General features: G+C 42.3%; 1 protein-coding gene across 2 annotated transcripts; it reads right to left on the reverse strand.

Annotated features, from left to right (window-relative positions):
• Positions 1-15,556: 15,556 nt before the first annotated feature.
• Positions 15,557-30,971, reverse strand: TNFAIP3 (TNF alpha induced protein 3). 2 transcript variants are annotated; one of them, XM_028121422.2, is made up of 9 exons: positions 30,698-30,971; positions 27,034-27,343; positions 23,620-23,810; positions 22,807-22,954; positions 22,466-22,636; positions 21,457-21,637; positions 19,366-20,285; positions 18,519-18,715; positions 15,557-17,766 (listed from the first exon to the last, which is right to left on the reverse strand). In XM_028121422.2, exons 2-9 carry the CDS (start codon positions 27,326-27,328, stop codon positions 17,482-17,484), a joined length of 2,388 nt encoding a protein of 795 aa, XP_027977223.1. In that variant the 5' UTR covers positions 27,329-27,343; positions 30,698-30,971; the 3' UTR covers positions 15,557-17,481. The 2 variants fall into 2 exon arrangements, with proteins under 2 accessions (XP_027977223.1, XP_027977222.1); XM_028121421.2 differs by lacking the exon at positions 30,698-30,971 and having other exon boundaries at positions 18,534-18,715; positions 27,034-27,361.
• Positions 30,972-72,089: the final 41,118 nt, after the last annotated feature.

A 72,089-nucleotide genomic window follows, 5' to 3' on the forward strand; every position in this document is an offset into this window, starting at 1 on the left:
CTTTTCTATTTCTTCACAATTCAGTCTTGGAAGATTGTGTATTTCTAGGAATTTATCCATTTCTTCTGGGTTGTCCAATTTGTTGGCATATAATTATTCATAGTAGTGTCTTATGAAACTTTGTATTTCTTAGGTATCAACTGTACCTTTCCCTCTTTTATTTCTAATTTATTTGGGTGCTCTCTCTTCTCTTAGTCTAGCTTAAGGCTTGTTAATTTTATCTTTTTAAAGAGCTAGTTCTTAGTTTCATTGATCTTTCCTATTGTCTTTTAAGTCTCTATTTTATCTATTTCTACTCTTATTTTTATTATTTCCTTCCTTCCACTGACTTTGGGTTTCATTGGTTCCTCTTTTTCTAGTTCCTTTAGGTGTAGAATTAGATTGTTTACTTGAGATTTTTCTTGTTTTTGAGGTAGGACTGTATTGCTGTGAACTTTCCTCTTAGTACCGCTTTTGCTGCATCCCATAGATTTTGGTATGTCATATTTTCATTTTCATTTGTCTCAGCGTATTTTTTTTTAATTTCTCCTTTGATTTCTTCATATACCCATTGGTTTTTCAGCAGCATGTTATTTAATCTCCAAACATTTGTGCTTTTCTATTTTTATTTTTGTGATTGATTTTTAGTTTTATACCAGTGTGGTCTGAAAAGATGCTTGATATGATTTCAATCTTCTCAAATTTATTGAGACTTGTTTTGTGGCTGAAAATATGACTGATCCTGCAGAACGTTTCATGTGCGCTTGAGAAGAATATGTATTCCACTGCTTTTTGTTCTGTATATATCTATTAAGTCCATCTGATCTAATGTGTTGTTTAAGGCCAATGTTTCCTTATTGATTTCTATCTGGATGATCCATACACTGATGTAAGTGGGATATTAAAATCCCCTATTTATTGTGTTGCTGTCAATTTCTTTCTTTAGGTCTCTTAATATTTGCTTTATATATTTAGCTACTTATATTTTGGGTGCATAAATATTTATAAATGTTATATATTCTTATTGGATAGGACCCCTTATCATTATGTATTGTAATCTTTGTCTCTTATTACAGTCTTTGTTTTAAAATCTATTTTTTTCCGATACAAGTGTAGCTACTCCAGCTTTCTTTTGGTTTCCATTTGCATGAAATATCTTTTCCCATCCCTTCACTTTTAGTGTGTGTCCTTACATCTGAGATGAGTCTTTTAGCAGCATGTAGATGATTGTTTTTATTTGTTTGTTCATTTTTCTACTCTGTCTTTTGATTGGAGAGTTTAGTCCATTTACATTTAAAGTAATTATAGATGGGTATACATCTAAGTGCTCTCATCAGTCAAAATTAGGTCAAGAAATAAAAGATACCACTCTAGAAATTCTAAGCAGGAAGGGATTTAATATAAGAAACACAATGCTAATAAAACAGAATTGTTGGGGGAGAGAAGCTCAGGAAAAAAAATGCTGTTGGTTTTCAAAAAGTAGGGCAATGCAAGAACTACATTTCCATTCTGCCTATATCTACTACCTACCTTGCTCACCACAGGATAATGATTTCTTTTTCTTTTCAGTCTCTGGTGAGTTCCTCTCAGAGGGCCACTCTAAACAAGAGTCTTGCCAGCAAGATAGCCTGGGAAATGTCATTTCCAGCCCTTCAGCCCTGACCTAGAAAGGGGGGTCTGGAAGGGCTGGGAAAGATAGTAGCAACTCACACCACCCATACACTACGTGTAAGAGGATAGCTTCTCTATTCTGGAGGTAGCCAAGTCAGCTTGGATCTGCAGGAATCCTGTACAGAACTTTCCCCCTGATAGGAGTATGCCAATAAAAACCCTACTCTCACATCGGAGCTAGCCTATATTCAAGAGACCAGGAGAAATTTAAAGGATGTTTCTCAAAGGTCCTTAACATCCACTGTTTTTTTTTTTTTTAATTTCTTTCATCTTTTTTTTTTTAATTTAAAATTCAATTAGTTAACATGTAATATAATAATTGTTTCAGGGGTACAGGTCTGTGATTCATCAGTCTTATATAATACCCAGTGCTTATTACCACACATACCCCCCCATATCCATCACCCAGTTACCGCATCCCCTCATCCCCTCTCCTCCAGCAACCTTCAGTTTGTTTCCTAAAATTAAGAGTCTCTTACGGTTTGTCTCCCTCTCTGGTTTCATCTTGTTTCATTTTATTTTTCTCTCTTCCCCTATGATCCTCTGCCTTGTTTCTCAAATTCCACATATCAGTGAGATCATATGACAGTTGTCTTTCTCTGATTGACCTATTCCGCTTAGCATGATACCCTCTAGTTCCATCCATGTTGTTGCAAATGGCAAGATTTCATTTTTTGATGGCTGTGTAATATTCCATTGTATATATACACTACATCTTCTTTATCCATTCAACTGTCGATGGACATCTGGGCTCTTTCCACAGTTTGGCTATTCTGGAAATTGCTGCTATAAACATTGGGCTGCAGGTGACCCTTCAGATCACTACATTTTTATCTTTGGGGTAAATACCCAGTATTACAATTGCTGGGTCGTAAGGTAGCTCTATTTTCAACTTTTTGAGGAACCTTCATACTGTTTTCCAGAGTGGCTGCACCAGCTTGCATTCCCACCAACAGTGTAGGAGGGTTCTCCTTTCTCCGCATCCTGCCAACATCCCATTTAGCCATCCTGAGTGGTGTGAGGTGGTATCTCATTGTGGTTTTAATTTGTATTTCCCTGATGGTGAGGGATGTTGAGCACTTTTTCATGTGTCTGTTGGCCATTTGGATGTCTTCTTTGCAGAAATATCTGTTCATGTCTTCTGCCCATTTCTTGATTGGACTATTTGTTCTTTGGGTGTTGAGTTTGATAAGTTCTTTATAGATTTTGGATACTAGCCCTTTATCTGATATGTCATTTACATCCACTGGTTTATATCCTACTAACTATACAGTATCTGATATTGATACCTTTTGAGTAACTATTTGGGGGTTAAACTATTTGGGAGGCCTGATATATTAATCTTTCACACTGGAAAGTTGGTTGCTTCCTGAGATGAACTGTAAGGTCAATTCAAAGTGGAGATTAGTCATCTCTGGCCCCCATGAGATGGGAAAACCACTGAAATAAGAGACAAAATGTCTGTGTTCAAGACCTATGGAGGCCAATTATTAACTATGTAAATATCAATGTCATTTGACTTCTTAAAGTTAATTTCCTCTTCAGTGAAACAGAAATGTAGCAAACCTTCCCCCCTGCCTCTAATAGGTATTTTGAGACTTAAAACTAGGATGAGAAAGGGTATATGAAGATATTTTTGTAAGTTATAAATGTTGTGAGGATCAGAACCCAAGAAAGCTTACATGAAAAGTCTGCCAGGACCTTGGAAAAGGGGAGATGAGGATAGGAGGGGAAGCCAGAATTTATGGGGGACTAACCTAGCTACAGAACAGGGTCCTAAAATGGGCAACCAGATTTTCAAGTTATAGTCCAAAGAGTATAGTAAATTCCCTATGGTATCAATTTCTAAGAGATCCAATTTGGGGCAAAATAGGACTGTCCAGGCAATGGTGATTTTCAGAATCAGGCACTTAACAGGTTGACTGAGGTCTGTCTGTTTTGAAATGATGTCTTATCATTCATTTAGCAGCAGATCAAAGCCCAGGCAGTAGTATTCCCCAACCTAGTACCTTGGCATGGAGAAGGCAATCAATGTATTTTTATTGACTTGACTAACTGACTAACAAAATAAATTAATAAATACCTGGTGATGAGAAAGCATGCTGTCAAGGCCCCAGAAAAGCTGAGTACAATTTTATAATCTGGCTCCAGGGACATAGGGGGAATTTTAGTGTTAATCAGGATTAGCTGCCCAGTGACATGGGTTGAGCAAGTTCAGTGCAGGCCAAAAAGGAAAGGATGCAGCTCAGTGGGCTAAAGATGTAAGACCCCACCCCATGAACAATGGCATGGCTCCAACATAAATTAAGAATTGCATCTATGGTTAGGGTTGGCGCACTTTATATACCTCCAGGCTTGATAAGGCCAACTAGGCCAAGACTAGGTTGGAGCTAAGTATGAACACAACAGGTGTCTAAAGCTTAACAGGATGTGAAGATATACATTAATGAATTATTGTATTGAGTTGTTAAACAATTACTCACCTTAAAAAATGAAAATTTTTGCTTTAAGATCCAGGAGTATAATCTGGATTCACTTTAGTAATTAGCTTAATATACAGCTACTACAATTCCTGTTTTTAAAGGAAAATATGGGGAAATGCTAGTGAAGTAGAAAAAGAAGTAGATAAAATACTATATATGGTTATGATCATAATTCTGTGTGTTGTGTGTATGCATGTGTGTGTGTATCTAAGAATATGCAGAGGTATATATGAAGAGTAAATTGGATCTTTTCTGAACATATTGACAAAAAGTTCCAGAAGAATATATACCAAAGTATATTTAGTAGTAAACTAGCAGTACTTCCTAAATACGAACAGTATTTACTAAACTAACATAGTAAATAAAAATGTTAAAAATTGTTTTTATTTTTAAATTATAATTTTGGGTATTTTTACAATTTCTGGTGATGGACATGTATTCCTTTTGTAGTCTTTTTTTTTTTTTTAAGTTTTCTTGGGAGCAGTTCAAGATGGTAGTTCAGGAAGACCCTGAATTCACCTTCTCCCATGGGCACACCAAATCTACAGCTACATATAGAACAATTCACTCTGAAAAAGACCTGAAAACTAGCTGAACAACTCATCCACAACAAAGGATAAAAAGTCCACAACACAACAGGTAGGAGAGCGAGAGGCAGTCTCTTCGCCCCCTACACAATGGCCCACAAACAGGAGGAATCTAAAAAATATGGAGGGTATCCCTGAAGAGTAAGAGATTTGAAGCCCATATCAGGTACACCAACCCTTGGAACCTGCACTGGAGAATCAAGTCCCCAGAATGTCTGGCTTTGGGATTATGAACAGGAGAACCAAAAGACTCTAGGAAACTGAGACTCCACTCTTAAAGGGTTCACATATGGACTCACTCATCCCTGGAGCCAGCACAAAAGCAGCAGGTTGGAAAGTGCCTAGACCTTACATGAAGGAGATTCATTAGCTATTCTTAAATCATCTGCCAGAGGGAGAGAGATCTGTTGGAACTCTCTCCAGGGACAAATACTGGTGGGCTCCATTTTTGCACTCTCTCTACCTTGCTAGCCGTGCTTGCCCCACCCCTGAACTCTCCTGCAGACCCATCCTGCTAAACTCAGCAGCCAGACTTCCCCTGGTCTGGCACTTCCCAGCAGCCCCACCAAAGCTAGCGGGTGCACATAGTCCATCCAGGGGACACCCCTTGAATGCCTGGCTCAGGTGACCAGGGGGACTTGCATTTCTGAGTACCATGGGACTAAAAAAATTGGAGAGACAATTCCTGGCAGGCTCCCCATCCCCAGACAATTCTTGGCAGGCTCCCATCCCCCAGTGCACAGAAAACAGACATTAAAAAACCCCCAGTCTTCTTATAACTATTTCTTCAAGTCTGGGAAAGATAGCTGTTTTTGCCTAATACATAGAAACAGAGAGAGTTGAGTATAATGAGGAAACAGGAATATATTCCAAATGAAAGAACAAGATAAAACCCTAGAAGAAAACCTTAATTAAATGGAGATAAGTAATTTACCTAATAAAAAGTTCAAATTAATGGCCATAAAGATGCTCACCAATCTCAAAATAAGAAGGATAAACACAGAAAGAACTTTGAAAAGAGAAAATATAAGTACCAAACAGAAATCACCAAGCTAAGGAATACGGTAACTGAACTGAAAAATACAATAGAGGGGTTTAACAGCAGACTAGATGACAGAAGAAAGATTCAGTAACCTGAAAGACAGAGCAGTGGAACTCACCCAAACAGAACAGCAAAAAAGAAAAACTTTTTTTTGTAAGTGAAGATAGTTTAAGGGACCTACAAAACAACATCAAGTGGAGCAATATTCACATAATGGAAGTCCCAGAAAGAAAAGAGAGATAAATGAACAGGAAACGTATTTGAAGCAATAGTGGTTAAAAACTTCCCTAACCTGCAGAAGGAAACAGACATCCAGATCCAGGAAGCTCAGAAAGTTCCAAAGAAAATGAATCTAAAAAGATCCACACCAAGACACATTATAATTAAAATGTCAAAAGATAAAGATAAAAAGAGAATCTTAAAAGCAGCAAGAGAAAAACAGCTTGTTATGTACAAGAGAAGTCCCATGTCTATCAGCAGATTTTTCAGCAGAAATTTTGAGGACCATGAGAGAGTGGCATGATATATTCCAAGTGTTGAAAGCAAAAAGCTTCCAACCAAAAATATTCTACCCACCAAAGTTATTGTTCAAATTGAAAAAGAGATGAAGAGTTTTCTGTACAGGATTCCTGCAGATCCAAGCTGACTTGGCTATCTCCAGAATAGAGAAGCTATCCTCTTATATGTAGTGTATGGGTGGTGTGAGTTGCTACCATCTTTCCCAGCCCTTCCAGACCCCCCTTTCTAGGTCAGGGCTGAAGGGCTGGAAATGACATTTCCCAGGCTATCTTGCTAGCAAGACTCTGTTTAGAGTGGCCCTCTGAGAGGAACTCACCAGAGATTGAAAAGAAAAAGAAATCATTATCCTGTGGTGACCAAGGTAGGTAGTAGATATAGGCAGAATGGAAATGTAGTTCTTGCATTGCCCTACTTTTTGAAAACCAACAGCATTTTTTTTTTCCTGAGCTTCTCTCCCCCAACAATTCTGTTTTATTAGCATTGTGTTTCTTGTATTAAATTCCTTCCTGCTTAGAATTTCTAGAGTGGTATCTTTTATTTCTTGACCTAATTTTGACTGATGAGAGCACTTTCCCTATGGTATTGCAATCTTGGTAATCATATTTGTTTCTTTCTCTGGATGTTTCTTTCTCTGGTCTCTCAAAGATATGGATATGTCTTATTCATCTTTGTATCCCAATGCTTGCAACATAAAAGGCACTCAATAAATGTTGAAAGAGCACACAAAGAATAAATTTGAGTAAGGAAAGGGTGAGGTGTTTTGGAGCAAGCCAAAAAATGTATAACCTGAGTAGGGAAACCAGAATCTTCAAAGTGTTAATCTTTAAATCCAGACTTGTTTTAGTTGGTCAACTAGTTGATATAATCAGCACTATCTTGCTGAAAGAAATTCTATGCAAATAAAACCTCTTTATAACCAAGTTGAACCCCTTGAGAAATCACAAAAATAACGTATTTTGTACATCATGCAAATTAGCATTGATGTTCTTGTTAGGGTTAAATTCAATGGTGACATGCCTTCTCACTGAAGTACTATAAAAGAAAGTACATATATATTGTCCAGGTTGGGCCCATCGTTGGGTGTAGAGAGGGTTGACCCTAAGCCAAACATGAAACTCTGCTCCCTAATGAACATATTAGACATCAAATACTGTCTCAACATTTGCTTCAGACAAAGTCTAAACTAAACTGTGTCAGACATTGGGTTAAGCATTTGGGACACAAAACAAGTAAATTTTTCTATTTTAAGAAATTCACATTGATGATAAACAGGTTAACCAATAATTACAAAATGGTGATAGGAAGTGTACAATTTAATGGGAGCATGTAGGAAAAGCAGCCAACTCAGACTGAAGAGTGAGACAGAAGGTGTTTCTTAGATTAGGGGACTCTGCAGTTGAATCCTGAGGGCTCTATAGGAGTTGGCTAATGAATAAAAGTGGTGCAGAATAAAAAAGGGAATAGCAGAGGCAGGCTCCAGGCTGTGGGCTCACAGCATGCCTGGATTCTATGTGGGTGTGCATATATGCAAAGAGCCACAGGCCCACATCACAAAAAGCCTTGTGGGCCATGCTTAGGGGCTTGGATGTAGCTGAAAGTCCATGGAGGGCCATGGATATAGATCCTGTGTTTCAGTGAAATTCTGCTCAGTTCGGGGATCCTCAGCTTCATTCAAGTCCTTGCCCCTGAAATCCTCCAGTTCTAGGGTGTTCCATGGGTCCATAAGCCTGATTAGATGGACATTTAAAAAGATCCCAGTGGCTGCCGTGCAGAAGACAGTTTGCAGGGATCATAATTGAGAGTAAGATGACCAGTTAACAAGCTGGTATAGTGGTCCAGGTGAGAGGCAATCTGGTTGATGATATGGAAACCTAAAAGAGCTGATCAGTAGATTCCAAATGGACAGATTTTGACCCTCACTTCTTTAAAAACAATTTTTTCATTGAAAAATTTTCTGGTTCATTTTATTTCATTTTCATTTGTAATAAATAATATTTTATAGTATGATTCTCTATTTACCTGATGGTTTGGAATATATCCCTACTATGTTATTATGACAACTGTTAGCAAATGCTCTGACAATTAAGTATGATCTTGAATGTGTGCTGGGGATGGAAGAGACATGAGTGGATTTACTTGGACCTGCAATACCAAGTTGTCTTTTCTTCAAAAGTACAAAATCCTACATAGACAACAAAAGAAGCATAAAGTCAGTTTAAGCAATATATTTCTAAACTCTGTGGTTAAAAATAATTGTGGTACATTTTTCACAGGCCCAAAAACTATTCTGTTGCCCCTAGAGTTCCTGTGTAGTTTGTGTTGGACCAACAGGGCTGATCCTTCTGTGGATCCAGAAGCTTCTGTGGAAACAATTTCCATTCCACTCTGCAAAATAATTCCTGAATTTTCTTCCCCTGTAAAAAAGACTATTCTTTTTTAACGTCCATTTATTAAATACATTTTTTTTAACCAGCAGTAATTTTGCATGCTTGGCCTTTAGTCTGTTTCAGCTATTAGAAAGCTGGAGATCTCAGTTTCGGATAAGAAAAGGTCAGTTGCCATTTTAGATATTCAGATGTTGAATATTTGAAATATTCTCCACTTTGAATATGGTGTTTTAAACAAAATGTAATTTCGGACATGAGTTAGAAAATATAATACTTTGAAAGCTGAGAAACAGCTAATAACATGACAGTTACTTTCACTTTCAAGTGCCTGCTTTAAAACCCACAACCTGATGTGTTTAAATCCTGAGGAAAATATAAAACAACCACCGGGCTTCTATCTAGTCATTTTAAATTTTCTAAAACTTGAGTTTAAGTCATTTTCTGTTTAAATTTTCTAAAGATGAACATGAAAAGTGTGAAGTGCTAGCTAGCTACTTCCTATTTTCTGACTCATTATTCTACTGGAAAATCTAACTATAAAACTGGAATCCACAGAGAAGCATTATAGATTTGTGAAACATGTTCAACAGTCAACCAACAACATATTAGGTGATTTCACCTTCACAAAACTTGTCGAGGGAGGACACAGGACACCCTGGGCCTTGATGATCTGGGGAGCAAGGACTTGAATGAAGTCTGGGTCCCTAACCCCCGAGCAGAATTGCACTGAATCATAGGACCAAAAGATAAATAGATCAGTATTGTTTTATTTTTTTAATTTTATTTATTTATTTATTTGGGAGAGAGAGAGAGCACAAATGGGGAGGGCGGGCAGAGGCAGAGGGAGAAGCAGACTCCCCACTGAGCAGGGAGCCCGACTTGGGACCCGATTCCAGGACTCTGGGATCATGACCTGAGCGGAAGGCAGATGCTTAACCGACTGAGCAACCAGGCGCCATCAGTATTGTTTTAAAGGCAGGAGGTAGGTAGGTGAGGGGTGGCGGTGGTTGAGGACAGCAAGAGAGGGATTTATTCCACTTCTCTCTTTAGTCATTTCAGGACTCCAAGTCTCTTAATATTAGCAAATTCATGGATGTGTTTGCTATGATTCCTCATGCTGTAAATAATGTCTTCTCTTACTTTGATTCCTGTGTAGACCGACAGCTGGATGTCATTTTAAATATGATAAAATATTATTAGAGTAATATTTGAAAATGTCATGTTAAATCTTATTCTAACGATCTCTAAGGATTTCCCAAGTTACCACCTGTAACTCAAGATTCTTAGGTATTTTTTTTTAAGATTTTTATTTATTTAGCAGAGAAAGAGAGAGAGAGAGAAAGAGAGAGCACACAAGCAGGGGAAGCGGCAGGCAGAGGGAGAAGAAGGTTCCCTGCTAAGCAAGGAGCCTGATGAGGCAGAGGGAGAAGAAGTTTCCCTGCTAAGCAAGGAGCCTGATGCGGGACTTGATCCCAGGACCCTGGGGTCATGACCTGAGCTGAAGGCAGGCGCTTAACCAACTGGGCCACCCAGGCGTCCCAAGATTCTTAGGTATTAACTGGATGGGAGTTTAGCTCAGAAATAGGAATTTCCTCTGTGAGTTAAATAACCAACCGGTTCAGAAGTGTACAAAGTCATTGGAAGAGACAGACTGTGGCCTAACTGAAGGTGTTGACATGATTAGAAGAAAGTGGGCTAATCAGAAGTTGGGGTAGTGACAAAGAACTGGGAGGGTCTCAAAAGCAGACATAGTCCATCGAAGTACCATGGGCAGGAGACAGCATCCTGGACTCCTGCTGTGTAAGGAAAGAAGACTTGATCATTGGGACCTAGAGATGGGCATATCACAGTATACAGAAGAGTGCATCTGTCTCGTGAACTCAGACACTAGCTCCCCCTGATCTGATTCCAGGCTCACCAGGCATCCTAATAAGGATTCTCATGGAGTGAGCCTCTGAGGAGGGGGTGCACTAACCAGAGGGTGCAAGTGTTTGTACCTCTTTGGTAGTAAATTGTTCTCATGTAAATTACCAATACACTAGTATATCTCTGATCTTTGTTAATATGACATTGCCTCTGGAAGATGGAGCTTTTATGCTGAAAAATGCAGTGAATATAGTGATAATCAATGTCACAGATGAGATTGCAGATGACAAGTTGATCGCCTGCAGATGGCACCACCTGAAGGAAGACACCTGCCTTCTTCAAATGCCCCAGGTGCACGGTGTAATCGTGTTCTCTTTCCTTTGTTGCATCTGTGAAAATAGTGCTCTTTTGGCTACTACTGATTCTAAATCCTGGCTGCGTATTAGATTCACCTGAACTTAAAAAAAATCCAATACCCAAGAGTGCCATCTCAGACCAATTAAAAGTGGACATCTCTGGACATTGGCTTGGTTTAAAAGCCCTCTGGGTGACTCTAATATGTCCTCAGCGATGAGGACCATTAGCTCAGTTACTGACAGAGAAGAACATTTTCTGGTAGGATGAGCGGGGAGAAGTTCCCTAATACATTTTAGAAAACATTTAAGGAGCATTTTACAGTTGAGGAAGCTGAGACTCAGAGAGACAGGAGGTAACTTGCTCAAATTTAAATAATTAACAGGCAATGGAGCCAGGGTTTGAACCTAAAGTTTCTTTTACAAAATATCAAGTTCTTTCTATGATATCTGGGAGAATGCAGTTCATAAAGAAGGACGTCTGCCAGATTCTGGTGAAGGGAGAAGGGAGACGGGAGGGGAAGGCAGAAAGGGCATCCAGAAAGACATCCCAAGAAAAGGCAAAGAGGTATAGAAATTTGCAGGATGATCTCTACAGCTGTCTTCAAAGTGTATGCATACGACTCACTGGGGCATGGCTGGGATATGGTAGAATTTTTTTTTCAGATTTTATTTATTTATTTGAGAGAGAGACAGAGAGTGAGAGAGAACATGAGCGGGGTGAGGGGCAGAGGGAGAAGCAGGCTCCCCACTGAGCAGGGAGCCTGATGTGGGATGTGGGACTCGATTCCAGGATCCTGGGATCATGACCTGAGCCAAAGGCAGATGCTTAACCGACTGAGCCACCCAGGCGCTCCTTGTTTTGGTTTTCTATCTCTTATTTTTATTTTTATTTTTTTGCATGTTTTACAAGGTTCAGGATCCATTGATACGGTAATATATGTATATAATTTATAAAGAAATAAATACACATATAATGGAGTACGTTCTCAAAAAATGTTTACTGGTAGGGACACACAGTCAAAAAAGCCTGGAGTCCATTGTTTAGAGAAGATCTTCTCCACTAGGGCTGCGTGCAGGCCCCTGCCTGGCCATAGGCACTGAATTACTGGTTACCGGCAGGGCACAGATACAAGACATTCTCAAAACATTCTGCAGGGGTTACTGGTGTGGTGATGGCAGCCTTGGGTTAAAAATCATTATTCTAGAGCAGAGGTTCTTAAAGTATTGTCTGGAGATCGCTAGGGGTCCTTATGTCTTTGTCAGGGACTCCATGAGGTAAAAAATTATGTTCATAAAAATACTCAGGTGTTATTTACCATTCCTGTTCTCAGACTCTCCTAAGTGTGCAGTGGAGTTTTCCAGAGGCTCCATGACATGTAACGATATCATCATTTTGGAAGCTAATGGAATGTTTGCTTGTAAACTCTGTGCTTTGATATTTTTTAGTTTTAATTTCTAACCGCTGAGTATAAATAGATATAACACACATAAACAAAAGCTCTTTGGAGTCTTTAATAATTTTTAAGAGTGTAAAAGGGTCCTGAGACCAAAAGGTGTCTTTTCTAGAGAGTACAGAAGAGAGTATATGTCATGAGATATCTATAATAGTGGCAGAAGACAAAAATGAATACTTAAATTGGTTCAAGTCGTCAACAGCCCTACATAACATGTTGGAAATTCAATTTTAAGGGCTTTTGATCTCATCTCAAATGATGATTTAAATCTTTAAAAACATTTTTTTAGAGTGCATTCACAATATATGTATTATTTTACTATTATATAAAACATTAAAAATCACAAAATGTAGGGATTTCAAAACACTGAGGTAAAGATGAGGCAATATTCTAAAATAATTATTTTTTATTAATGGTAAAAACACCTTTTGCTCTCAATAAGAAATAATGAAATCAATAAATATACTTCTTTTTTTTTAAATCATGATCTGTCATTTTGTGATAAAGCTATTCCAAAGTCTGAGTCTAAGTCCACTTTGTTGTGATCCTTGATGTGAATGACCTCCAGAGCTGGAATGGACACCTACAGAAGATAGAAAAGCAATAGAGAGCAGAAAAGAAAGAAAAAAATTATTGTGCCTCCTTATTCGTGATTAATTACATTTCACTCTAGCTACCAACTATGCAATGGTTTTTGTTGAAACTCAGTAAATTCCAGTCCTTGATGTCAATTATTTGGGAGGATGTAGAGCTCTGATGGTATTTTTAATAAATGGGTTCAAAACCTCCTGAAACTCTTCATTTGGATAATTTTTAAACAGACTAAAAATTGTGGTTTCCAAGCTTAGGTGTGCAGATAGGAAAGTTTATGGGTGGCACGGCTCCATCAGTTTTGGCCATAAAATCACCTAACATGGGATAATTCAAATGTAATTTGTCTCAACAGGCAGGAAGCAAATGCATGCAGGTGTCACTATTACCCCGTCTTAACTGGGCAACTCATAGTTCCTTCAGGACTGCTCAGGTGACAGTGGCCTCTGATGTTGAGAAAGGGAGAGTGCCAGTAGTAATTCATGCATCAAATATTCGCCAAATGACCTCAGAGGTTTCCTACTTTCTTCCTGCACCTCCTGTTGCATGCAGCCAGGTTTGGGAAAGCCATCAGGGAGTTTTAATTAGGGGAGACGCATCACCAGGTCTCTGGTTTACAAGCATATGTGAACAGTAAAGTTATGCGAGAGAGTGGGCTGGAAAGGGGAGAGTGGAGGCAAAAAGACAGAAGGAGACTAGAGCCCACGCCAGAGTGGCAGGATAGACTCGAGCAGTGAATGTGAGAGACACTTTGGAGATACACTATGTGAAGTCTGGATGTGGGAGGAGGGGGAAAAAGTCTAGAGTGGCTGGGAAGATAATGCCATTTTTTGAGCATGGGAAGAAGGGCGCAGGGATAGAATATTAGGAGTTCAATTTTGGGTGATAGGAACTTCACCTTTGTGTGGTATGAGGGTGACATTAGCAGCACTGGAAGCAAAGATCAGTTCCTCCCAAGTCTTATTTCTCAGCCCTCCTTATGCTGAGGTTCTTGGCCTTTTTGGAAAATCATCCATTTCTTTGAGACTCTGAAGAAAGCACTGATTGGCTCCATTTCAGAAAAATAATGTACACACCCTGACATAAAATTATGCATATGCTTTATAAGCCCCTCATCCGCAGAGGCCCATCCCCGACGGGCTCCCTTGCTGTCCTCCAAACCTGCCCTACCTCCCTTTGTGCCATTTTTCTGAGTCAGAGATAATTTGCTAATTATAAGTCACTTCCTATTTTAGAAAGCCTGATGACTTATGGTCAAATGCTTATGTTCATCATGCTGATTGAAGAATTGTCGTTTTTAATGCTGGGTGACAGATGGGAGGAAGAATGGACAAAAGGGGAAGAGGTGAATTTGAGGCTTTATGATGCCTCTGGGTTGGCATTCATGTAGCTCCCACAGGTTGGGACTCGATGGGACACACGGCACCACCTGGGCATGACTCTTGTCTCATTGAACCAGAATTGAATCCAAAGTACATTATAGAAGAACAAGTTAAATGGCACCGTAAGAAAGCAGTCAGCCAAATCCAGAATGTGGGCCCTTCTACAGAACAAATGACCCAACTGCCCCAACAAATTAATAGGATGAAAAATGAAAAGAGAATGTTACAGAATAAAAGAGGCTTAAGCTCTTTTATTGCCAGCAACCCAAAGTAATAGGACTATGTCTGTATAGTGGACAACCCGAGAAGTTCGAGTACATACTTAAGTATTGGATGACACCACGAATCATTTAGCTAGGTGTAAAAAATGGTAGTTGTAAAAAAAAAAGAACAATGATCAGTTAGAGATGCACACTCACGTATTTGTGGGTGTGAGGACACACGTACCTGGGATTTGCTTTGAAATCATCCAGGAAAAGAAAAAAAAAAGAGGGGTTGAAAGATGAAACAAATTTGGCAAAATGCCAATGGTTGTCCAAACCAGATAATGGATACATGGGGGTTCATTATACTCTACTTTCTTGTGTGTTAACATTTCTCACAGTAACTTAATAAAGGATCACGAATGATTTAGTGAACCGCACTAAAGCACGGTTCTAAAATCTCGCCGATAATCAGAATCTCCTGGGGAGCTTTAAAAACAGTAGATTCCGGGAGGTGCAGTCCTCCTGAATCAATCTTCTGTGGGTGTGTTTGCATTGGGTAGAAGAATATGTCATTTTACAATTCCCCGGGGCTTTGGTGCTGCCAGTCGTCGCAGCCACCACGGCCATCCGTCACCTCTTCTAAGGTCCGACCCAGGAAATCTTACACCAGGCTTCCCTCCTCCCTCCTATCTCTGTCTTTCCAGGCCTCTCTCTGCTCCTCTCTCCTGCTTTCCTTTCCTGCACTGCATGATGGCCAAGGGCAGGAACCTTTGGAGGGGCACAGGGACCTAATGTCGCCTGGGAATGGGACAGGTGGACCCTTCCCACTCCTGTGTGGGCCTCTGTGTCCCCATGGTTGAACGATGCCCTACCCTCATGTTGTTATAACGTTCGCAAAGTTCTCTTACTACACGGGGGTGGGGCACGTGTCCACTGTCCAGGTGTATCTTGAAATGAAGCCGTTTGGGAGACATGGCCTTAGTATTTGGGTCTCTTTCTCTCATCATTTGTAAACAGAAGACGTCAAAATCTGTTCTTAAATAATTTATTTTTTAATATTGACTTTTGTGAAAAGTTACACATACTTAGGAAAACTTGAGAGAATCCAACAGAGTAAACAGCTCTCTATTAGGGACAACTAAATGTGCAAATTTCAAATGCTTTCTATAATAAGTATAAATAATTCCATTTTTTCACATTAAGAATGAAAATATTGGTACACACAAAATATTAAAATGTTGACTTTAGAATTACTGGATGAACACTGAAATTTACTTGAGATCTTTAGAAAAAAATTAAGATTTATGTCCAGAAAATAGACTCAGGGCACTCGAGGTGACAAACATGTCAGGTAACACAGGTAAAGGCTGTGTAGAGTTATAGATTGCTAATATTTTCAGGTCATAAGTTCCAGACCCCCCCCCCAAAAATGGCAGCCTTTACCTCTGGGGACAATGTGTTTCCCCCTTTTTTTCTAAAACAGGTATGACAGCAACACAAAGCAAACAAAGAAACTGCAGGCCGAGGACAGAGAGAAATTTCCTTATGCTCATGGTCACAGGGTTTTGCTGTCCCAGCGCTAAGCTGCCACTGGTTGTGAGGTCACTGCCAGGACACAGCGTTAACACAGCAAATAAAACTGTCATTAAAGGTCACATCGTCCCGGTGACCTTCTCCAATCTCATCCCCATTCCTTCCCAATCTTATCTCTAAGGAGGTAGGATATTCGAGGCGTCTGTCTACTGTGGAGGGTTTTTTTTTTTTTTTCCCCATCTGGCTAGCAAGAGGCTCTGACCCAAGTTTCATTAAGCCTGAGGTTTTAACGAATATACCTTTGATGCAATTCCTTCTTTCTTAGGGAAGACAACCACAGTACATCAAAGAGACCAAATCCCCAAGGTACTCAGGAACTCGCCTGAAAGAGGACTCAATATGAATATATTATTTCAAGAAGACACTACAGCAAGCGCTTTACCCAGAGCAGAAGTCTTCATTTAAATACCCTTGAAGTTTGAAATAAAATAAATAAAGTGAATTACATAGACACAATAGGGAGCTCACTTTAACAAGGCAGCTGGTTGAACTCATGCAAGCTGTATACAGATGGCGCCCCAACAACAACCAGAAAATAGGTTATTATTCAGTCTTCCTACTTAAATCTCTAGGGCAGCATTTCAACATAAAAAAAAAAAAAAATCCCTCATACATAATATAAGGGTACATTATATATGTACACACTTTTATGCACACCTCAGTTCAGGCTAACTTCTTTAGAAGTGAAGACAGTGATACCCAAAAGGGTCACACATATTCCTACTAGAATATTCTGATTTTTTCCAAGGTGCATACTGTAAAGAGCAGCTGGTTTGCTTTTCAGTGTGAACTGATTCGGTCTCAGCAGCCTCAGAACCACAGTCTGTGGATGGCTCCGTGGCTGCCGTGTCCACGGGAAAGGGACGAGGCGGGGAGGGAAAGACCATTCACCCCTGACACTCTGAATACGTCCGTCCGTCCGTTCTCCCTGAGCTTCCTGAACTTGCGGCCCACAGCCTGCGGGAGTGGCGGGTCAGCTCCACGGCTCGGAGCCCGGCGGCGTGGGGCTGGGCGGGGGTACGGCTCCGGGGTTCCCAGCCCGCCTGACCCAGCGGGTCTTCTCCCTTTTCTCCCGAGATGATGAAGCAGTCCCGGCACACATTCCAAGTCCATGGAGTTCCTGGCCTTCCGTGGGAGGCGAGGAGGAGGAGCCCCGGCCGGACCGGACGCCATCCGTGGCCAGTCACTGGCCTCGCTCTCGCTCGAAGGCCACCTGGGCAGGCTGGCGGCGACCACAAGCTCCTCTTCACTTCACGGCTGCAAGCCGCCCACAGCTCCCCGCTGCGGCATCGCAGTATTTCGGGACTAGCACCATGCCGGCTAAGGCTCGAGGGCCCCTAGGGCCGAGGCGGCCCGCCGCATCCGTCAGCCGTACAGCTGCTTGAACTGGAAGCACTCGTTGCAGTAGCCGCTACACTTGGTGTTGCCAAAGTGATCGCAGGCGGGGGCCCGGCAGCGCTGTTTGGGGGGCTCCTCGGGAGCTGGTTCGCCCCGGTGGGCCCCCGCGCCCACTCGCTGCCCGAGGTGCTGGCACTCCATGCAGAGCTCCTCGCTGCGGCAGGCCAGGATGTTCTTGCAGGAGGCCCGGGCACACTTGGGCCTGGAGGCGCTCGCCGTGCTTCGAGGCGCGTCTCTGCGCTGGCTCGACCTCTGAATGGAAAGAGCAGAGACAACTGTTGGCCCCGTTGGTCAGGGAGAGCACCAGGCAATCTTGTCTGATGGCGCGCATGCTACCAAGAACGGTGTGGGGGTGGAGAGCAGCCGCCTGACCCAGGGAACCAGAGCTCCACATGCTGTCTGTGCCCAGGAGCTCCCCAAGCACGCCTGCTCCCAGTCCCATGACAGCAGGCCCGGCCCCACGGAGGCCGAGCGCAACCACCGAGCGGGGCCTGACCCGGAGGCCTGCGACTGCTGGCCCCGCTCGCCTCCGCTTGCATTAGTAAGTAATAAGCTGCCCTTCTTGAGATAGAGTCCCCACCCTTCTGTAAACAACAGGAGAGGCATCCATCAGCCAGTTTGCTTTTCTTCTACGCGGCTGTGTGGATGCACCCGTCCTCCCCCTGTCTGTCTCCTGATAAAGGAGTACTTCCCGCAGTCTGCAGCTTGCCCAACCGCCTGTGCTGCTACCACCAATCACCATGTCTCTGTTCGGCATCTGGCTTTTTGCAGACTTGAAGAGGTTTTACTCTATGGCTGACTGGATTTACTTTTTAAATGAATTCTAAAGCACACCCAGGCCATGAAAATCAAGAGTAGCTACTGCACTTCCAGCCCTGGGGGCCACAGTGACTTCTCCCCCCACCACCCCCCTCAGAGTCCTCCCCTGGACTTGGCAGGGAGGGAAGTCTGTCAGAAACAGCGGCTCCAGGAAGGAGGGCTGGCCCAACGGGGAGGGGAAGTACCTCAAGATGTCTCACCAGTTGCTCTTCGGTCCTTTTTGCTTCGTGAAATCTCTGACTCTGAGCTTCGATGAAACACTTCTGACAGTATCCTTCAAACACGGTGCTCCCCAGGGTGCCACATTCCCTGCCCAGGCAGGGGACAGCATTCTGGAACCTGGGGGCCATGGGACTGGCTTTCGCGGAGGCACTGACAAAATCTAAAAGAGAGGTGGAGCTCATCAGTGCCACGGGTGGTGTCCAAGCAGAGAGCGGAGACACCGCCGTTAGACAGACAGGTTCTGGATACCGGTTAGGGCAGCCTGGGCCGTGCATCCGTGAGCACGGCCTTTTCTAAATTCAGCCAAAGAAAAAAACGATAATAATGCCATTATCGACACATCTTTGACTTGACAAAGGTCTCACTTTTGAACATGCTGCACCGGCCAGATATAGTAACAGAACAAGCAGAGCTACGTCAACGGCCTGTCCGTCCGTCCCTCTTTCAAGCGAGAGGTTTCTAAAACCACCCGTGTTTTCTCACAGTGTCAGCGGAAACTTCCCTCTCTCCAGCTACTGCCCTTCCCCTTTGGACTTTTCTCTATTTACACCTACGTGTCCAAAGAAGTCTTGTTTAAACTCCACCTCACAAATGCCGGACGCTGAATGACCTACAAACTCTATCTACGAGGGGCTGCAGGGCTTTGGAAGGTGGTTTTCCGTGTCTTTGGTCTCCACGTGACCGTCCCTCTGGCTCGGCCGCACTCTCCCCCACGGCCCAGAGGGGCTGCTTTCTTGCAGCGCGGAAGCAAAACTGCCCCTAGCCCAGGGGTTTAGAAACGGGGGTTAGGAAATCCCTCGTTTCACTCACGTTTGTTTTCTCTGTACTCGATGAAACACAGCGTGCAGAAGCCTTTGTTTTCTGGAGTCCCAAAATACATGCAGCCGGCTTTTCTGCACTTGCTCGTCCCTGTCCCATCCCCTGGAGTCCGCGTGGCCTGAGAGAGGCAGCCGGAGGGAGCCTCGGTCCCGGCTCTGTGGCAAGAATGTGGGGAGAGACTCTGGATGAGCTGCGAGGGGTCTGACTTGGACCTCTGGTGACAGGAAGGAGGGATGCTGGAGTTGAGGCCCGAGGGGGGCTCTGCCGTAGTCCTTTTGAAGCAAGTACTGCAGATTCCATTAAACGTCCTGGTGACGTCCTGCAGGCAGGCTCGGCACTTACCGGGGTCCAAGTGCCTCGTGCTGTCCGAGGGGTGGCCCGCGTTCAGCTGCCGGGCGTTGTGGCAGCGCTCACAAAATCCGTTGTGCTGCACATTCAGCGTGAAAGGGCAGCCGGGGCTCCTGCACTTCATAGCAGTGGTCTCGCTGAAGAGGAAGAGACTGGGCGCCGTCGGAGGGGCCGAACGAGGCCCCCCAGCTGGCTCCTCGGGGCTCCAGCCCATGGGCTCATAGGCCTCGCCCCGGGAAGCCCCGAGGGCCATGCCAGGGAGTGCCTCAGGGCCTGGCTTGGAGTGCAGCTTTGAGGATTTGCTTTGGGTCTTTTGCCGCCTCTCTGAGCACTCGTGGCACAGCGGCTGCGTGTTCACCGACATGAAGAAAGGACAGTTGGGGGTTTCACATTTTATGTCCATGAGAGAAAGCTGTGGAATGGAAGGTTCCAAAGGATTCTGAGCATGCATCTCTCTCCGCTCCTGCTCATTGTTCTCCTGCCATTTCTTGTACTCGTGCTGGACAAGTTCAAAGTAATCATCTACCAGATTTATTTCTTTGGGTAAGTTGGCTTCATCTAGCCTAAAGACCAAAAGGAAAAATATGAGACCACACACAAACACGGACACGCACACAAACACGGACACACACAGACACACACACGATTTCACATCATGAGCTCACAGGGCAAACTTTTAGAATGTGGATTCTGGCAATAACTTGATAACCACTCATTGAAATGCAGGCCTATGATAAAGAGTCTGCACCTCCAATATAGCACAGTCCAATACTGCTAAGAAGATTTCACTATTTCAAAAATCACAGTCTTATTTAATCAACCTTGGTCCACCCCAATTACTGGTAATTCCAAAGAGAGGGCTATTCTGGGGATGCCTCTACACTTGGATTACTCTATTCCTCTTTTAAAAAGTCACTTTTACTTTTCAACTTCTCTGAGATCAAACTTCTAGTAAAACATTACATAGGCTGTTCATTTGGGACTCGTCTACGTTGTAGTTCAAACTACTTTGGGACCCTGTTGCCTATATCTTGCTGTTATTAATCTTAAACTTGCGCCTGGTTTCTATCAGCATGGACTGCCCCGCGCAGTGACTTAGCAGCAGACACACCCACAGGCGCTGTCCACTGACTTCTGAGCCTCTGTCATGGGTCCACCTCCGCTTTGAGAAACTGATCCTCCTATGCCTCCGTGGTCCCCTCCGGTGTATTTCAAAGTCCTTATGAACAGGCATCTCTCCAACATAAAGCCAGTGTTTAAGATCTGGATAGCTGCACAACGCGCACTCTGGCTCTCTCCTCCACTTTCCATGTGGCAAAAATCATACGGCTGCCACATAAACACATTCTACAACCCTGATTGTGTCTGATGTGTCTGTCCTTTCCAAGAAGCCAAGAGAAAAAGGTTTTTGTTTCCAAGAATTTTCACTTGCTAGCCTAGTACTAGGGCAATTAAACAAAACACAACAAAACTATTCTTGGTTTAATATACTTAAAAGCCACAATTCTGACTGTCAGCATCCAGATACGCAGGAAAGTCACCATGGAGAAATTACTCGTTCCCACGTGAAACCCAAGTTAGTACGGCCTCCGGTCATCCTTTCTGTCTGACTGACACTGGAGGAAACTAGCTTCAAATGACTTTATGGTTGAGCTCTGGGGTGGCATCAGCTTATGTGGCGGAAGTAAAAGCAGTTGAAGATGATAAAGGACGGCACTAAGGATTAACTCTTACTTTGCGGCATTGATCAAATGGGTGGTGCCATGGTCCCAGCCTTGGACAGGGATTTCAATCACCATCAAGTACTCTTTCAAGAGCTTTTCCTTCATCTCGTTTTCAGGATCTGTCAAAAAGTGAACTTTTAAGTCTTCAAACCTTCCTCGATCTCTGTTAACTAGTGGAACAGCTCGGATTTCTGAGGGAAAGAAAGAACACATAAGCAACACATGATTCTACTAAATGAGATTATGTGTGAGGCCGCATATATAATGATCACATTTCGAAAACACAGAAAGAATACAATGAAAGGGTACAAAAGTATCACCTAGCCGCTGTCAAACTCAGATGGGAAAACAAACTATTCTAAACTCTAACATAAAATGCTTTGTTCTGGAAGCTCAGAGAATATTAGGCAGCCTGGGGGCAGTGGATCTTGCTGGGTAAATCGCCACACTTCAGAACCAGAATGATATGAGTCTGAATTCTGACTTTGTCACTATCAAGCTCTGTGACATCAGGCAAGTTACTGAACCTACTTCTCTGAGCTTCAAGGGTCTCATCTGTAAAACAAGACACCCAGTGCTTACAGTCCATAGGGATGCCGTGAGGATGAAATGAAATGCAATAACGTCCCGAAAGCACTTTGCACCCTGCCTCTTCCACTGGAAGCTATCATAATAATAGCTAACCTGACAGACATTTTTACCTGCTCCATGCCAGGGCTCTGCATGCCTTACTCTGTCATACAGCAAAGGGTGGTAGTCACATGTATGCCTAGATTTCCTACTTGCAACTAAGCTGTGGAAAGTGCTTTCCAAGCCATACCCAAACATAGTGGGTACAGGGATTACTGCCACTGCATTACTGCTGCTAATCAAGCATGTGACAGAACACTGTAGTCACATAAAAATAATTAATAAACATAAACAAGGCTATTGCCAGAAAAGCCCGATGTTCAGTGGGAACAGGGCGTCCCAGTATCTACCAGCAGTTACAAATGCGAATCCATGCACAGTGTTCTCACCAGGTCCGCTGTCCTTCAGGGTCACCAGGGGTACAAAGTGCTGGCTGTCGTAGCCGAGAATGATGGGGTATCGGTAGCACTCCTGAGCTGGCCAGTGGAGAGGCAGGTAAATCCCTCCCACCTTCAAGGGAGCAAAATTGGAACCCGATTCCAAACTTCTCAGCATTTTGTCTGTTCAGGGAAAGAACAAGAGCAATAAGGCCCTAAGGTGATTTTCATCAAATTCCCTTCAGCTACTATTGTCCGTCGTGACTCAGGTAGCCTCGCTTTTTCCCTAAGAGCTAAAAGCATGGAAGCCGACCAGCACTCAAATACAAATAAGCAATCTGCAGGCATCTCACCTGAAATGACAATGATTGGCCTTCTGAGGATGTTGCAAAGGACAAATATGTGTATTTCTTCCAGTGAGTTATACTGAAGTCCACCTCGGGCCACGGGTGTGTCTGTGGATGCCATTTTGACAAGGCTGTCCCATTCATCGGTCCAATTCTAAGGGAAGTGGGTAAAGGGAAAATCATGATTGAATGTACTATGCGTTAAAAACTCAGTCTGACTTCGCTCTACAATTATTCATTTATATAACTCCGCTTATTTTTCCCCTTTCTGGAAATCATCATTCAAATGATCACCCTTTTTTCCCCATTTTGGTTTTCTTCCTTTACTTTTTTCCCAACTATAAGGCCAACTTAAAAGAAGGGAAAGATGGGGACAGCACCTGCTTTCAAAAAAATCCCTCATGAGGCATAACAACAAAGCCCCTTATCCAAATGTGCATAACAATTCCAAGCCTGTGACTGAGAATGGGGAGCCCCATGTCTGAATTTGATTGGCAGGCTCAGTAAAGCATGCAAAGGACAATCACATTGGAAAACAACCAAAACATCACAGGAAAGGCCATGAGCAGAAGCCCTTCTGCTAAAAGGAAGAGATCCACAGCTGGGAATCTGCTGCCTGGAAACCTCGCAGCGGTGACAAAAGCCTCAGGTTCATCCCACAGGGAGGTTTCTGGTGTTTTCCATGGACTGTGCTTTGCTTAGCCAAGTTCATGTGACCTAGTAAATCATGTGCTCCTTGAGAGCAGGGGCTGGCCCGAGAGACCCTTTCCCCACCACGGAGCTCTAGTGACAGGCACTCAAATGGGGAACAAAACATACCCGAGTGTCGTAGCAAAGCCCCGTTTCCACAAATTCCTGAGACTTAAGAGACTCCAGCTGCCAGCGGAATTTAAAGTTGCGTGTATCCGTCTCCTTGAGAGTGCTGAAGAGTGCCTTCCTCAGGACCAGGTCTGTGTCCTGAACACCCCACATATACTGAGAAGCAGCATGCATGAGGCAGTTTCCATCACCTGAGGACAGAAGCCACACACATCAAAGGCCTCGCAAAGGTTTTTTAGAATGCACTAGCCCTGCTGCCTAGTAGGGGGGACCCAAAGGGGCATGTGAGAGATACAAGTGGTTTATTTTCTTAGTCCAACAGCCAACTGAGAACATTTCACAAGGTGATGACAGCTTTAAGGAAAAAAGAAAACACTCTTTTCACTCTTATTTTTAATGACTGACAACAACAGAGCAAAGGGGCCAGGGACTGATTATCAGGGGACCTTGGTTCTAGCCTGGCTTGCCCTAACTGGTTTAGGTGTGACCTTGGGGGAAATTCCTCCACTTCTGAGTGTTTTGTTTTTTTTTTTTTCTCTTTGTGAAATGAGGGTATTGGATCTCTAAAGTCCATTCCGTTCTAGCATTCCTTGATGTCTTGGCCAAGACACTGGCACTATCACTCTGTGGCTCTAGAGGGAACAGACAGGGTAATATGCATAAGCCAGGAAGCTGGCTTGGCTCCGTTTACTAGACAGGGACGGTCTCTGGCTATGACTCAGTGGTAAATGACTTGACCATTCCACTGAGGCCTCTGGGGCCTGGGAGTTTCCTCTCCTGGTTTATGAAGTGGGATCAAGAACACTGCATTACCTCCTCAGCCTGCCTTTGAGCATTGGGAGAAACAGGTCTAATTTTACTCCATTAATTTGTTACTTTCACAGGTTAAAACCCACAATTCAAGAGACTGCCTTTTTTCCAACCCCCAAACAATAAACATTTGGGGGGAATGTTTAATACCAAAAAAGTCAACTCCTTAATATCTTGTGGCCAAGTGCACCACTGTTTTTATAAAGAAGAGTTCAACTGTTTTCTTACATTACTCTACAAGTAGGGTTTATCAACATTTTTTGAAATTTCTTATCAACTCTTTAGAGTCAAACTGTAAACAAAAACAAAAACAAAAACAAAACAACAAAGAAAACCCCTCAAGCATTTATATCCACAGCTCATATCCCTGCAATTCATACGTACGGAAAGATGAGCTAAGTAAGTATTCACAAGAATGAACAAAAAAAAGATCGCTCAGCCTTTTGTCTTGGCAGAAGTGTGGCAACGATTGCATTCTGTTGAAATTTCCCCTTTGCAAAATCTAGAGCAAAGATAAGGCTTTTTTTTCTTCTTCTGGTGCTTACTTTCAGTTCTTTATTGAGATGCACCAGTACAAAATTCCCTAAGCAACATCTGGAATTCCCCAGCGCTAAGTTATTTGACTAGCAATTGAGCAACAGCTATTGTACTTTTTGTTCTGGTGTGTAGACATTTAAACTGCTAAGGGCGCCCTGGACTTTCCAAGTGGGTGTGGTCAGGGTGAGCTGGAATAGGGCTACTCATTATACAAGTGAAATCGCGGCAGCCAATAGACGCTGGAATTTTTCACATCAAGTTTCAATTTTATGCCACCTACTCCCTTCCTCATTCACCGCAGTCTCATATCCTCAAATGCAAACTTGTGAATCACCCCCTCCCCAAACAGACCACTGACTTTGTAGAACCCTCCTAGAGGAGAAGGGTTTAAAAAAAAAAAAAAAAAAGTGCTTAATAAAAGCCAGAGAGTAAAAGTCCCTTTTCTATTCCCCCTCCCCTAAATATCTTTTTTTTCCTTTTCCAGGATTTTAAGGAATTTTCTTGAAAAGGGGGACATAAAGAGGATCTGAGCCTCCACATTTCTATATCCCAGAAAATGTTATCAAGACACACTTGCTTTTGTAGCTTTATTTGTAGCATGAATCCTTGCTGACTTTAATGACATATCTTTGCAAAACAAGTGTTTACGATTTATAGCCACTGTTTTCTTAAAGGAGTAGTTCAACCTAAAATGTCACTTAATTCTGCTAATGATAAGAAGGTTTTCCTCTTCCTACCACATCTCTAGTTTGGCAGAACCTCTCTGTTTCCAACTCTCCCGGAGTTCACTCGGTTTCTTTTTTGTAACAAAATGGGAGACAGTTAAAACCACAACTGTCAGGAATATAAACCTCTTGATGATGACTTAACATAATTACCCACTTCTATGCATCACTTGATTTAAGGCCAAGAAAAATGTAAACACTAGCTCTCCCCAGTTTTCATTCTACCTTTGTTTCTAAGAATCTGTGCTTCAAAAGTAGAGGCAAGATGTTGAAGTAATGCACAAGACACCCCCCACCCCCCGGAACACCGCAAAATACGTATCTCAAATCACTCCACACTACCCAACTCAAAAATGGCCAAAGTTAATGTACCAAATAAGTTAATTAATACTCTTATCCTCTCATTGTCAACAAGGATTTCTGTGCTTGGATGTATTATTTTGATTGAGGTGGTCTTAAAGAAGAACTGTTACTTATGTAAGAACCTGATTCATGCCCTCATCTCGACTGTAAGCATTTAATTGATCATGGACAGTCTACTTGCTTCTTGTAATAATTAGCAACATTAGAATGTAGGATTTTGTATCTGCATGAAACAGTGTGCTTGGATGTGGCCATGATACACACACTCTTGCTGAAAGGAAATAATCAAAAACACAAAACAGTAAAGTTTAGAACAGGAAATAGCTACTAGTGGTAAAGGGCCATTGGGCAGATACACAGAGATAGCAAGAAATTCAGAACCAGGGATTCCTAAAAATAATGAAGTAAAGGTCTAAAGTCTGTGCTAAAAATCTCAAGTATCTTTCTACTTCATGTCACGGGACCCAAACCAACAGAACCTAGGTAAGGGGAAGGCAGACAACAGCCATTCACTGGCTAAGCCCTAAAATGCCATCAATTCAAGATGTGTAAGGTCATCATTAGGAGCATTTTCTAATGATAGTGGGAAACAATAGTAATAACTAGTTTTCACACCACGCTTTCCTTTTGAACTTAAAGCCTTTTAATGTTTCCATTACTGGCCAGGAAAGGGTATCTTACAAATGATTACACAAACAGCCACAAAAATTAGATACATAAGTCCTCCAGTGGGAGGCACAGTGTTTAGAAATGCATTCCTCAAGCCTCAGTGGCTCTGCTCTCTAATACGCACAATTGCAAAATATCCTTCATAAAAATACTGGCAAAACAAGCTTGCTTTTATCACATACCTTCTATAGAGTATTCTATACTAAGGGGTCTATGCTCTCAAGAGACTGAGTCTGGGCCAGCGCTATTACTATTTAATAAATGGGGACCCAGCACCGTGGGGGCCAAGCCTTAGACAAAAGCTTCTTACCATTCGTTTTCAGTGCCACCAGCTTCCTGACTTCTCGACACCAGTTGAGCTTCTTCTGGCTTTCGAGGGAGGCCTGGATGTTTCTGTCAATGAGAGCTTTGTGGATGATCTCCCGAAATTGTGGGCAAAACTGGCAAGTTCTGAACATTTCTAGTGTGTATCGGTGCATGGATTTAAAATGGTGAATGATCCCATTGGTAGGCTTAAATATGTCTTCTGGAGTTCTCTCTCGTATCTTCACAGCTTTCCGCATGTTGCTCAAATACAAAGCCTGGGGAAGGAGTTGTTCAGCCATTGTGCTCTGCAACACCTGAAGAGGAGGGGAGAAAAACCCATTCCGTTAGCCCAGCTTTGATACCACTCCTATATACCTGCCTGCAGGAAACCCCAGTGTTTGATCTTGTCATTACCCTAATCTGTAGGCAAAAGATCTTAGTCACCTCCACTCCCAGGATACGAGCTGGCCCCCAAGATTAACTCACACTGGACTGTTGTAAGTTACATCACTTTTAAAGATTAGTCTAAACAAGAGAAGGAAGGCGGGGGGGTGGGTACTGAGGAGGAGGGGAATAACCCGTGTTTTCAGTAACGTTTGTCAGGGAGCCAAGCCTATCTGTCAGCACCAGGTACTGCACCTCATAACCAACAAGCTTCCATCTCGTTCTCATGCCCCCCTGACACAGCCACTGGGTGTTAGGAGCTCTGAATGCCAGTGACGGCCACAAGGCAGCCCTGACAAGTCTGTAGGCTCCTCCCCTAAGACCACTGCTCAGCAACCCTTGCTCTCAGGCAAAGCTTTGATTTATCTCTTCTAAGCCCTCCCTCACTTCCTATACTGCAAAGTAAATGTTTTATGAAAAATCTGGCGATTTTATGTTGTCACCTAGGCTGCTGCTTAGAGTCTCCTCTTTAGCCCCAAAGAGAAATATTTATACAGAGCTCCTTTATAAAATGTATTATAATACTTATAAAGGTTAAAACTGAATATGTTATAACCAATGAAAAAGCCTATTTCCAGTAAGATGCTTTGCAATTTTAAGAGCAAACAATAAGTCTTTCGGAACCTCTCCGTTGAACTTCACAACATCAGAATGAGAAACAGAATTATAACAATAACAGAAGAATAAATTTTACGCTTCCAAGAGCAGGCATCAGAGTTCCATTATTCCAACTCAACTGCCAACCACATTTATTATCATCCTCCAGGTACTGACACTCAGATGCATTTCCCACCCTGTCTTCACCCTGAGATCTTCAAGCATAATCCACTGGTGGAAGGAAATAAAAGTCTGGAAGCAGGCAAGGAAAGATGGCCAGGGGGACACTCAGGACAAATGAAGGAAGCAGGGGGCAAAACACAGCATCTACAACCCATGCCAACAGCCTGGGATGTTGTGAATTGACGCAACCGGGATCCTTGCAGTGTGGAGATGTGTGGAAAGCCAGCTGTCGTTCACAAGCCTTAGCAGGGTGCCACACCATACATCTTGGTTTCCGAGATGAAGACAAAGATGGCTTCAGAGCACAAAGATATTCCCTAGGAAGTTTCATGGCGATTGTTAATCTCACTCCTGTATCACACTATTCGCCAGGGCAAGCTTTTAGTTGAGGAAGACCTTAAACCTATGCAAGAGTGAGAAGAAACCTAGATTTTTAGGGAAGCCACTGCTAGATGGGTCTAGGCTCTCTTAAAGCCATTGATGAAGTGGTTTAAATTCTTGCAATGCACTCAAAGTAGAGAAGTTGGACTAGATGACCCCAAGGTTGCTTTCTCGTGATAGTTTTGGATCAGGACTCCTAATGTGCTTGCCAGTGAGGCTTGGGGGAAGTAATTCTCTGGGCCAGTTGGTAATTTTTCCTCTGCCATCAGACATTCCCTGAAGGTGGAAGTGGGCAAAATTACAGCAGGATCGCAAGCACAATGAGGGGATAAAAACAATACACCCATTTCCACTTTGTGGCATGGCCAGCATCTTGCAATATCACCCATTCATATGTCCATCACTCAAAAAGCACGACCTGACCACCTACTGAAGGTTGAGGGCCATGCTTGACACTGGGTATAAAAATCCAAGATGACCTTATTCCCCATCTGCAACCAAGGCAAAAGAAGTACAGGTCCTGCTCAGGTTCCACGCCATCCAGGGCAGAGGGCTTTGCCCAGACGCCAGATCTCCCAGCACCTGCCCCTCGCTATTCCCACAACACCACCCCTGCGGCTGCTGGGCTTGCTGCTCTCAGACGGGAAGAGGCAGGAAGTGAAAAGATTTGAAACAAGCGAGGTGTTGCCTTTTTGTTTTTCTGAGTCTTGTATTATTCTCTTCTCACTTAAAGATCTTTCAGCCAAGACCTCAAATGGTGAGAGTTGTAATCCCTAGGCAAGACATGCAAATGTCAGTACCAGATAGCCCAGGGTCATCTCCTTCATAGGTTTAGCCTCGCACAGATTGCAGAACCACCTCCTTACAAGAATCCAAACCCACCCTCCAAATTCCCAGTTCTCGTTAAGATTAAAGAATAAATGTTCCTGACCTGTGACTGTAACGTCCTTACAGGTACAGACATATGCTATCACTCTTAACATTTCCTTTACATTTTTTACCTCACTGACTTTTTATCAACAAAAGCCTCATCACATTTTTGGAAGGTATCCCTCCGAAACTTCGCAAATTGTACAAAGAATCGCAAAAATCAAAGAAGCACCTTAGACAATGAGAATGGAGCAGTGACCGGCTGCTCAATAATTGGGGACACTCAGGCTACGGTCCAGAGGACTGGTGAATGAACAATAGTGCTCCCCACATGCTGCCCTGAGACCCTTGACCAGAGACCAGCTTTCCAAGGAAAGAAGATCAGACGCAGGGAGAACTGAAAACAAAGAGGTCTCAAAAGAGCTGAGCTCCTTCCTTACTTAATACCACTGCTTTCCTGAGAGGCCAGGTGGCAGGATGTGGGACGCCCCGGGGGCTGACAAAGACTGTCTGACTGTGGGGTAGGGGCTGGGGCAGGGGCCTGCAGATCACTGTAAACTGGAGCACCCGAAAAGCAGGCCGACGACCCACTTTAACATGCACACTTCTCTTCCACTGCAGCGACTGAAGATCAGCACTGTCCCTCGACCCCACCCACCTCCCTGCACTTCACTCCAAGCGTCTGCAAGCTGTCCCTGGACAGGCTGGCTGGCGGAGTCCCCCACCCGCGCCGGGTTTTGTGCTCTCCGCGACATGCCACCGGCGATGGGCTGCTGCTGCACAATCTTGTAAGAAGCCACAGTGGTTCTGCAAGGTCTACGTGTCCAACAGCATCCAGAGCTCGATTTAAAAATACAAAAGGCACGAAAAGGAGCGAAACCCCAAGGACCACCCGACCTAGGAGTCCGGAGGCTCCTCGCCAGCAGTCTGCTGCAGCTTAAGTTCTTGGCAGGATTTAAAAGGAACAGCTGGCTGGAGGATTCCAGAGCTGTCACCCCAACATCTGGCGCGGCGACCTCGACTCCTAGCATTTCAAACCTACAGTGGGCACCGACGGCCAACAAACTCCCCTCCAGGACCGCTGCAAAACCCAGGCCAGGTAGACGGGGCCAGCCCGCGAGTCGCCGCCAATTACGCATCCGCAGCTCCACCGCGGGAGCCGGTGGCAGACGGCAAGGGGACGCGGCGGTTACCTGTCCCGGCCGCGCGATCCTCTTCCGAAGTCCTAAGTCCAGGTCAGGGCAGGCGCGCGCCGCAGGTGGGGATCGGGGCCGCACGGAGGAGGCGCCCCATGGACGCCGGGGCTCGGCGTTCGCTCGCTGGCTGGGTCGGCCGGGGGTGTGGATCGCGCCCGCTGCCGCCCGCCGCCGCCGCCGCCGCCGCCGCACTTGTCCCGGCGGCTGCTGTCACAGCTCCGCCCCCACGGGCTCCGAGTTCGCTGCACTTGGCCCGCTGCGAAGACTGCAGACTGCCAGTTCTCTTTTTCCCTTTCTGTTTTACCGCCGGCGGAGAGCGGGGATTTCCACCCAGGGACTTTCCAGTCACGTGACGCCAGGCCCGGCGCCGAGAGCCGGGGGCCCGCCGGCCGCCAGGGGGCGCAGGAGGGCGCGGGAGGCGCGGGAGGCGCGGGAGGCGCAGGAGGCGAGCGGCGCCCCGCCCCGCTTCGCTCCGCCCCGCCCCCCGCGCGAGAAACTCCTGAGCCCCGCCCCCGGGTGTCCCCGCGTGAGTCACCTGGGCATTTCGGAAGCTAGCCAAACGTCACGTCCATGTGGAAATCGCGGTGATGGGAACTGGAAATGAAATAGGTTCTTTTTTCTCAGCCGTTTTTCTGCAGAAAATCACCAACTGTGGAGAACAAGAAGGGAAATAATAAAGAAAGAAAACCCTAAAAACCACCCGGGCGTCCAGGACCACAGGCTTGGGGTCGGATTTGAGAGGCTGGGGCTGTGCACGTGATGAACTCTTAGGGGAGCGCACTACTCTGGGCCCTGGTGGGGATTTCGAGAAAAAAAAGCGGTCACGGCCCTCGGTCCCCACCCCTGCGTTCCTGCCACCCAGACCCCAGGCTGGTGGGGGTGACATCCTGAGGCCCCGCAGCCTTGAAGTTTGCAGGGGCAAACCAATCTTAGGTTTTGAAGTCTGACTGTGGGGTAGGGGCTGGGGCAGGGGCCCAGTTAAGAATCAGAGCAACTATCAACCCTGTCCTGCACTTAATTGATTTCCCCTTTCCATTTCTGCATACCAGGTGCCCAGGTGACACCATGTTCCGGTAGCATTTCAGTTTAGAAATCTAGTCCATTACTATCCTTGCCATGTCTCCCTAAGACCCTATTAGGAGTTCTTTTATTTATTTTTTAGTATTTTAAGAAAGATCTTATTTATTTATTGACAGAAAGAGAGAGAGGCAGGCAGAGGGAGAGGGAGAAGCAGACTCCTCGCTGAGCAGAGAGCCAGATGTGGAGCTCCATCCCAGGACCCTGAGATCCTGACCTGGGCCAAAGGCAGACGCTTAACCGACTGAGCCACCCAGGTGCCCCTAGGAGTTCTTTTAGATGACCTGACAATTAGTTCACTCCAAGGTGCCAAAGGCTGATCATACTCTTTACCCACCCGCCACCCCCACCCGTTATTAAATAGTGCAGTAACCCACTATCTTTACCCAAAGGATGTCCTATGGAAATAGGTGTCAGCCTCCTGGGCAGTAGAGGTGCATGAATTGCAGAGGGAGAGGCAAGCCCTTTTACTGTCTAGCAGGCCCCCTAGGCCCATTTCTCAGAATAGCTAAACTAGAACCAGATTGAAATACTCTGTGCATCGTTCCCTTCTAGACTTAACTGTACTTGTCAGGCCATGTCCCTCAGTTTTGGAATTAGAAAAATATGCTTCCCTCTCCAGTAGGGACCTGCAGAGACTGGGATGGGGGCTGGGTGGAGGGTGGCACTTTTTTGGCAAAGGGAGACTTAGAGCAGAGTCGGAAGTGGCCAAGTTTCCAAGGCCGGTGCTGGCCATTTGAAACCGATAGCTGGGACTTTTGACAACTCCAAACCTCCTGGTATTTCTTCTTATCCCTGCTGGTATAAGCTTCTCATTCACAAATGTATATAGCTGCCAACTCTCAAACAATGGATAGTGAATGTGATAATAATAATGTTTATTAAGTCCTTACTATATGCCACTCTCCAGGCTAAGTGTTTGAAATGCAGTCTGCCATTTAAACCTCAAAACAGCTCCACTTTGAAGCTGAAGAAATTGAAGTGTAAGAAGCTTAAGCCATTTGCCCAGAGTCTACACAGTCAGTGACAGAGCTGTGATGGGAACTGGGCCTGTTTACTCCAAGCAAGGCAAACGCTGTTAAGTCTTAACTATTACTCTCAGAAAAGACCCTCCAAGATTTAGAATCTCAAGGCTCCTGTTTCTACCCTGGTCCCCAGCCTTATAAACACACGACACTCACTTAGTCAAACATGGATGGTGGGCAGTGGCAGAATGTGGCTTTGAGAGTCAGACAGGCCTTGGTTCCAACCTCGGGAAACTTTCAGGTCTAGTTGAGATGATAAAAGATGGTGTATGTGAACAAACAGCCTCAGACCACTCTCCCCTTGTGCTCCTTTGGAAACAGAATTTGTCTTCTCTGTCTCCTGTCTGTCTGGCTCTGGCCCCACAGCCCCTCCTGTAGCTTCCACTGCCCCTCTGGGTTTACATCTGCTGCTTGGTTTGATGAGCTGGGAATGCAACAGCAGGAGTAACAAGCCTGAAAGCCCATGACCACCTCTGCCACTTCCGAGTGTCCCAAGGTAGCTGTTATACCGTCTTGCCTGCCAGATTTGTGACGAGTTAATAGCGGTCAGATGCAGGAGTGCTCTGTAACCCTCAGTTTTGCTCTCTCTGCATTTTCCCACAGTTCTTCTGCTGGAGCAACTGTTTTGTTGAGGAGACATCCTCAATCCTGTCCTCGCCTAGTGTTTACTGTCCTTTTCTGTCTTCTAAGACGAAGCTCTGGCCATACACGTTTCCCTTTCTAAAACTTAACATGGGGGCAAAACCAATAAGGATTTTCTCGGTGGTAAATTAGAGAGAAGAGTGGACAAGGAACAGAGAGACTCCGTATGGGTGTATGGGAAAAGAAATATAAAATTTGGAGAGACTGGTGGAATGCATTGAAACCAAAGAGAGACAGAGTACCCCAAAGCCTTGCAAGGCACTTTAATTTCCGTGATAATCTTTAGCATGATGAACAGAACTCTGAAAAGAGGAAGCTGTGTTTATTAACATCTAGTGGACACATAGGAGGAAAAAAACCTGTTTCCTTATAAGAGGAAAACTGAATTCTGATTATATGGAGTGTTTTGGAGAATTCCTGAATTATGTGCCATTTTCACTGTGGTGCCAACGTTCACATGTCACAAGCCACATAAAGTGAGTACACGTGACCTCTTGGAGTGCGTCTGTAGGACCGTGTCGGCAGCTTGTATGGGTTTACCACATAATGAGAAAGATGTGCATCCCGAGTGAGTGGGTTGGGGGTGGCAGCAGGGGGCAGGAGAAGCCAGATTACAGAGAGGCAGATATGACAATTGGGAAAGGGACCTGAATCCGACTCAGCACTAACTGTAGTTCATGAGTCTTTCTTAATCGAGATACAGCTGTGTGTATTTCTGAGAGTGTATAGGATTCCAGGGCACGGCAACCATGGGTCAAACTCAAATCGGACATCTTGCATCTGTCGTACCATTCTTCCTTTTTTGCCCCCAGCATGCGCTCTGTTGCAAAGGGAGGTCCCTATTAAACTTATTTTGAAACAGCCTTTTGTAAGTATGGCAGTTTAGTTATTGCAGGGTAGCTTTGAAGCCTGCTTCAAATTTTAATAACCCTTGGCTGGGCTTTGAGATTACTAGTGGTGTTTGTACTCTCAAAGGCTAGTGCTGAGAAGCAACACAAGCTCTCCGTGGGCTCTAACTACAAGGAGAACTGTGATAAATGATGTCATAGATTTCATTACAATATGAGTGCCAACTTCTCCTGAAATACTGCTCATCTAGGAACCTCAGATCTTTTGTAGTTATTATCTGGGGGTGTGGAGAAACAAAGACCCACCGTGGTAAAGGGACATAACTGAGGTAATCCAATGAGTCACTAGGAACAGGAACAAAGACCTTCCAGTGGAAGGAAGGGAATTGGTCTCCTGCCAAGAACAGCTCCTCTGACTCCATTTTGCCTGAAAATAATGAGATGCTGAAATCTGTCAGAAAATTCATTTCCCCATGAATTCTGGCTGAATTTCCTGTCAATACTTGGCTAAAACACTTGGCAAAATAATTTTATTTTACATTATAAATAAACGTTCAATTCTTGGTTTCTGTGGAGGCTGCTGTAGATGACCAAATATGAACAATGACAGATCTGAAGTGAGTGCTACTAGCAACCAAACGATATGCAGTGTTGGGTTCAGCAGTAAGCAAGCTGTTAACTGAAATACATTTGTTTTTATTTGGAAGAGTGCGACCCTTGTGAAAATTGGCCTTTGATATTCCCCTTTTCTCTTCGTTTGCGCCTGAACTCCCTCAGTCCAGTTTGGGATGCCCATAATTTTTGTCTCCTTGCCAATCTTGCCTCCTCTCCCATCCTACCCCTCCACCACCACCACCCCCGTCTCCATAAAAAAGGATTTTGGCTTTCACTTTTCGAGGGGCCTGTTTTCTGGGACTGGCTAATCTAGTAAGGTAAATCATGTTCATTTTCCAAAAAAGATTTCAATGTGTTGTTGTGCTATATTACTTGGGAAACATTCCTATTGAGACCGGAACTTCCTACAGCTTTAATGGTGGAAGTTCTAAGCACCTTAGCAGGCTGGGGAAGAAGCTGTTATATTTCCCTGTGGGAGTCCATAGTTATAAGACACCCCATCGACTTAATAATGTGGGAGAATCAACTTCATAATATTAAATGTACACACGTCCCTTCTTTTACTCACTGACAATGGGCTACATTCATTGATGTCATCACGTTCCTGTTTCTGCTCTGTGTGGGGAAGGAAAGACTTTTCCTCTTCTCTCCTAGATTCTATAGCTGGGTCTATGAAATAAACTGACAGCAGGCAGATTAACAGAAGAAAATGTATACAAATTTGTTAATTTTTAATATTATGTTAATGAGGGCATCATTGGAAAACAGTGTGTTGTACCCCAAACAGTGGTGAGATTTGACAGTTTATGTAGGGGAAGGGAGAGAGACATGTAGGCATTATAGGGGAAAGTAAATGGTTTTTAGGGAAAATGAATGGGCCCTTAGAAGAACAGATAAGAGATGTGACAGTTTGTGACAAAGTTTGCGTGTGGTGTCAAAGTCCTAGTCACTTCTGTGATGAGTCAATCTCTGGTTAATGAAGCTCCTGGGTAGGGGATATATGACAATTGAGCTCAGTTTGGAGGATCTATCCTTAGGCGGTAAGGGAAGTTCAGAGAAAACCTATTCCTGCATTTTCTGTTTTTCAAGTGCCTTTAGCTCGAAAAATTCAGTATACCAAAGTGCAAATTTTGGGGTGGCATGTTCTGAACTTCATCAACAACAACCGGCAAAATTCACCACTGTGGTATTGTGTTTCCAGCTCAGCAAGAAGCTCAACTTAACTTAAATTTGGATTCCTATTAGTTAAATAAAATATCTTTAAAAGTTACATTATGATTTTTGTATTGAAGGTAAAAGAGAAAAACACAGAACAAAAACACATGAAAATATTCTAAGAGAAGCAAGGGCTCATCATTAGAGAGATAATTGCTCTCTGGTTGTCTCTGGTAAAGCAGAAACCGGTGACCTTTTAGTACCTTAAAGGGAAGGTCCCCACATAGAGATAAAACTATTTAAATGTGTTATGGAAATACAGACCATGCCTTGACACTGAAGGCTTAGACATTGCCAAATTCCTCCCCAAAGTTAGAATAGGTACCTGTTACTGAACAGCAATTCTTAAAGGACTAACTCTCAGTTTCTAGCTGACCTTCAAGAGAATTTTAAAGGAATATAATTTCATGGTCAATGCTAAAGTTCTAAAGAGGCCAGCAGAGGAACCGGGTTACCAGAAGCAGCCTGTCTTAGCACTTCAACACGCAGCTGTCAAGGGCCCAAACTCCAAGGAGCCTGAGATCCAAACATGGATGGTGACAGGTGAAGGAATTCAAGGCATGTCAATCCCCAAATAGGTACTTTGTAATATGGATTATTTGGGGCTGAAACACTTAGAAAAACAAGTGCCTGGGGTTGCCTGGGTTTTCCACACGAAATAAATCTGCTGACTCCGTCTTGAGACAGGTTCAGTTCTCTAGAGAAAACAATTACACAGGCATCATACTTCATCTCCAGAATGAAATGTAATTTTCTACCGAAACAAGTGACTTTCATGGTATCTTAAAGAAGTACTCCCCAGAACTCAACTCATTACATCTCAGCTCTGAAATAAATGCTTAAGAAGAAATGCCTTGATTCTTCAGGTTCTCATGGTTGGTTCTTGGCTTCTCAGGCTGAATGAAACACTTATCATTTGGTTGGGTCTCAATGATGCCAGACACCCAAACTTGAACAAATGAGATTAAACAAAATTTTTTTATAATGAAAGAACTTAATTCATATGTACATTCCTGGCTTTGAACTTCAGGAAAATTACTGTACTGCTTGGGTGGTTGAAAAATTCTTGGCCCTGGGCATTTTAACAATAATCGCTCAGAAACGTACAACCTGTTATGTCTTATTCCCTAACCATGGGAGGGTTTTTTTTGTTTTTGTTTTTGTGTGGGTTTTTTTTTTGGTTTGGTGTTTTTTTTGTTTTTTTGTTTTTTGTTTTTTTTGATAATTGAACTATCCATGCAGAACTCTTGTTTTCAAAGTGCCTTCTAGAGCTAAATCAGATGATTTGAATGGAAAACTTACCAGGACAAAATGTAAACAGTCTCCTAAGTTAATAATCATTTATTCTAAGTTTTAAAGCTTCTATTTTTCTGATGTTTTCTGAGTTAATACTTGTTTTACTTTTTTAAAAGCAATGTGAAATCTTTAAGTTGAAAATTCTGATAAAAATCATTTTTTAAAACTTCAAGAAAATTGGTAGAACTTTCAGCTGAGCCAAGATATTATTTTTTCCTCTTTAAATTGGTTTCATTTATCAAATGAAAGATTTGGAATACACTGGTTCCCCAGAGTCATTCCAACTCTAACATGGTTCTATCTTCTATGCTTCTATCAAGAATATTGTATTTGGATTAATACTCCAGTGGGCTACATTTAATACAGAAATCTGAGTACAGGCTCTAAATCACATTGCTAGGTTCAAAGCTCAGCTCTGCTACTTGCTAGCTAACTGACCTTGGGCAAGTTACTTCCGTTCTCTGCTTTTAGTTCTGTTTGAAAAATGGAGCTGATATTAGGACCTAGGGTTATTAGGAGGATTAAATAAATTGATACATGTGATGTGCTTTGAGCAGTGATTGACACATGGTAATGTGAATTATTATTATTTGTTCATTTTAGTGACAGGGTGAATCCTTTTTTCCCAAGGTTTGCTTGGCATTAATCATACAAGGCATTCCATGATTATTTTCCACATTATTGGGTAAGTATCACCTTTATATTGCAAGGGAGTTCAGGAATTCCTTTATGCATTTACTTCTTTTTTTTATAAATATAGAATTATAGAACTATGGAATGTGATGGGGCTTTAGAAACTGTCAAGACTGATGATTCTTTTTCTTTATGACAGTATTTTAGTTCTTTAAATAAACATTTGCCCCAGCTTTATTGAAGAATAATTGACAAATAAAAATTATATATATTTAAGGTATACAATGTGGTGATTTGATATATGTACACATTGTGAAATGATTAATGTACCAATCTAATTAACACACCCATTGTCTCACATAGTTACCATATTGTATGTGTGCTGGGAGAACACTTAAGATGTACTCTTAGCAAATTTCAAGTATCCAATAAAGTATTATCATTTTTCATTAAACATTTGAATTTTGGGGTCCATTAAGAAAATAGCAGAGCAAACCAATTTTAGGTCATATATGCTTATTTTTAATTCACTGAATGTATTCTTATCAGAATCAATTATTTTAATGTAAGTGACTTGATTTCTTATCCACATCACAATTTGCATTTTAAAAACATAAAAATTATATACAGTTAAGGTATACAACATGATGTTTTGGTATACATCTACATAGTAAAATGTTTACTACAGTTGACATACCCATCTCCTCACATATTTACCATTTGTGTGTGTGTGTGTGTGGTGAGAGCACCTGAAATCTACTCTTTTAGCAAATTTCCAGTATGTGATACAGTATTATAAACTATAATCATCATGTTGTACAATAGATCTCTAGACCAATTCATCCGATATAATTGCAACTTTGAACTTTTTGACCATAATCTAATTTTCCTTACCTCCTGGCCCCATAGGTCACCATGCTAATCATTAGATCCCCAGAACTTATTAACCTTATGACGGCAAGTTATTACCTTTGACCAAGACCTTCCTCTACCCAGGAATTCCTGAGTTCCTTGGAAATGATATGAAGGTCATCCTCAAAGCCATGTAGGATGGGTGCGGAAGGATGGGCCTCCATGGTCTCTCTTCGAATTCTACCAGAATGGCTTTGCTTCCACCTACTTTATGCAGTTGCAATTCCTGGTAAGAATTTTCTGATTTAACACAAATTTCCGATTTAACACATTTTACAGATGAAGAAACTGAGCCTCAGTGAAGTACATTGATATGCCCAGGGACACATAGCAGGTGAATAGCAGAACAGAAATAAAAACCAGACTTCTGACTGCCCAACTGACCACATTCTACACCATGTTACCATGGAAACTTTCCAACAGATTAAAGTAAAAACAAACAAACTCACAAACAACAACCAAAAAACCCCAGAACATCTCTCTTCCGTTTTTGCCTAGTGGGGTTTATTCTACTTGATGAAAGCAATGAAGACTAAACCAAGGGAACTAGAATTTAGAAGTTAAATAAGATGCCAGAGATTGGGCCTTTAGATTGTTTAATATGATCTTCAGCACCTAAATTTGATTTTCTATAGAGAAATGAATAATTGCTTTTTAAATGAAACAAACCAAGGAAAAAATAACTCATATGTGTCAAGCACCATGAGATTCAGGGATGAAAAATTCCCTACAGCTGGAAGGCAAGCATTATAATTTGAAATTTCCTGACAGTTTTTGCAAGAAAAGAAATACTAACCTTTCTTTTCCAGGCCAAATGCCAAACTAGGTAATTATCCTTTGCCCACTTTCTTTCCCCAAGCTGTTTTAATTAGATAAGAACTCTGCCTTCACTTCCTCTCGTGGACTGAATTGTGATGTTGGCACATGTCTTTTCAATAACTATTAATGCCCTAGTTTGCTGAATGCTTTTCCCTTCAGAATGGAAGAAAGTTTTGTCATAAGTACTTTGGGCTTTCTTTTGGGTACAAAAAGCTTCCCAAGGGGCAGAGGAATTAGGGAACAAATTTTTATGTTTCCCAGAACTAGATCTCCCAGCTTCAAGTCTGCTCCAGACACTCAGGGAAGAATCGATAAGCCATACCTTTCCTGCTAGCCCTGGATATGTGTGAGAAATATTAAGGGGAAAGCTATTAACCAGATCAAAGTCTTACAGTTCACCCTCCACCCCATACCCTGTGCCCCACTCCTTGAAAAACTGCCTAAAGAAACAATGGGTCCGTAGAGTTACAGATGACATGCAGTCCATTGACCCTCCCCATCTTATCAGCACCATGACTTTCCCACAGGAGCAGAACAGCAGTGCCCAATACCCATTCAAGCAGGGCTACTCAGAAAGAGCGGAGTTCTACCACAAACTACCCTACTTAACGGCAAGGTTATTTTAGGGAAGTTATTCAATTTCTTGAAGATTCTTTCCTCAGGCTTACATATTTTTTCACTTAAAAAATATCTTAGAGCTGTCCTTTATCAGCACATGTGATCTACTTTATTATTTTTTTAATGACTGCACAACATTCCATTATATAGCTATACTATTATTCCACTACTGATGGACGTTAGGCTGCTTCCCGTCTTTTGCTCTAAGAGGCAATGCTGCCAAGTGGGTGGGTCATTGTACACATGGGAAGACATCTCTGTGGTAGACCCTTGTAAATACAATTGCTGGCTAAAAGAAAATCTTTGTATTTGAAAGTTGGGGGGCACCTGGGTGACTCAGTCAGTTGAACATCTGCCTTTGGCTCAGGTCATGATCCCAGGATCCTGGGATCCCTGGGATGGAGCCCTGCATCGGGTTCTCTGCTCAGCAGGGCATCTGCTTCTCCCTCTCCCTCTCCCTCTGACCCTCCCCTCCACCTGCGCTCTTTCTCTCAAATAAATAAACAAATAAAATCTTAAAAAAAAAAAGTTTTTTTTGTGAAATGGCCCTGCATTGTGGTTATCTCTTCATATTCTTGCCAGCCATGCACTCATGTTCACTGGAAAAGACATCTCGTTGTAGTTTACTGAGCGCCACTGTTGTCCTGAGGAAGAGTGAGCATCCTTTCATGTTGTAAAGAGGTATTCTTACTTTCCTTTCTGTAACTGCTCACATCTGGTGTGCTTTTTTTCTTGAGTGTTGGACTTTTTCTTACCAAGTCTAAGAACTGTTTATGTGCATGGAAATTAGCTTTTTTGTTGTATGAATTGCAAACACACACATACACACACGAACACACATACTTTTGTCTTTTAACTTTGTTTAGTTTTTCAAGCAGAATTTCTAGGAACTGTTTGATGGCTTCTGGGTTTTTATCATCTATGAAAAGTTCTTTCTCAGTCTGAAATAAAAAAATTAAAATCTCCAAATTTTTTTCTTTTCCCTTCCTTTCCTTTCCTTTCCTTTCCTTTCCTTTCCTTTCCTTTCCTTTCCTTTCCTTTCCTTTCCTTTCCTTTCCTTTCCTTTCCTTTCCTTTCTTTCCTTTCTTCCTTCCTTCCTCTTCTCTTCTCTTCTCTTCTCTTCTCTTCTCTTCTCTTCTCTTCTCTTCTCTTCTCTTCTTTCCAGATGGCCACCTACTGGTTCCAATGCCATTTATTGAATAATACATCCATCTCCCACTGAATTTATAATATTCTGAATTTCTGTGCATATTTTAATATATTGTTAGGCTTTCTGCACTGTTCTACTGATTTTTTTATCTGTTCTTATGCAAAGAAAACATTGTTTTAATAATTTGAGTGTTAAAATATACTTTCAAATCTGATAAAGTATCATCTAATTTCTTCAAGACATTTCCTGGCTTATCTTGCTTGTTTACTTTTTCATATGAAGAATTCCCTTATCTAGTCCACTCCTCCCAACAAAATTGACCCGTATTTTTGAGGGGAGTGCATTAAATTTATAATTTTTCAGGAAGACTATATATATATGATGTTGAACCTTTTTATTCAAGAATATGATATGCCTCAGGGTGCCTGGGTGGCTCAGTTGGTTAAGTGTCCAAATGTTGATTTCAGCTCAGGTCACCATCTCTGGGTTGTGAGATCGAGCCCCGAGTCGGGCTCTGCACTGGGCATGAAGCCTGCTTAAGATTCTCTCTCTCCTCTCTCTGCTCCTCCCCCTGCATGCTCAATCTCTTTCTCTCAAATAAATAAGTAAATCTTTAAAAAAAGAGAATATGATATACCTCATTTTCATTTAACTATCTTTGTGTTCCTCAGTAGAAGTTTGCATATACAGATATCATAAAATGGAGATAAGGACACCTGGATGGCTCAGTTGGTTGAGCGACTGACTCCTGGTTTCGACTCAGTCATGATGTTATGGGATGTGAGATCAAGCGCCAAGTCTGGCTCTGTGCTCCGTGTGGAGACTGCTTGAAGATTCTCTCCCTCTCCTTCTGCCCCTCCCCCCACTCATGCATGCATGTGTTCTCTCTCTGTCTCTCTTTAAAATAAATAAATAAATCTTTAAAAAGATAAAGTGGAGATACTATGAAGAGGGATAAAAACAGTACTTATCTCAAAGAGTCATGGTAAGAATTAAATGAAGATAATGTATAGAACCTGGCCTTTAGCCATGCTCAAAGAACATAATGTGTATAATGTGTGACAAATGCACACTTTATTGCTGTATCCTGAAGTATATGTGACTAACCCAAGAAGACAAATCAGTCTCTCAATAATCTGAAATTTCCAAGATTGGGACTCATACTTGGCTCTACCCTGAAATAGAAACTATTTTTCTCTCTTTGCCACTCTTCCCTATGCCCTACTCACATTTGTGACAGGTGCAGCAAGGAGACCAGAAGTGCCACCAGGGGCATGAATGGCATCCTTGTTGGACGTGGGAGTTTAACAGGTCATGGCTGCCCTGCCTATCCAAGGAAGGTATCAGCAGCACCCAGGAAGAGGCAACTGAAGGGGCCTCACACTTCAAATCTCTTGAAAACTGTGGACAGAATGAAGAAAATATTGCCAGATACTTTATAAATTTTAAAGCTATTTTATTTCTGTTTTGAAGGTAGAGAATCTCCCTCTATAGGATAGTGAGGGGTTTGATTAAGATTGCTCAATTGTCAATCAAATGGAGAGTCTGGATTATCATCTTCTGATACTCAGGGCCCCATATCCATATATTTTATATTCCCTTAGAGCACACTCACTTGTTTTATTTGCTTTCCCACATTTAATCTTCGCAAAGAAGTATCATTATCCCATTTTACAGATAAAATAACTGAGGGTTAAGGTCACAGATCTAGAAGCTGACAAAACCTCTCCTGGAGATTGGCTTGTCTCTAAAGTCTGTGATACTAACCATAATGTTTAAATTAGCAGATGTTAAACACATTAAATAATATCAACTGTAAAAAAGTTAAAATATTATTTGACTGTATGTTGGAGCATGTTCTTTCATCTGGAATGGTAGCATTGTCGTGCTAGGTATTGTTAGATAAATATTCTTTTTGTCACTAAAATCATACCTCCACTGAGGGCTACAGTTCCTGGTCTTTCTTGAAAATCAACCTGAAAAGGTCCTGGGGAAATTAATTATCTTTTCAGCTGCATTTGCTTTCAGGGAACAAGATTTATATTTTCATGTGATCTGAATGTGCCATAGCAACAATACCAGAGGAATGCTCCATTTGTTTTAATTTTTTAATGCTTTCATTTGATAGAAAACTTACTTGTGTCACACCTCCATTTGGCCTTTCCCAGGTAACTTATCCAAACTCAGAAATATTTCAGCAAATATGGAAGGTGATCCAGTGAATTACTTACTCCCCAGGGGAAAAAGCATGTGGCCAATGAATCAGGGGAAATTGCCCAGGGAAGAGCACACTCAAGGCATTTCAGTGTGAGTCACAAAACATAAGGACTATCCCATGATCAAAAAAGGTGAATGAACAAAGCCAGAGTTCCTTTTATAGTTTCCATTCTTGCATTTAACTTGGGCTTGTTTCCACGCGGGCGGGTGAGGCCTGTCATGCTAAGGAATAAGGGATTGTCACTAAAGCACCCAAAGAGATGCTCTGTCACAGAGAAGGCTCCAATCAGGCATGGAGGGACCTGGGAGCCACCAATGAGAGAGCAGACAGGCATGTGGAAGGTCAGCATCGATGAGGTCCAACAGGGCAAGCCTGGGAGCAGAGGTATGTGGAGACCCACATAGTTAGAGCATCTGCAGGAGATGTTGGCAGGACTAAGTATCAGAGGACCTCACTCCTAGAAGAACCGGGGAGAGCAAGTCTGGAACTCAGTCTTGGAGGAAGTGGAGTATTTGGTATTTTAGCAAGGCAGGTACTCAGGGAAGGGACCGATTCAGTGAGCTGTAAGGGGAAATCTTGTTCTTAGGAACTGTATGTCTATCTTGCTCACTGCTCTATTGTCTTTCAAGAAGCCCTCTGCTTAGCACATAGGAGACACTCAAAAAAGTATTTGGTGAGTGAATATATGAGGCATAAGGCAGGCACCCAGTTTCTGAATGTAGGACATGTGGTCCCTGAATGGGGCTGACTTGATGTTGAGTCACCTAACACTGACTAAGGTCCTGGTTATCCCAGAGCCTAGGGTGGGGCTGAACCTGCAGGTGGCGATCAAGGGCCCAGGTGGAGGAAATTAGGAGGATGAGCAGTAGGCAGGTAGTTCCTTACTCATTCTTGGGCAGCTTTACATATTCTCGGGTCTTCACTTTGGTCACACACACATTGTCTTAGCCCATTCAGGCTGCTATAACAAAGGTACCGAGGACTGGGTGGCCTATAAACAACAGAAATTTATTTCTTACAGGTCCAGAGGCTGGAAAGTCCGAGATAAAGTTGCTGGCAGATTGGGTATTTGGTGAGACCTCGCTTCTGTTTCACAGATGGCCATCTTTTTACCGTGTTCTCAAATGGGGGGAGAAGGTGAGGGAGCTCTCTGGGGTCTCCTTTGTAAGGGCACAAATCCCATTCAGGGGAGCTCCACCTTCACAACCTACCACATTCCGAAGCCCCGCCTCCAAATACCACCACTTGGGGGAATTAGGTTCAACCTGTGAATTTGGTGGGGACATATTCAATCAAACACTCCGAAAAGTTTTGCCAGTTTCCTCAGTTTCTATGGAACCCAAATGGTAGACTCTTCTTTTTTTTTTCAAGATTTATTTATTTATTTGAGAGAGAGAGAGAATGATGTAAGCAGGGGGAGGGGCAGAGGGTGAGGAGAGAGAAATCCCCAAGCAGACTCCCCACTGAGGGCAGAGCCCGCCTCAGGGCTCTAACCCAGGACCCTGAGATCATGGCCTTAGTGGAAATCAAGAGTTGGATGCTTAACTGACTGAGCCATCCAGGTGCCCCCACAAATGGGAGACTCTTAATTAGAAAGATCACATGCCCCAAATGCCCATCTTTGGCGCTACCATTCAGTTTCAGTGTTTTAAATTTGGCTGTCACTGCGATAGGTCCACTGTAGATAGTATCCCTATTCTTCCAAGTAATCCTTAAAGGTAGATGTTTTTCATTATACTTTACAGATTAGAAACCTGAGGATCAAGTTCAATGTTATATGTAGGGCTACATAGACAGGAATGTTGGAGCCGACACTCACAGCACTTACCATGTGTTTGGGAATGTTCTAGTGTTTTATAAGCAGTGATCTGTTTCATCCTCACGATCACTTTATAAAGTAGGCACTGTTATTATCCCTATTAGACAGATAAGGAAACTGAGGGTATCATGCCCAAGGCCACCCTTTCCTTAAGTGGCAGCATAGTTTGGCTCCAGCATTCTTGTTCTTAATCGCCACACTGGAATTTTCCACCTCAGGCTCCCTAGACTCTCTGGATAAATTATTCTGGCTGGCCATGGGGACTGTAGGGTGGGGGATCTTCCCTCTGGGAGCAAATGGGGCCCTGGGGACTTGCAATTCTTTTGTGCCACTCAGTTATGAGAGATAGCAAATCTGATTCAAATGGAAATGGAAATAGCTCTCTTTGTCTTTCACATTTACTAACCACTCAAAACCCTAATTCATACAGCACACGGTGCGAGTTCAGACTATAGTCTTTGTCTTGAGGTAGATTCATTTTCAGAAGCAGGTGGGGGTGGCATGCATATTTCTGTCTCTTTTCTGTGTGGGTGATGACCTTGGCCTCATATGTGGACTGTGCACAGGCAATATGAAACAGAAAGATGCCTCTTATGGATCAGAAGGAAATGTAACTTGAACCAAGTCTCCCGAAATTAGTGCCTCTGATTACTTGGATCCTATGAGTCTATAGAAAACTTTGGGTGATTCCCCACATCATGACTATTGTTTTTCCCATCAGCCATATTCTAACAATTGAGCAGATCATTTTAAATTAAATTTGGAAAAGGAATTTTTAATAAGGGTATTCCCAACTCAATACACCTCAGAGAATTTGCACTGGAAAATTGTCTGACTGAGTGTGCCCATATTGGGTAGTTTCCTCATTAGTGAGATCAGATTTCCTGGATATTCCAGAATTGCCTCTACCACTTTTTTTTTTAATTTGTGAGAGGAACACTGAAATGGATCTCAAAGGATAAAAAAAGATAAATGAACTTTCTATCATTATGGTTATAAAAACTGTATTCATAAGCTTTGAGCATTATCTAGTGTCAGCTTTTACAGTTAAGCAAAACAATCTCAAATTCTCTAAATTCTTTAAGGAATCCTTCCAGTTGATTAGTCATTGTGTGCCTTTGCAGTGTTTCCAATAGAGCAACAGATATGTCATGGATTCTAGCCCTGCACATAATTAATATTTTATTAATAGAACATAATAGGTAGTGATAATAATACTTTATTAATATAATGATAGGCATTAATATAAAGACTTCACACAGACACATAACTCATTGGCATTTGTAATGTAAACTTATTTTCAGTTTTCTTTTTTATTGATTTAATACTTAAAGTTTTTGAGTGGAATGTATTTGAGTTTTTTAAGAAATATGCCTTCCGTGGCTAAAGGGCAAAGCTTGCCTAATTTCTATAAGATATACAGCCAAGAAAATGATTGCAAAGAGTTGTTTAGTTAAACGAGAGTCATAGAGAAAGTCCTGAATTGCTGTAAACATGTTTTGTAGCAATTTCTTAATATGTTATGAGAGCCAGTGGAATCAATTAGAAAACTACATGGAATCCCAGGAATTCCTATGCCTACCCCAGCCTCACTCATAAATATGGTATGACCTTTAGTAAGTGACTGGAGACAGATCCTTATGGCAGTACAGTGTTGATTTTGTGTTCTAGAAAGAGATTGTTCATAATTCAACCCCCAGATGTCCCATTAACTACTACTTGCTTACATGAGACTAGGGGGAAAACAGAAAAAGGGTTGCTAAAATATATTTTTCTAAGACCGTTTAAATTTGAAAATAAGTTTTTGAGGCAATAAAAAGATAACCTGACCAGCATCATAGTCCGGGGGAGTACAAAGGTGATTTAGTTTATTTTAAGCTTTGGTTCCCTTTGGTTAGATGAGGAATTTATTATCTCTTAGGAGATATTGAGATATGTGCAACTCTTAAGAACCTATACTGAGCAATTGAGGACAGTAGACAATTCAGTTCTATTTTACGGTTCCAGTGGTCCAATGTTGTTGGAATTTATGTATCAACAAGGTGAGACATGGCCAGAGTTTGAAGGTCCGTGGAGGAACTGAGAGTGGAGATGGGTCTTAAATGACAGGGACAATGTCAGATGGGTTCTAGAGAAAGGCAAGGGCCTTCCAGGAGAGGGAAGTTATGAGAGCTGAGTCACCGAGGTGGGAAATGAGCCCAGCAAGTTAGGGGAGAGTGAAAAAAACTTGCCTGCCTTGAGTAAAAAAAGACTGGGCTTGGAAGCATTGGAGGGAACTCTGCAAATCATCAAAGGACGTTAGCTTTGCCAAAGGAAAAGGGAAACCCCGAAAACTTTTAGCCGGGAAATACTGGGATAAAAATGCTGCTTAAAGAAGATTAATGTGGCAGGAGGGTACTCCACTCGAGACTGACAGGTAGTCAGTCCTTTGGGCGGAAGCTTCTTATATGTTGATACACTATAGTCTTAATTCAGGAGTTTAGCTATTTTGCCAGCCCATGAACAGTCTACCTTCACATTCATTTAGACATTTTATCTAATGTTTTAATCTTGTGTAATATTGTTTTAATATTTTGTATAGAAAGACTCCTTACCAATTGCCCTGTCCCATGTCCAGTCCTTTGGACCAAGGGTAAGTAAAAATACGTAAATGGGTACTCTGTTAGGGACAGAGTTGTCTCAGTAGACAAAGCAGATAGGGTTTGCCCTCAGAAAGATTATCCATTGAGAGAGATTGGCTGTAAACATATCATTCCAAAAAGAGTTAGTTACAACCGTGGTACATGCTAAGACATTGTAGGTAATATGTGGAAGTCTAATAGAAGGCTCTAATGCAAACTTAAAGCCTGAAGATTTGGGGAAAGTCTCTTTGGGGAAGTGACATTCACAGTGAAATCTGGTTGGAGTGGAGGAAGGGAGAGTTGAAGCCAAAGGGTTAGAAATTCTAAGAAGAGGAAATTATATTTGCGAGGGCCCTGAGGTGAAACAGAGTCCAGAGCATTCAAGGAACTGAAAGCAGGCCAGCTGGGCTGGAGTGGCAGGGCATGGTCTGAGCAGTATGGGGAGGAGCTGGGGGGAGACAGATGGCCCTGGGCCTTGTAAGCTACTTCTCCACCTTCTGGAGTGTGCCCCCCGCCTTCCCCTGACAAGAGCCACGGTGACTTCAACATCCACACCTAACATCAGTCCTCATACGTACTGCATCACAGCAGTGCAGGCAAGCTGCAGGTGAGCTAGGCCACACCTTAGGCTTTAGAGTCAACTGAAGGCACTCCATCTATGTGATCCTAAATGCTGGAATTCTCCATGTGACCACAGCCACTTATCCCTCCAGCACCCCTTGAACTGCTCTTTGACCTCAGAGCACCTTCTGCTCTCTTCCCCGTTCCTGAGCTCCTAGCTCCCTCGCTAGGCTCCTCCCTGACTTTGCACATCAGACATCCCAGCACAGAGCTCAAACTCAAGCCCCTTGAACTGAGCACTTGTTGAAGCTCTCTTTCTGCCTGGCCTGCTGCCTTCCTCATATTCCCACCCCTCCCTCCAGAGTACAGATGCGCCTCTTTTCCCTGCTCCTCTCTTGAGTTTGCTGGGAAACTCAGCTTTACTTTACTACAAATTTTGCTACGAATTCATGCTGCTTCCACTTGACCCTCATGCCACTTAATAACTATTTTTAGTTGATTGCTTATTTCATTCCTCCTAACCGCTTTCAAGCTTCCAAATTCCAACGATGGGTTTTCTTGCCTCTCATCTGGAATTCTTCCGTTGTTCCACCACAGGGCCTCAGACCAAAAATCTAACCTTGTCATTGCTTTATAGAAAACTCTCCAGTGACTCCCATTATCTACAAGAGGAAAGTCCAACCTCCTTATGTACAAAACAGGGCCCTCTGTGGCCTGGCCTCTGCCCACCTCATCCACCTTTCTGCTCAGGTATGCCGCCTCCTTCTCCTGCCCCATTCCACTTTGTGAACCTTATAGTCTATCCATTCAAACTTGCCCTTCTTCCTGGAAGCCGCCATGCTATTGCATATGCCTCTGGACATGGGGCTCTTCTGTCCGCATAGCTTTCCCCACCCAGGTTACTTCCCACATACTTGATATCTTTTGAGATTCAGCTCACAAGTACAAGGACCCTTTTCTGAGCCCCTCTCTTTCCCTCCTCCAGCAGTCCCGACCCCTCCTTCCACCATGCTCCCACTCCACCTCGTGCATCCTCTGTCGGGGGACTTACCATACAACCGAGATAATCTGTTTTCAAGTCTCTAACCTTCTCGATGCTTCGAAACTCTGTGGAGACGGGAAGGACACATTGCTCCACTCTACATGCTGGGTGCCCAGCACAGTGCCTGTCTTACAGTGGTAACCCAGAGGAGGTCACCACACACCGGAGGACAACCTCTCTGTCTTGGCAAACGATATTACGATCTCCCTGACTGAGATGAACTTCTCGCATGGGACCCTTCAATCTCCTTTTTCTTCTTCTTTCCAGAGGAAATTCTTGATGTCCCCTCCCTTTCCTCGATCCTGTTTTGAGGAAGAAGTGTTCCCGATCCTTTCCAAGGTTTACTTCCACCCTGGTGCCTTGGATGGAACACAATCCCATTTCTCCTGTACTTTGCTCCATAAATGATTCCTCCTCCATTTTCCACGTTTGTTTCGTTTGCATTTTGATTTTTCCTACTAGCCTACAAATGGGTGGTCTTTCCTACTCAAACAAAACAGACCCACTTCCCTCAACCCCTGCCCGGATCATCCTGTATATAGGCGTTTTTCCCTTTACACCCACCCCTGACTTATGCTTAAGTATTTTCTTAATTGTACTTACTACAACTGTATTATTTTATTTTTCTAACTCATTTTTTTGTTTTGTTTTCATTAGAATGAAGGCTGGGATCTATTCCAAATGTCTAGCACAATGCCTTCTGCACACTCCCAATTTATTTATCTGTTGGATACATTAATGCATGAGTGAATAAGTGAATGAATAAATGAATCAATGGAATGAAAATCTTCACTGCCAAACCACTTTGAGTTCTGCACTTCCTATGGTCTTTCCAACCCATTCTGGTTCCTAGTCCACTGCTGTACTGAATTTGTTCTTTCAGAGTTTGTCAATGACCCCTTCATTACCAAACCCTGTGGCCTTGGCATTTCTGTGGCGTTTGATAAACTTTCCTTGAAATTCTCTTCATTACCAATTTCTGGGAGAAAATACTAACCTGACTTTCTACTAGACCTCTGGCCATTCCTTCTTTGTCTCTTTCTCTGGTCCTTCTTCCTTTACTCAATTTCTTATTTGTTTACTGAGAAGTAAATTACTCTACCACCGAGAAACAGTAGTATCGCAGTAGAATGGTATGTATTAAATAGACTATCCTGGGAAAGATAACAACCCTTGATAATATTGTTTTTATATGAAAACACATTTCAAGTTTCAAACAGCCAAATGTATGTAAACTTTTGGAACACACAACTGTTGATGTTATGATTTTGACTTTCTAATTATATATTCTAATATATGTACATCATATATACATAAATATAAATATAATCTTACACATACTTGTTATTATTCTTGTATATGTGTATATTACAATATATGCATATTGTGCATACATAAGTATATATAATATGCATATATATTTACATATGAATGAAGCTGGATGTGAATATAGCAAAAGAGAAATTGTTAACGTGCAAAGTGGTGGGAAAAAAAGTTCTCCTTAAAATTGTTTCATTATTTACACAATTAAAGAACAGCCTTAGCAATAGATAACTGTAAAAGAAATGATCATCATAGGGTTAAGCGTCCAACTCTTGATTTTGGCTTAGATCATGATCTCAGGGTGGTGGGACTGAGCCCCACCTTAGGCTCTGCACTGGGCATGGAGGCTGCTTTAGTTAAGGATGAGGATTATCTCAGCAATCAAAGAGTGGCACATGGCACAGAGTGGTAGGCATTTGAATTTTGTCAGTTATTGAATAAATGAAAACTGAATGGATATGCAAGTTTTTTCCCATGATCTCACACTAATGGGAGTGACATATTCACAGAATTATGAGTTATGATCCGAATACATGAGTATCATCTCCAATATCTGAAAACTTTGGTCAAAGCAGAAAGTGATCTCCTTTGAAGTAAGAATATGTAAATAAATTATAAGTGAGTCTGGAGGAAGTGTGAACAAGAGATTTGGGGCTTTGTTCCTTTGGTATATTTCCTGACTTCAGGCCTCAGACATTTTCAGTTCCTCAAGTTTTTGGCTTTTTTTTTTTCTCCAATTTTTCCTGAAGTCCATCAAATGATAAAAATTGTTTCGTCTCTCAAAGGTTCTAAAAGTTCTTGAAATGCACATGTATTACTCTGACCATTAGGATTCTAACGAAGTATTATCAGTGAGGACTATTTAGGTGGGAGTTGACTAGATATCCAGGCTGGGGATATAGATGGGGAACAGGCTGCACCGCCGCCATTTAAGGGAGTAGATGAAACTCCAGGAGAGGAAAATGCAGAAAAGCAGGAGTGAGGACTAACAAAAGGACCATTGAAATTCCTGTGATAAAAAAAAAAAAAAGAAAAAAACACAAATGATCAAAAACCCTCAGACAAAGGAAATATTATAAACAGAGCAGGGCGAATCAGTTAGCTTGGTAGATATTTTCTACAAGTGCTAGATAACAAGAATCACCAGGAGCTACCTGTTAACAATGGAGGGTTTTGTCCTCTCACATCAGAGTGTCCAGGACAGAAGCCTGGAAATCAGTACCTTCAACACATGGGTCCTGGTGATTCTTATAAGCAGGCAAGTTTAGAAAACATTGCTTTGGAGTTCATTTTTATGTTCAGATGTGGAATTTAGAAGGTCAAATCCACAAATCCTCACACCCATACACCCACAGGTACATCTGTGCCTATAGAAGCAGTCAGTGATTGATTCATTTGTTTGTTCTTTCATTCGAAAGGCATATCCACTAAATATGAATGTCTATGATGGAAATGAGACTCCGCTCATCACCACCAAACTCTACATGTCATTACTTGATGTGATTTACAAATTCAAAACTTTCGTGGGTGTTTTGAGTATATTACCCAACTACATAATTGGGCTGGTTTTGTGTGTGTGTGTGTGTGTGTGTGTGTGTGTGTGTTTTGTTTGTTTGCTTTTTAAACACTCACTGGATAAAGTCGGATAGTCAAGCTGAGTCATTTACTCCCTTAAAAAAGTCCCTAATTCCCCTTCCACTTGGGAATTTTGGATCTGGAAAGCTGAAGTATTTTATGTATGGTATATTCTTTTTAGAAAACTATTTGCACAAATCCCTATACCCTTTCAGCCTGTGCAAACAGTGTATTGACACCAAGGCACGATGGGGAAATCTTGGGCTTACATTAACTATAACTTTGGCCCTCTGGTGATTTTTCTACCACACCCTTCTAATTTTCAGATAGGCTCCTCTTTGATTCCAATCCATCTCTTAGTTTTTGAGAGTTAAGTTTTTGGGCTCTGAACATAAGGATGTTCTATTTTCTGGGATGCACACAATGTACTTATAGTATTATTGAGAAATGAGTATGTCTCTATCTGAAACAGATTAAGAGAAAAAAAGTATAAAACCACAAATGGAAGTCTATAGTCAGGAGGTAAATTGAACTGTGATTGTGGGAGGCCTTCACATGTCTCTGGGTCCTCTTGTTTATTCATACTGAGGACAGAGCAAAGCGCTCAGCAGGTAGCAGTACCTAGAAACTCTGATAATAAGTATTAAAAAGTGTGTGGCTATAGTATGAACTCCTCCACTGGATAGTGAGCTCCTGGAAGGGAAAGACCTTGCATTACAAACTCCCCAGTGCCTATTAACACAGGGTGGCACAAAGTAGGCATTTGCAAATGTTGATCAGACTTGAATTTGATTAAGGAGGGCCTAGGAATGATTGCTTTCTCTGATCTGAAAAAGTGGGGTAATCAGTCAGTATGTAGGTTATAACTTACCCTCTTTCTTCCTCTCTAATGATTTAACCGGTGAAAAACAATAACAACAATTAATTTTTGTAAAATTAATCCAGTCCACTTCTTAAGAAGCTTTTGTCTATCTCCCATGCATCTTTTCCTAATATGGTAAATAGTGGCTTTCAGAGAGAGTTTTCTTGACTTGGGTTTATGATTACTTAATACTCCTAAAATGTCCCGTTTTCACTATCAGAAGTTGCTCATTTCTTGTTGGGAGCTGTGGTTTTTGAGGAAGGGGAGTTCCTTGAAGGCTGGCAGCACTTTGGAATCCCCAGGGATGGTCCATGACAAAAGAGATTAGAATTCTGAAGCGATCCCCTTCAGACCACAACTAGTGAGTCTATCATCTGAGTCATAGTCGTCAACCAGGTCAGACTGAACACACAAAGGGAAAAAAAAGGACAAAATCCTCATAAAAGTACAGTATACCTAGTAGAAAATTGTTCAGTCATGCTTTAAAATTTTGAGATCTAACCCACTGAAATATTTCCAAATTGAAAATTCCAAAGAGGCTGCCACATCAGGTATCTGCCATAAACTTTCTTACACTATGTTAAGTATTGTTATCTTTATATATTTTGTTGAACCCATATAATATATTCCTTGGTGTTTTTCTTTGAAGGAGATTTTTGCTAATGTCCTAAACTTCAAATTAATTAAGGAATGTCTACAACTCCAACATAATAGAAAGAATTGAATTTACTTGAAAAACATAGCCATCATCTGTTAGAGGCTATCTAGGTGAGCGATAGGTCCAAATGGACACACAGATGACTGCCATGCACTTTAGTCACTGAAGAGTTTCTAGAAGAGGATCTCATGTTGTCATAGGGAGCAAAGAAAATCAAGGGATAATCAAATTAAGTCATTTTCCTTAGGAATTAGTGTTTCTGAACATAGCTGAGTATTTCTGGCCATTACCTAGGAGGGCCTTCTCCTCTCCATTCCTCATTATGGCCCAGTCTTGGCATGGACAAGTCACCAAACCATGGTTGTGTCCATTTTTAGCTGCTGTCACTGCCACCTATTCTAAAGTTAGCTTTCACTTTTTTGCTATTATTTTTTGCTCTCACAAGCAAAAGTCCTAAACATGTGAGGAATATAGAGTATTACATAGAATTCAGGTTTTGTGAGCCTGGGTTTCTATGCCAACTCTGTAGCTTCCTGGCAGTTGGATTTGGGCAAGTTACTTAACAGGCTCCCTCTCTTTCTAGCCTTTCCTTATGAGGTCATCCTCATCTGTAAAATGCAGGTTGTAAGACTTACCTTCCAGAGCTGTAAAGGGTAGGTAGGGAAACATACTGCTAAATTCCCACCATGATGTTGGCACAGAATAAACTAACAAATGTTAATGTCCAAGGAGAAAAAACAGGGGAGGGGGTTCCCAAAACCCATCCTGAAATCCTGACTCCAGTGTCTGCTGGATGCCACCTTGGGAATTCTCCTAACCCCCTCCCCTTAGCCTCAGTTTCCTTATTTGTAAAATGGGCAGGATAGTCTTTAACTTTCCTCACTGAGTTAAGTAGCTTAAAGGAAACAATTTTTGTGAAATCACCTTATAAAAACTGTAACATATTAAAGTGTTATTAATATGATTATTAATAGTAATAGTAATAGTAATACAATTACAAAGTTTTGGGGAATTAACTTTATACCTATTTGGGAACAGTATTTTTTCAACTGGAGCTCAATGGTTCTTTCCTGCTGAAGGTTGTGGCTTTTTTATTTTCTCGAATGACTCATGGCACTTGTTATGAGCTATCTTGAAGGTTTTTGTTTTTCTTCTTCCTCTTCTTTTCCTCTTCTTCTTCCCCCCTCCTTCTCCTCCTTCTTCTTTTTCCTCTTCTTCTCCTTCCTCTCTGTCCTCTCCTTCCTCTCCTTCTTCTTCATCTTCTTCTTCTTTCCTGTCACCTCAACTCTGTTCTAATCTCTTCAAGAGCAAGGACACAATTTTAAGCCTGTGGGCTGCAGTGCCCAGAGCTTACAGCAGAGACTGAGTGGGAATCCCCTCCAGGACACCACAGGAGGGTGTGAAGGGCTGGGGCCCAGGAGTGGAGCAGACACGGTCTTCTGTGACAAGACAGAAAAACAAGAACCTTGATGACATGGAGAAATTCTGAGTTAAAAAGCAACACTGAAGGGCTTCCATTGACTTGCCCTGATCTTAATAAGGAAGGAAGGGCCATGAGATGAGGGAAAACAAGAGGGAGGGAGGGAGCTGGGATCTTCAGAGGGTATGTGTCAAAGTGCTGTGTCAACTTTAAAGCATTCCATACCTCTTTCTCCCTGTGTGATGAACAAAGACTAAGTTTTATTAATTTTTCAAAATCCCTGTGCCTCTTACAATAATGCATATAATTGGCACTTAAAAGTGTTTTGTGACTCTGAGATGAATAGAAAATAATCTTATGCCCATCGTTTTATTTAATATTCAGAACAAACTGTTCAGGTAAATGCTGATTATCCCCATTTTAGCAATGAGATAACTGATGCTCTGGAAGAAATTTCTGAGACTCTGTTGTGGAGTATAGGGTACCCAGTTAAGTAAGAAAACAGAAAATATATATAGGAGGGTAATAGAGGCAGCAACTGAAGGTGGACTATGTGAGTCCGAGATGAAACTCAGCACGATTGCTGTGTTTGCCCCAGCAGTGCTCTGTAGCCCCGAAACAGCTGGTGGAGTTGACCTCAGTCTTAGAATCCATGTGGACATCATTCCTTTTGTGTTTCCTTGGACCTCATGACTGTGAGTCATCTGATAAAGAGGGGACAAGTTAATGAAAGGGGATAGAAACAACTAAAACATGTTCTTCAGCCTGGCGGAGACAAGTAATTATCATTGGCTCTTGAGTCGTTAAGATACTTCAAAGCTTCATCTAGGTGTGTTTCACCCCACCCTCTTCAGCAAAACTACTTGGATCCTGGCCTATACGATCTTAACTTCATTCAGGAAATACTGGTTAAGAAGATTCAGGAAGAGCCACCGGGAGGCTGGTGAACTTGACAACCTAGGCAGCCTGTGTTTTTGTGCTGCTCAATTGTTTGCTGACTAATAGGTGTAGGGGGTAGAGGAGGAGAGAGGAATCCTCACCAAACAGAGAACTGGGCCATTTGGGTGGAGTTGCTTGGGTCATTCATCAAAAACCATCATATAGTCCATCTCTCATAGAACCAGGGCAGGGCAAAGACACGAGCTATGAAGGTAAAGGCTGCTCCCTTTGACCAAAAGCCAAGGCTGTTTAGAAAAAGGTAGGGTTTCTATGATCTTTTCTATACAGGGGAAGGGGAAACGGGTGAGTAGGTACTTAAATCGTTGAGGCATGAAATAATAGATACTTTTTATTTTAATTACCTGGGAAAAGGAAGAATGTGGTATTATACCAGCTCAGCACTTACAGTTTTTGCATCCAGTCTACAAAAACAGCTTGTTCAAATTGTGCTGTTATGACTTGTGTTGGGATCTGGACAACGGAGCATTCTGAAAAGAAAGCAGAGCAGGTGGTGAGAAGGATCAAAATGGTGTTACCTAGGGAGCAGGTAGAAGAGGTCCTGCATTTGCCTGGGCAAGGGAGACTGGCTCGCTCTCAGCTTGCTCTCTGCACACTGACTCTGCCTGTGACACTTTGAAAAATCCCTCTCCCGAGTCACACGCAAAGAGATACTGAATTATTGATTTGGAAGGCAATTTGGACATCAGAAGTCTTAAAAGCTCTGTAGGTGATACTAATGCACAGTCAAGCTGAGACCCCCTGTTTAGGGGGCAGCAGGTCTGAGGGTGAAATGAGAAGAGGTCTCGAAGGGGAAAGGCTGTTGGTGTCCTCATGAATGCCAAACAGAGACCTAGTACCAGTGGTAGGAAGGGATAAGGAGGCAGTTGGGCTCAAAGGAAAGAAGAATGAAGGCTTTGAGCTGTCCTGAAGATGGACGTGGTTTGGCAGTAAGGGAGCTTTGATGACTGGAGGTGATAAAGGAGAAGTCCACCCATGGACTGCGAATGGAGAACAAGGCCAGTGATGAGCCAGCTGAACCTGGGCAACCAGCAGCCCATCAAGCCCCTCACCTTCACTCAGAGCAGCTCTGCTTTCTCTCTTTTTCTATATTGGGCTTCCTCATAAGATTTCCTTTGAAAGAGAGCTGCTCAAAAGAAAAAAAAAAGGTTTTAAAACCACTTAACTAGTTGACCTTTATGGCTATTACAACTCTGAAATTCTATAGTATGAAATCCTGTTTGATGTTTTCTAAGAAATCAGGCTACTGATTGATACATTCTTCTCAAGTCTGGGGAGGAAGGAAGGGGAGCATGAGAAGCATGGAAAGTGTGAGTAGAAGAGGAAGGGCTTCTCTTAGCTAGGGGCCAGATGGAGGAGGCCTCACCTGTACAGGCTGAGAATTACCTGGGAGCTTTTTAATAAAATCCCCTCCCAAACCAGTTACATCGGAGTCTCTGAGGATGGTGTCTGGTGATAGGTATTTCTACAATGGAGCCAGGTTGACAGCCACTGGTTAATGGGTGACAATGTTCTGTGTATACGAGTACACATTAGACAAACTCCCACACTTGAGGTGCATCAGAATCACCTGGAAGATTTGTTAAAACACAGACTGCTGAGCCCCACCCCCAGAGTTTCTGATTCAGTGGGTCTGTGACCCTCAGGCCCCAAATTTGCATTTTTAACAAGTTCCAGGTGATGCTGATACTCCTGATCTGGGGCCACACTTTGAGAACCACTGCTCTAAGAAAAGGTATTTACTTTATTTTTATTTTTTTATTTTTTAAGCAAAAAGTATTTACTTTAGACATTAAAAAGAACCTGCTGACAGAGATAAGTCAATTCACAGGATGCACCCTTGATACAAAATGACAGTACTTTCCCTCTGTGGTCCTCCTTGCAAGAGTACATTAGCCAAGTCTGATAAAGAGAGAAACATCAGACAAATGCCAGCTGAGGGACATCCTACAACATATCTGACCAGTAACCCTCCAAACTGTTAAGGTCATCAAAAACAAGGGAAGTCTGAGAGACTGTCACAGCCCAGAGAAGCATAAGTAGACATGGCTACTAAATGTAATGTGGTATGTCAGATGGGATTTTGGGACGGAAAAAAAGACACTGGGGAGCAATTGAGAAAAGAACGTATCAATATGGGTTCATTGGTTGTGGCAAATGTACCATACTTAGGTAATATGATAACAAGTGGGGAAACAGGTTGTGGTGTAGATGGGAATTCTCTATAATACTACTGTGCTAATTACAATAGTTCTGTAAATCTAAAACTGCTCTAAGATAAACAGAGTTTATTAAAGCAGGGCAGGGATCGGAGGGGCTTCCTGGCTGTTATAACGCAAACCATTCCTGATGGCATTTGTAGAGTTGTTTTCTTTTAAGAGCACCAAGGAAAAATAATCAAATAATTGTATTTGCAGTTTGAATGAGTCCTTGTTCTGAATAAATTATACAAAATATCTTTAATTCCCTTTATTTGCAGTTGTGTGACTTTAAAATGATCCTTAGAGCTATACTTTAAATATATATGTATATACATATATAATACACACATACACATCTCAGCACATTCACAGCTAAAAGACAAGGTAGCTGACTCCTCTTTACTGCAGCCATGCAGTGGGACTACAATCCTAGATAAGAAAGGCACCTGTTGCAATGACTTAAAATTCTTAGTAGAAATTTTCAACTTTTTGGATATAGCTATCTGGAAACCATTTCAGTGATTCTCTCTCCCTCTTCCTCTTTTTGGCTGTCCTAAGAGAATCTGCTCAAGGTGGTCTGGATAAAGCAGAATCCTCCAGGCAGTATTTTGCTGCTGGTTTGTAGTTATGGATTACCTTATGTCACTGGCTTCAAGAGTGAACCTTATCGAAATTCCCATCTATTCATTTAAGTTTTAATGTGTCCTTGGAACACTGTGGGCTCACAGTGTGTGTGTGTGTGGGTGTGTGTGGGTGTGTGTGCGTGTGTGCGCGCCCGGGGGAATAACCCAACCACTCTCTGGTTATGTGTGTATATTAGTTATCCAATATTGATTTTATTTCTCCAACTTGACTGTAGGTCCTCTCACCCTTTATTATTGGTTGTTCATAGTCCCTGCCATAGTACCTGGCAAGGTTCAAAATAGTAAGTAGCACTCGAACCTGGAAAGGAGACAATAATTCAAGGCCAAACTAAATGCCCCATGTGCAGTTACAGTGGATTGGACCTAGCAGACACCATTTATCTTTTAGTGCCAGGTTTGAACCATTTAGCTTTCCCCCTTTTTTTTTAAGATTTATTTATTTATTTTAGAGAGAAAGGCATGTGTACAAGTGGGAGGCAGAGGGGCAGAGGGAGAGAGAAATAGAGAATCTCAAGCAGACTCCTTGTGATCTCACAATCCTGAGACCATGACTTGAGCCAAAATCAAGAGCCTGATGCTCAACCAACTGAGCCACCCAGCACCCCCCCACTTACCTTTTCTCATCAAGTGGCTTAACTATACATTTGTAGATGTTAAATGAGGAAATCAGAAGCACTCTTAGAGATTGGCAGTGGTGTAAATACCAGCTTTAAGGTGAGAGCTCAGATACCTGATTCATCTTCCAACCAGGCAGGGACTCCTAGGGGATAAGACTGCAAAGTTAATTGTGAAACTCAAAATTTGAGGCAAAAGATTCTCATCTCCTGGATTTTCCTCTTCCTAAACAGAGCAGCAATACTGGAAATAGTGATAGCTAAACTTTAGAGAGCTTTTCTGGGGGTACGAGGCACCATTCTAATGAGCTCATTTCATCTTCACAAAGGCACAGAGAAGGTAAGCAAGTTGCAAGCACTCACACAGCTTGGAGTAAAGCCAGGATCCCAATTTCGGTTGTTTGGCTTCAAAGCCCATGCTCTAAAAACAATGGCGCTCCTGCCTCTCTTGGAGAGGACACCAGAAGTCCCACTCTTGACTAGCCTGGCTAGAGGCCTCCTCCAGATCTGGACTGGAACTGCCCAGGGACCTCCACACTGCCTAAGGCCCAGAAAGAGAATGTCCCATCACTTAGCTGTACCTCTATCCATCCTGCTTCTCATACGACCACCACCCCCATCACCACAAGCAACTGGTAAATATTGATGGAATTTCTGTTCTATGCTAGGTACTATGGATATAAAAATGAAAAGGAGACTACAATTCTGCCCTCGGGCACTATGGAGGAGATAGACACCCGAGCAAACAAGCTGACAAAATCCCAAACAGCCTCTGGTAAAGGCCAAAAGAAAGAGCTGTGGGAGCCCAGAGGGGCAGGGACCCACCTTGCCTTGATTCACAGAGCCATGACTCCCTTCCTCTCTCAGTTAGTTTTCCCTCCATTACTTCCTTGATTTCTTCTATTTACAACTCACAAGCCTAAATGGCAGAGATTTGAAGTTTCTCTCCATAAGGTGTTGGGTTGTTCAGAAGGAAGATGTTCTGTCCATCTGATAAATAACTTACAGAGGAATAGAGGCTCCAACTCAGCATATGCTTATCTGCTTTCTTACCCCCAAGAAATAGAGAACATTTCTATCTAAGTTCCTCCTTTCCAAGGTTTGCTTTCCAGGGTTTCCATGACCCCAGTCAACTGTGGTCTGGAAGCAGATGATCCTCCTTCTGACGTATGGTAGCCTAATGCTACATTACAATTCCTATGTCATTCACCTCATTTCATCTGGTCATGTAGGCATTTTATCATTTCACATCATCAAGTGAAGAAGAAAGGTGAGGACAGTACAATATTTTGAGAGACAGAGAGACAACATTCACATAACTTTTATTACAATACATTATTATAATTGCCCTATTTTATTGTTGGTTTTTGTTGTTAATCTCTTCCTGTGCCTAATTTTTAAATTAAACCCTATTGGAGGTATGTGTTTAGAGGGAAAAACATAGTAGATGGAGGGCTCAGTACTGTCCATGATTTCAGGCATCCGCTGGGGGTCTTGGAACATAATCCCCGCAGACAAGGGGAATGGCTGTAGTCTGTTCCTTCTTCCAGGGCAGGAATCTTCTGTTGCACATGCAACTTAGGCTGGCAGCCTTGCCCTCTCTTTGTATCCCTGTCTACCACAATAACAAAGTGTTGCCGAGGCATCGTGGTTGACGTGTTAACTTTAAAAAAAACCCTCTTGTCATGGGATAAGCCTTTTCCTGACGATGGATCATCGTTATCTGGCCTGACGAGCAGCCTGGTTGCCATGGAGAGCCGACGGGATCAGGTGTGTTTTTCGCCTGCATCACTCCCACCCGGGGAGACAAGCGCTCTTCTGTACGTCATGCGTGGCTGGTCTGTGGCAGCCTGTGGCCAGGCTTTTCCTGTGGGTCAAACCTAATCAACTCATCAGCTGCAGATAATATCAAGACCTCTGTTTGATACGTTAATAGTGACAGACAGGCTTCCACAGTTAATAGCACAGAGCCCTTTGACAACAAAGTTGTTGTGGGTGCAGAAAACACTCTAGTCACCAGATATGGGATGAGAGGGCTTGTGTTCACATAAACACAACATCACGTCACTACTTGTCACCGCAAACTGTTTTGTTCTTGAAGATAGTCTGCACTCATCCTCTCATCTTGATTTCCTACATAACAACATTCTCGGTTTATATGCCCTTTGGCAAGTGCAGCAAGCACTGTTTCCTGTTTCTAAACTTGTAGACAACCATTCATATATCTCGCAGTTGTCAGTTTTAACCAGATAACAGCGGCCCCTTCTTGCTGCTCTTTTATCGTTAGCTTAGGTTTTAGAGGACTCTAGAAGTAAAGCTGTTGATTTTTTTGCTAGAATCTTCTTCATTAATTTAACTAAATTTCCACAGGACTTGTAATTTTCAAAAGAAATACATGCCCCCATTGGTAAGGCCTAAAACAACAAGTGACAACAAGACTAACAATTTGAAAGTTTTAAAGCAATACATGCTTAAGTATTTCTTCTCTGTTTGTCAAGGGTGAAGGCAAGAAGGAATCATCAATGTAATTTTAACTGGCAGACAACCACCCAAACGAGAAAACTCTAAGTACAGCAGGTAGGTCAGTGGTCAGAATCAACAGGGCCTGTGCACACTTTGTGGGTCAAAAACATTTTACCACTTTTCACAACCTGTGTATACTCTCGCAGTTAAGTTGATTGACTTCATTCACTGATGAATGTTACTGATGTCGTGCTACTAGGTGCTAGATACCAAGCTAGGCTTTTTCTCTTAAGATGCTAATATTCTGAAACCATTGCAATGTATAAGAAGCATTGATAAAAGTAAAATATGCTTATCCAACAATTGAAAAATGCACTAAAGCAGAAGAAAAACTGTCACTCAGGGGTAACCACCATTAACAGGGTGGAGCGTGTTCTTGCTTTTTGTTAACTGTGCTTGTGTGTGTGTTTTAAGCAAGGCTGCCAGTATACCATTTATACAGTTGATCATTTACTTTTTCTCTGCTTAGTTTTTGTTTTTACAAACTCTTCATAAATAAACGTATCACTGGTTATATAATGTTTATCTTCTTTGTAACAAATATTCTCTTTTTTTCCATGAACATGCTGCATAGGTCACAGATTTCTTCATTTCTAAGTCAAAAGTTTGTCTTGACCATGCTAAGTTTCTTTGGAAAAGTTAACCTCACTTGTGTTTTGGGATGGCTCTACAATTCTCTTGGAGACACACACACACACACACACACACACACACACACACATCCTGGAGCCTGACACTGACTAAAACTAGAGACCTGGGCTCTTCTGGTCTTCAGTCAGACTTGACCACCATGCCCTTGTGGTACATTCAGAAGTGTGTGTGGGGGGATATCCTCCTGATGAGAGAGGCTTTCATGTCTTTGCTGGTGAATTCAAGACATGGTACCTAATGTTTAACTTCCCTTAGCACCTTCACAGGCATTCTTTCATCTGGGAAGACTGGTTTTCTCCCCAGTGCAGGGAGGGAGGAGGAGTGGAGATAGGGGAGGGCAGGGACACTGGACACTTCCTAACATCTCCCCTCTCGCAGAAAGGCAACTCCAATTTGGTGCCTCCTAGGTCCTTATCTTCCAAATAGAGGCTTGGACTCTCTTCAGTGCCACTCACAAATACAAAGACCCTCTTACCTGAGTTGGGAAGGGTTGGAATTGCCTAAGCAGGGCTAGAAAGCAAAGCCTGGGTCTGTAGGCTTCCATGTCCTTGAGTAAGTAAAGAAAGCAAAATGACCTTTTTTACTCTTTTGAGTCTCCTCAGATGATAGAACAAAATAGAAACTATTCTAGTTGCTTGTATTTTCATGTAATGGATGTGGCCTAATTTGTCAAATCATTGCCCTCAGGACAAAATCTGAACTTCTGACATGATATACAGGCCTGTCCCCATTTGGCTCTACCTATCTCATCTTGCACCCCTGCTCCATCCCTGCTGAACTTACCGGTTCTCCAGCCAACATTTATCTCCAGGTCTTTGCATGTACTGCTCCCTTTTGCTGGAACACTCTTCCCTTCTGATTAACTTTTTCACATTTTAGTTTAAATGTCACTTCCTTTGATTAGGTTCCCTCTGCCATGAGCTTCTGTAGCAAATGGCATAATTGCTTCGTTAACTGCTTATTTTCTCCCTAACTGTAGGTTCTACCAGGATAAGGACCATGTGTGTGTTGTATTTGGCTTCTGTTCGAGCTCAGTGTTTGACACATTTTAATACTCAATGAAATAGTGAGATGATTAGTGGACATTTAGGATGCATCCGGTTTTTCTTTTATAAGCAATGCTGAAATGAGCAATTTTTATACATGATTATTTGTCCATGATTTGGAAGTTTTAAATTACTTTCTGATGATAAATTCTTGGAAATAGGATTAGTAAAGTCAAAGGATATAAACATCTTTGAGGCCCCTTGAGAAACAACAGATTGCTTTCCAGAAAGTTTTACACTCCTACCAGCAGTGAATGAGATTTCCTGTTTCATCGTATTCTTATCAGCACTATTAGAAAGAGAAATTATTTTTGCTAACTTGATAATAAGAAAGGTTCCTTTCTGCTTGTTTCATTTTTGCTGCAGTTAAGTAGTAAGATGGATGGTTTTCATTTATTTTATATTTGCTCTGTGATAAATTACCAGGTGTCTCTTGCCCATTCTTATTCTGAAATTTTCATGTTTTTTCAATCAATTTTTATAAGCTCTTTATGTTTTAAAGATGTTAGATTATTATCATTATATTCATTGTAGATCTACCTCTCTATTTAGATGTTTATATTTCTATCTCATGTCCTTAAGTTCAATGTCTTTATGCAGTCAGGTCTCTCATCATTTCCTTGGGATTTCTTATGTGACTTACACTTAGGGTGCCTGTCACCATCAGTGAACAAATAAATATTCAGCTATTTTTTTCTTGGCCTGTATATAGTTAGATGCCTTTGCCTGTGTGTGTGTGTGTGTGTGTGTGTGTACTTGTGTGTGTGCATTTCTGTGCATGTGTTTTGGGGTCTCAGTCATTGAGAATTTAATGGGAGGGGGGAAGGATCTTCTTTTGCCAAAAGGACTGACCAAGTGTCTTGGCAACATTTACTCTCCTAATGATTTAAGGTGTCTCTTTTCACTCATTTAAAAACAATTTTATTTAGGTTTATTATATCTTCCTGGAGGGGCCAGGTCTGTTTTCATCATTCTAGGTTTTAGGGAGAGACTTTGAGTGGGTAAGGTAGTCTTCTTCTGCATTTGTTCTCTTCTGGCTCTGCTGTTCTCTCTGATCTGCCTACTGGATGCAGACTCACTGAGGTTAAACTCCAAGGCATCAAGGAAAGTTGGAACTCAAGATCTGAAACTGGTCAAAGCACAGTGCATTTGCATGAAAACCTACCAGGCTAATCTAGTCTTATTAATAAATGTCTTTCTGGCATCATCAGAGCATAGCTTTAGTTTGTCTGCCACTAGATCTAAAAACACACAGTGGATGAACAGATGCCCCCTAAGAAGTAAGTGCTATGACAAGACAGAGTACCTGCCACCATTCCTAGTATTCAAGAGACCCGAGTCTCTATGGTGATGGTGTCTTCTTTTACAGAACATTGCACAGTTGTACAAAGGGGGGAATGCCAGTCTTAACTAACTAAGACAAGAGTCGACAAAATGTTTCCTTTACAGGAAGCCACTAGCCACACACTCAGAAAGGTGGGTGGGAGTAGACATCTCTATATTAAGTTAATTTACTCTTTCTCTTTCATTCTCTTTTCCTTACTTTTTTTGCTGCCTACCTTCCTTGCTTGTTGCCTTTCGACTCAGTTATCGAATATCATAGTTCTTGCCAGTTGGTCCCTGAAGAATGAGTCACAGAATTTAACATCGCGAGTTATGAAGCATTGTCGATATCACTTTTCGGCATTTTCCATAAATGGAACATTGGAAATAGAGACAAGGGATTATTTTTAAATTTCAAGAAGCAACGGGAGGGAACGAGTCTTACTGCTTCAGGAAAGTATTGTAGTTCATATCAAAATGCTATCGGATTTAAATGGAGGCATTTTAAAAGTCTCCTCAAACCCTGCCCAAAATGTCGATCTGTGTTTTAAAATAAATTAGTTCAATCTTTATCCCGAATCCAAATACAACATTTTTTCTCCTCATGAATCTTAGACAAAGCTAATTAACATTCCTTTTCTTTGTTGCTTATTTATTTATTTTAGTCTATTATAATTTCTGCTTCTGGATGTGTGTTTGGATGGGGTTGTTACAAATACTGAAAATGTTCTAAAGTGTTGTAATTTTATTTGCAAGTAATAGACAGCAAATAACAGAGAGACTAACTCACACCAGCTTAAACCTGTTCTCCAGCTCCTACTCCCCCATCCTCTACCTTCCTTACATTGTATTTCTTTTTCCTTTTTCCCATAGCATTTATCACCCTCTAACATACTACCATTTTACTTGTTATACTTATTGTCTATTGTCTGTCTCCTTCTCCATAAGGACAGGGATTTATGTCTGTTTCATGTATTAATGCATTCTAAGTGCCGGATACCATATCTGGCACATAAGTAGAGACTCAATAAATATTCATTGAACTCAATTTTATCAACTGACATCCCTGAAAAGTCCAGGTTTCTGCTGAGGTGGGGTCTTGATGTCATCCAGGACCTAGTTTTTCATTGTTTGCATTGTCTACTTTGTTTTCCTTAGTGTTGACTCTGTCCTAAGTCAGGCTCCTCTTATGGTCCACAGATGGCTCTAACCCCAGGGCTCCTCATCCAAATAGAGCAGGGGGAACATAGAGGGTTTATCTTGCACTCTCAGGAAAAGTCCAGAGAGTCACTCTGAAGTAACTGGCTTAGGCCACTGTCACTGTGACCAGGAGAATGGATGTGCTGATGGCGTAGCCTAGGCTACGCGTTCCCTCTTTACCAGCAAGATGGGAAAGGATTAGCCTTTCAGGAATCACGTGTTTCCGAAACAGAAATTGAGCGGCTGCTCGAAAGGGGAAAGTGGAGAATGGAGGTCCACGCACTCAGCAAGAAGCACACTAACCAATAAGGATTTACCATTACAAGCAAACAGAATTTGGGAAATCCCCTCTCTGTTCTTCCTAGTTTATGTGACCAGAACTGAGATTAGACTCAGTGTATGTGATTAGATTGAGTTTGTTTTTTCATTTTTTGGTGAGTTTGAGATTTTCTAAAAGTTGAAGGAATCCTCTGACGGGATTCAGGAGAGCAAACAAACAACAAGTTGACTTTAAGGACTTAAAACAATTGTTGCTTCTTCATTCTTCCCACTGATAGAACTTGCCAGAGTTGTAAGGAAAGCAGTCACTTCACCCCTTTTCATTCTTATTCTGCATTGGTTCACCAGATGCTGGTACTTCTTCATCTCCATCTTAGACTTCTTGTCCAAGTCAGGTAGCATAGACAGAGGTTCCCAGTTTGTAGCCAGTGGCCATGAAAAATGTGTTACCTCAAGCTGCTCCTGGCAAGGCAGAGCTCACTGCTGCCTGGAGAGGGCCAACTCACAGTGAAAATAGCTCCTTCCTTACCCTTCCTCGTCCCTATATTTATTTAGTTTTTAAATTTTTTTTTAAGATTTATTTATTTTTTATTTTTATCTATTTTTAAAAAAGAATTTTATTTATTTATTTGACAGAGAGAGACAAAGTGAGAGAAGGAACACAAGTAGGCAGTGTGGCAGGCAGGAGAGGGAGAAGCAGGCTTCCCGATGAGCAGAAAGCCCCACACGGGGCTCGATCCCAGGACCCCAGGATCATGACTTGAGCCAAAGGCAGGTGCTTAATGACTGAGCCACCCAGGATCCTCTATTTATTTATTTTTAGAGAGAGAGAGGGAGAGAGTGTGCTCATGGGTTGGGGTGAAGGGCAGAGGGAGAGAATCTCCAAGCAGACTCCCCGCTGAGCATGGAGCTAAAGGTAGGACTCCATCCCACGTGAGATCACGCCCTGAGCAGAAACCAAGAGTCCTATGCTCAACCACCTGAGTCACCAAGGTGCCCTGTCCCTATATTTATTAACTCAGTATTCAAACCCATGTACAATGGTGTTTAATTTGGCTATCTGTAATTTTATCATACAGGGATGGGTTACTATAGGTAAGGACTGGAAATGGTGCAGTTTCCTAAGTTATATATCAAGTCAGCATATGTGCCAGGAGGTGTAATTCAGACTCCAGGATCTTGGTCTCCTGTCTTATTCATAAGGGAAGCACTCATTTTCTCATACCTCAGCCTACAGAAATAATATAAGTGATCATTATTTTCATTACTCCAGCTGGTTCCTCAGTACAATATTGTTCCTTTGGAGTAGTGTTAATCAAGCACAAATTACTCTGAGAAAGGAAATATGACCACATAGCCATGCACAGTCCAGTCCCTGCCTGCCTCCACAATTCCATCTCAGGTTGATTTCCCCTTTTGTCTTGCTATTTCAAACACATTAGCCTTTAAGTTACTGAAAGAATCTAAAATCTTTCCTTCCTTAGGGTCTTAAACTGCCTGGATTCAAGTTCTGCCTTCACCACCTGTGTAACAAAGGTGTTATTTATCCTGTCTGTGTTTCATTTTACTCATCCGGGAAGGGGGGCTAGCAATTGTTCTACTTCACAGACTCTGTGTTAGCAGTAAAGGATATAATGTGAAGTTCTTAGAGTGTTCCTAGTTCATAGTAATTAAAATGTTAGCTCCTGGGGTGCCTGGGTGGCTCAGTCAGTTAAGCATCTGCCTTCGGCTTAGGTCGTGAGCCCAGGGTCCTAGGATCGAGTCCTGCATCAAGCTCCCTGCTCGGCAGGGAGTCTGCTTCTCCCTCTGTCCCTCTCCCCCACTCGTGCTCTCTCTCACTTGCTCTCTCAAGTAAATAAATAAAACCTAAAAAAAAAAAGTTAGCTCCTCCCCCTCCCTCTGTTCTTTCCCCCCTCCTTCCCTCATTTCCTCCCTTCTTGAAGAAACTCCTTCCTTTCCTTTTTCCAAGTCTGGATTTTTTTTTTATTGAAGTATAGTTGACACCCAATGGTACAGTAGTTTCAGGTGTACAATGTAGCAATTCAACAAGCTCACAGGTCACAGCAAGTACAGCTACCATCTGTTACCATATGACACTATTATAATGCCATTGACTGTGTTCCCTAAGCTGTCTTAGTTGGTATATAAACTGTCAGTAGAGGCCTTTTCGGAGCACCCTACCTGAAATATTTCCTTTGCTATTTTCTCTCACACCTTTCGCTTTCCTGCACTGCACTACTTCAATGTGCAGTTATATATTTATTCACTTTGATTTACTTGTCCATTATCTTTCTCCATGAATAGACTCAAAATTCCATGGTAGCAGGGTCCTTGGCTGTTTCATTCATTACCGTATATATTACATGTGTCTGCACACAGCGGGGAGTCAATAAATATTTAGGAATGAAAGCCTCAGTCCCCTGAACAGTAGGGGAACTGCAAGGGGAAACTGAAATTCTGAATCATTAGTAATTGCGTAATATACTGGGCCAGAAGCCACACCGCTGGGTACCTTCACTGGGGTTGGGCATGGGGTTGGGGGAAGGGAGCATCCCTCCTATCTAAAAGAGAATGTTGTGCAACCTGAACATCTCCAATTTCCAGGGCCTCAACTGCAGAAGTGGAGGGAAGTGCCAAGAAGGAGACAGTGGTGGCCATTGAATGGCTGGGAGAGACTTCAGACTAGCTTCGTGTAGGGATCTGATTCAGTAACACGTAGGCGATACCTTCTAGGGACCTCCAGGAGTATTTGGAAAACACCTTTCAAGGAGGGTTGAAGGTCTGCTGTTCCTAGGCTATGAAAGAACCAGGGAAACCTGAGTTGGTGTTCTCATCTCTACAGTTGGGTAAGGCCAGAGGAAACTTGAATTACAGTATTAGTACTATCATGGCCAGGACTAATCCGCATGTGCAGTTTCAGAGAGAGACATAGTCCAGCAAAGGTCCATTGCTTGTTCACTGAGGAATGTCACAGTAAGGGAAGAAAGAGCACAGTTTTATCAAAACTCCCATATCATCACCCATGTAAGCTTAACAGGCTGTAGAGTGTATTGATGAGGAAAATGGATCATTTTCTATTGTACTGAAAGCTTTAAAAAAATCACATTTCCAACATTACCCAACAGAAAAGAATGTGGAATATGTTTATCTTACATTATCTGGACCATTGGGAAAGGGGCAAGCTGATAAGCATATTTAGTAAGCTGGGGAAATGTTCACACTGACACTTCTAATGGAGAGGGTGATCACCTGGGAGGAAGTTACACCTATGCTCTTTTTACCCCTTCCTAGTTCCATTTTAAAAACTTGTAACAGCCATGTATAACAGAAAATGTGAACAGCCCTCCTCCCCTGTTGTTTAGCCAATCCTATTCCTTAGAGGCAACCGCTATTTTTTTTTTAAGATTTATTTATTCATTTGAGAGAGCTAGAGAAAGGTCAGAGAGAGAGAATCTTCAAGCAGACTCCCCGCTGAGCACAGAGTCTGACATGGGGCTCAATTTCAAGACCCATCAGACCATGACCTGAAACCAAGAGTCAGACGCTTAATCAACTGAACAACCCAGGTGACCCCTAGAAGCAACCACTAGTAAATCAGGCTTGTGGGCATTTTCTCATTCTCTCCACATATGCTTGCACTCACACACACTCCCATCACTTTGTATGATCAGCTTTTGATTGTTAGACATTCTCTTATTGATAGGCTGTTTCCAGTATTTCTTGACTACAGACAATGCTGCAATGTGAGCACTTGTACAAATGTCTTTGTATATATTTTAGGGTATCTATAAACTGGACTCTTAGTTGTGTAATAGCTGGGTCAAAGTTATATGCATTGAGAATTTCTGATTGCATATCTGCTTGTGAGTGTTGATGTGGGCACCCCAACTCCTTTGGTCTGAGTTTGGACTAGATCTTTAACAGCTCTTCTGGCTCTTACCGTGGTTTAAATCTGAGGTTCTCACGCTCCTCTAGATGATGGCTCCTTTACCCTGACTTCTAGGCTGTGATTTTGAGAATGATTCTTGATTCTAGAAGCAAGCCAGAGAGAGGAGAAAGATGAAAAGCAAATGAACAAATGCAGCTGAAAATGAACACGTATTTTCCATAAATATCCAAAGAAGACAGAATTGATCCAGTGTGGGCTAAATAGCCTTAGCCATCCACAATAGGATAGAGCTAAAAGTAGGGCTTTTACCATGAGCAGAGAACATAGATGCTCGAGCTAAGTAAGAGTCTTGATATTTAAAGAGATTAGATTTCTTTGTACCGAATGGAGAGCATCATACCAGGGTTGGCACCAGCCCAATCCATACGCTCTGACCTGTAGTCCTTGTGACTGTGTCATCAGCTGGTTTCAGAAGAGAACTTGGCTAAACCTGCCCAATCCTTGGCTGAGGACCCTTTTAGGAAAATCCGGGGTGCTGCTGAAGTGTTCTAGGTGACTCAGGCAGTAGAATTCTGCCTTTGAGTCAGGACAGAATTTTACCTTTTCCCTGGTGTGGGGGTTTACTCACTGGAGCTAGGCTCTAAAGTCATATTTAAGGATCTATAAACATTTCTTACAGTATTCGTTATCTTGAAAAGGCAGTCTCATTTTAATGGAAAGATTTGTCAACTATTTCCTAAAGATTCTACTTCAAATGTAGTTGAAGATGTTGTTATTCATTTCCTTTCTAGGAATGGTAGGTTTGACCCTGGAGAATGATCACCATGTTTCCATCTGTAACTCAGATACAACTAAGATATCTGAACCCTATGACAGAGGTTTTAGAGCATTCCTAAATAAAAACCAATAGTCAGTCTTACAGCAATTCTCTCTGGATAACTGGTAAATCTTCTCCCTATTACAATTTTGAACTTTTTCCAATTTAATTCAGTAGTACCTCATCCTCAATCTATATTATTGAAATTTCCTAAATTTTATGAAATGGACAATTGAGGAGTGCTCACAAATCACTAGATTTTATGAGAAGGAATACAGAAAATGGAAATAATTTCT

This window comes from Eumetopias jubatus, unplaced genomic scaffold (assembly GCF_037043125.1).
Source record: "Eumetopias jubatus isolate StellerSeaLion01/CBP00866 unplaced genomic scaffold, mEumJub1_p1.0 scaffold_6, whole genome shotgun sequence".
In the NCBI taxonomy this organism is placed as follows: domain Eukaryota; kingdom Metazoa; phylum Chordata; class Mammalia; order Carnivora; family Otariidae; genus Eumetopias; species Eumetopias jubatus.

Bases quoted from the DNA above. Each gene is read 5' to 3' on its own strand.
- TNFAIP3 (XM_028121422.2), bottom strand. From the start codon at position 27,328: ATGGCTGAACAACTCCTTCCCCAGGCTTTGTATTTGAGCAACATGCGG. The intron at 22,955-23,619 runs GTATGTTTTGTT...CACTTCCCTTAG, and splicing joins GGCTTTGCTACGACACTCGG to AATTGGACCGATGAATGGGA. The intron at 17,767-18,518 runs GTACTTCCCCTC...CTTTCCATTCAG, and splicing joins AACTGGTGAGACATCTTGAG to AGGTCGAGCCAGCGCAGAGA.